The 72089-nt window shown below is 39.0% G+C and overlaps 3 protein-coding genes across 4 annotated transcripts; 2 read left to right on the top strand and 1 right to left on the bottom strand.

Annotated features, from left to right (window-relative positions):
• The first annotated feature begins 14530 nt into the window (after positions 1-14530).
• LOC148873925 (26S proteasome regulatory subunit 7) lies at positions 14531-38120 on the top strand. Its single transcript, XM_088943595.1, has 10 exons — positions 14531-14742; positions 16210-16291; positions 18132-18223; positions 18310-18387; positions 18514-18575; positions 21134-21278; positions 21478-21696; positions 21836-22017; positions 35014-35189; positions 37760-38120. Exons 1-10 carry the CDS (start codon positions 14659-14661, stop codon positions 37915-37917), a joined length of 1278 nt encoding a protein of 425 aa, XP_088799721.1. The 5' UTR covers positions 14531-14658; the 3' UTR covers positions 37918-38120.
• Positions 38121-39661: 1541 nt separating this feature from the next.
• Positions 39662-42669, top strand: LOC148873924 (metal tolerance protein A2-like). 2 transcript variants are annotated; one of them, XM_088983444.1, is made up of 3 exons: positions 39790-39915; positions 40456-40674; positions 41405-42669. In XM_088983444.1, exon 3 carries the CDS (start codon positions 41405-41407, stop codon positions 42557-42559), a length of 1155 nt encoding a protein of 384 aa, XP_088839570.1. In that variant the 5' UTR covers positions 39790-39915; positions 40456-40674; the 3' UTR covers positions 42560-42669. The 2 variants fall into 2 exon arrangements, with proteins under 2 accessions (XP_088839563.1, XP_088839570.1); XM_088983437.1 differs by lacking the exon at positions 40456-40674 and having other exon boundaries at positions 39662-39915.
• Positions 42670-44313: 1644 nt separating this feature from the next.
• SWI3C (SWITCH/sucrose nonfermenting 3C) lies at positions 44314-69592 on the bottom strand. Its single transcript, XM_088966440.1, has 7 exons — positions 69368-69592; positions 68708-69274; positions 68088-68620; positions 63852-64215; positions 63642-63715; positions 48938-49246; positions 44314-44830 (listed from the first exon to the last, which is right to left on the bottom strand). Exons 1-7 carry the CDS (start codon positions 69393-69395, stop codon positions 44360-44362), a joined length of 2346 nt encoding a protein of 781 aa, XP_088822566.1. The 5' UTR covers positions 69396-69592; the 3' UTR covers positions 44314-44359.
• Between the last annotated feature and the right edge of the window lie 2497 nt (positions 69593-72089).

The following is a 72089-nucleotide window of genomic DNA, read 5'->3' as shown; positions in this document are numbered from 1 at the left end:
GAGCTATTCTCGATCTTAAGGCTTACTGCATTGGTTACACTTCGATTAATTCAGCTGAAGCTTGGGCAACATGGGAAGCGGTGAACATAGCCACTAACTACAAGGATTCCCTAATCATCATAGAAGGTGACTCCAAGCTCATGGTTAATTGTCTCAAAAGGAAGGTGTAGCCCCCTGTGGAACCTAGATAATATCATCAAAGAGTGCCTCAATGCAGCAACATTGATCAATGGAAGAATCTCATTCAGACATGTGTACCACGAAGCAAATCAAGTTATGGACTGGCTTGCTAGGAATGCACAATCTATCACTTGATTAATGTTAATTGTATCCCATATGATCTTAGTGTAATTTGTTTGTTTTTTATTCTTAGGGAAGAGTTACCCCTGTCTTGTGTAACTCATCTTTTGCCTATCAATAAATAAATAAAAATGCAAGCATTTCCCCACTGAAAATGCTTATAACAATGTTTTCAACTCATCGTTGATTCAGATGGTCAAACCATTCAAACCATCGCCCAATCATTGGTTTTGAGTATAGTTTTCCTAAAACCTAGAATTTGATAAAAAAAAAATCATTAACCCGATCAAAAGCCTTTTAATTTGATTCAAAGATAAAAACGATTAAACCTCCAACCTCTGAGCCTTCGGAAACAACAAAAGGAAGAAGCATTTGATAAAAACAAAGGATTAATATAGTTTTCTAATACAGTCAACTCTATAATTTTAAATCCTCGTATCAACATATATGAGGAATAAATTCATAAATCTTAATTTTACAATCACAAAATATATATATATATATATAACTTTGCCATTTAATGGCATCATGAGCATACTCAAGATAAAGATCTAACCATGCCTTTGATCACAGTTTACATGTTATATTTCAATAATTGAATTTGGCCAATGGAATAATAAATAGTATTACAATTTGTCAAACATATTCTCATAGCAAAGGAAACATTCCACTATATGAATGAAAATTTTATAGATGTAAATTAAAGAGTTGTTTAAATGACCTATACTAATAAGTAGACATAAGTAGAGAAAGATAAATAGATAGACATTTAGTTTATAACAAAGTGTATAAACTCTCCTCTTCTGCATGCTTAAGTGTAAGAGATCTATATTATGAATTTTAATAATAATATATCATACGATGGCACTACAGTACTAGTCATGCAATATGATTATTAATTAAAAGCTCATATGTTCAAGCTTGAGCTTGATATTGAGTTAAGCTTCATATAAATAAAAATTAGTTATATGTATGTATGTATATATAAAGAGAGAGAGAGAGAAATGTAGAGAAAGATAAATAGATAGGCATTTAGTTTATAACAAAGTGTATAAACTCTCCTCTTTTACATGCTTTAAGTGTAAAAGATCAATATTATGAATTTTAATAATAATATGTCGTATGATGGCACCGCATTGGTCATGTAGTATGATTATTATTCAAGCGCTCATATGTTCAAGCTCGAGCTTGATATTAAGTCAAGCTTCATATAAAAAATAAAAATAAAAATTTTATATATTATAAATACTTCCTATTATACATATAAAAATTAGTTGTCTTCATTATATATATATATATATATTAAAAATATTATATATAATATAAGCTTAATTAGGCTCAAGTTGGGCTAAACTAGCAAATGAGCCTATAGATTGGACGCAAGTTTATCTTGAAGCTCGCTTTAAACTAAGCCAAATCAAGATTTTTATGACCCAAGCTCAAACAACTCATGAAAATCTTAGTTCGTGTCTACCCCTAACCCAACATCAACGAAAGCAAATTGTGTGGTTGTAAGGCTATGAATGGAGAAACGATGGAGAGAAAAGTGGGAAAAGTAGGAAGAAAGAAGAGTTGGCCAAACTCCTGGTGGGGCTGCCTACATACCCTCCAATAATGGATCAAGCCGTTATAGTTCACCGGAGAAGTGGAGATAGAGTTTCAACAAGGGAGAAAATGGTTGTTGGTTGCAGAATGGGGAGGGAAGAGAGGAGGGGAGAGAGAGAAAATGAACCTATATGTGAATATATGGGTAAGAGTTCCTAAAATGAGTACGCAATCCCCTATTTATAGAGTTTTGGGTAGGCTAAATTTCAAAAGACTCTTGGACTACAGCTTATTACTCTTTTCTTTTCTAATTTTACTATTTTATTCTAGGATGTTCCTTTACTCATTTAGCGCACATGTCTAATGAACCATCTAGAATACTCCAATGTTTTGTTCTTTCTAGAATATTCCAACATTAATCGCATTTTTATTTATATTCTAGAGCATTTAACACTTTTTCCTTTAATTAATCGATCTAAAAAGTAGTTTGGTTTGACTCGATTTAATCCGAGTCGACCGGGTCCACAAACTTATGCAATGTCATCCTCTTATAGTGGCATATAGGGTGGACATGAAGTGAGATTTTCACAAGCTATTACCTATTTGAGCTTGACTTGTGAAAATCTTGATTCTGCTTTGTCCAAACCGAGCTTCAAGCCAAGTCTTGACTGCCAAGATCAAGTCAAGTATATAGGCGTGTTTGCTAATTGAGTTAAGCTCAAGCCTAATGAAACTCAGCTTGTAAAATTTGCAAGTCTAATTGAGTTTATATTATATACAATATTTTTAACTTTTTTATGTAAAATTGTTTACTTTTATATGAAGTTTAACTCAATGTTAGCTCAAGCTAAGCAAAGCTCAGACATGTGATCTTTTAAATCAATTTGAATTTGAGCTCATATTTCTACCTTGAATCAAGCTCAAACCTTATGTTTTATTTTTGTTGAGTCGAGGTCAATTAACTAGATATTTGGCTTGGCTCAAATCCAATCCACCCTCAGTGGCATCAATAGAAAAGTTCTTAATAAGACTAATGTAGAGTCCTATTGACTTGGATATCTTCTAAGAGTAATTTGAAGTGCCCATTGCATTTGAAACCATAAAGGCAATGTTGTTTGGGTAGAGGTGTAATATAATCCTTAATAAATTGCTTGAAATTAGCAAGGTGTCTTGCATTGCACTCTAGAATTTGAAATCACATTAGTGTCCCACATGCACATCTCAACATGTATTGGGAATATCTCCCATACTTTTCATTAGGAAATGTTTCCAGTACACAGTTGGCATGTGTTTTGGAGAGCTCATGTGAACCCCTAGAGTTTTTCAATTGTCTCAATATTTTGAGTAAAAGCTTCTAATCTAGATTCTACAACTTACTCCACACAACTTGAGTTTCTTTGAAAATTTGAAACAAAAGCTTCTATTTGCATTTTAGGCATTAATTTTTTTAATATCTCTACTCTCTGCAAATTGGCCACTCCGAGTGCACGTATCACCTAGAACCATAATGGTGGTAGTGGTTGTTCTTATCTCTCCACCAAACCAACACTCGACCAAATTAGTTGAACACTAAACTTCCTTGAAAACAATGTAGACTTCAATTCCCTATTTTTTTTCTTGATCTTAGCATACTTTGACTTGCTTGGTATCAATTTTGTTCTCCAATTAGGCTTGGGGAGGGGATTTTTCTTTGTTTTGACCTCAACTAAATACTCATCATTAGGGTTGTGATCGAATCGAGCTCTAATTGAATAATTCGGGATCGAGTATGATTAGGCTTGTTTTTTGTTCACTTTTGATCAAGTTCAAATATTCGAGTAAGCTCAATTAGTTATTCAAACTTGACTTTAACCAATAAAAAAGTTTGACTCAAAATGTGTGTGTATATATATATCATAGAATATAAAAATATATTTTAAAATATTTTTATGTACAACATTTGTATATTATATATAATATAAGAAAATACTATATGTTACAAAAATACATCATATATTTATAAAATATAAAAGCATATTCATTTTTGAGCTTTCGATCTGAACCCAAGCTCATCAAATATTTAATCGAACCAAGCTTGAACCTAATAGCATTTTAGTCAAGTCAAACCAAGACATGCCAAAGTTAGGCTTGGATTGGCTCAACTAATGATGGGGATTTTTTTCGCTAGATGTTCACTTAGGCTAGCTAAGTTTTGTGAAAATTCAAATTTGAGAGTTTGCACCAAAGAAGGATGAGGGTGAAAGAAGACAAAGAATGCACAGAGGGATTGCTTCGAGCAAAAGGGGTTAAGGGGCTTGGTGGTGGTGTAAGACCTTGTGAGATGTAGAGATGGATGCAACCATTGCCATTGGTTGGTTGATAAATCCAACTATTCATTGACTTGAGTGAACATCTCTTCAAAATGTTTCAGCATCTTTTGCCCAATGGCGAACATACATTTTGGCTTCGAGGCATGTCAAGTGTTCTTCCACAACTTTATTTTATATACCAAATGTTATATTATTGATAGAACATAACGACTATTTTATTTACTTTGAAGGAGATGAGGGACTTCTAGTTTAAAATTGCAAGATTCTCACTACTTTTATACCATTAACAACCCACCTTACATTTCTCGCATAAATGATGTAACACCACTCTTATAAATGACTTCTAACAAACCCACAACTTACAAGCATAATCAACTTAATTATTTTCTAGACTACTTGCATGGCCCACCACTAGTTGTACATAATATCTTCTAATATTCTAACCTTGTAAATAATAAATACTTAATCATGACAAATATCCTTGAAGTAACAAGAGATTTAACTAGAAAGACTTCAAATTACGACTTTGAATATGATGATGAGTGGCTAAATATTAATTTACTTTAATGTTGTTTCCTTAATCCAACTCTCATTTTATTAGTTACTACCAAAAAAACTTCATTTATTAAAGATAATATTTACTATTCAGCTAGACAAGGCAATATGCCTTTATAAGTTACATTTTCATGGTGAATGTTGATTTTAAAAAAGAACATTTTCTTGAATCAACAAAAATCTTTTCATATTAACAATGTTCTATATTTATATTATTTAAGAGATATACTATGGTACCTAGATATATGTATTAAAGTGTCATACTTACTATCAACTTTGAATTTGACCATATCTACTCATGTCCTTATCATATCTAAGTAACATAGATGCTATATAAAAATATTTGTAAAACTATATTTAAATGAATCAAAAGCATTTTCTCTCTTACTTGCCACATTTAAACTTTTAAAAAACAATGACAAGTGATATTGGCATGATAGTGAAATAATTAGAAATATCACTATTATGGAATTAAAAGTCATATTTGTTGTTTATATAATAAATATACTTTTCTTATAATCATATTTAGCATTCAAGATAACAAAATTCGTAAACATGGAGAGACTAAATAATTTGGATTTTGTCATGCTCCATCAATACAAAATAAACACATTTTGTTGGAGACATGCTAGGTAGAATTATAATTTTATCATCTTTTGTCACAAAATAGTCGGTCTAATACTTAAACCATTTTGTGACACTTCTTTAATTTATTATGGTTACTTTTTATTTTATGTGTTTGGTAAAAGCAATGACAAGTGATGTTAACATGATAGTAAGATTATTTACAAGCAATGGAAAATGAATAAAATATATTTATATTTTGAAATATAATATAATATTTATAATCATATAATAATAAAATATTTTACAATATTATACATTATAATATGATATAAAATTTTATGTAAATTTAATAAAATGATTACAATTAGTTAAAAATGATTACAAAAAATTATAATAATATTTAATAAAATATAAAGATATTTTTATAGTATAATATCATAATATATTGTAATAAAATTGTAGTGTTAAAATAATATACAATTATATTATTTATAATACAATATAATACATTAAAAAAATTATAAAATAACAAAACTTGTCATGTCAATTCCTTACTCTATGGAGTGCTCTCAACACTAGCCACATTCATAGTTGAGTAGTATGATAGGAATTTACTCAACATAACTTTTCTAGTCTTATCCTCTTAAGAAATCTTTCAATATAATTCATCTTTCATAATTAGAACATATTTATAAAACCTTCCTAGGCAATTTAGAAAGTTTTCTTGTCTTTCTCACCTCTATATTCTTCCAATAGCATTTTCTTATAAACAAACACCACCATCTTCTCCAAACCATATCCTTTGTTGCTTGAACTTTAAAATAGGAACCACAATGGTCATTGTTTTAACTTTTGGATTCTCATCTTATAGAAAATGAGTGGACTTCAAAAAACAAGTAATTACCTGTATATTTTTTCTCCTTTCCTTCAAAACATCGACATAAGGTTTTACCCCATTATGTTTTTAATGCATTTTTATATTATACGAAACATTGTCTTCTCCTTTTGGTTTCTTACTTCATAGACAACGATTGGAGGTAAAAACATGAATATAAATATCTCTATATCATTTCCTTCTTTTCATTGTCTAAAACATGAGTTCTGCCTTTTCATTAAAGATACTAATTATGTTTCTGACATATTATTTTCTATTTGGAGTTAGCCCACCCTTTTACAACTCTGCCATATAATACATTCATTTATCGCTCCATATAATGATCTATCAGCGACCTTTGCTACTTATTAACACCTTTGAAATTTACCTTCATCGACGTGTATTCACATGTAAGTGAAACTATATTTTCACTTTTTTTAATTTGCAATATCACTATTTGAGTGTTGTGATTCTATTGTTGAGCTTTGAAAGCAGCCCGACATTCACCCAAGAAAATTTCAACATTTGTATTTATTGTATTTGCTCAAAATATATGTAAAACAAGTAAAGTTATTGGTGTAAATGGGTTAGATATTTGGTTAAACTGACTTTCGTTTGACCCATTACATTTTATAAGTTTAAATTATTGTTATTTAGATATAGAAATTATTGTTATTTAATTATTGCAATTTCTTATTCAATAATTTTGTCTATGAATTAAATAATAACAATTATTGTTATCGATAATTAAAGAATAATAAAAACTAATTAATTATGGTAATAATAATAATAGTAATTTTTATTATTTCAATTTTTATTGTATGTAATTTTTATGTTAATTTATTAGCAATTACATTAATTAACATAATTACAATCAATAATTATTAAAACAAAATTTTTAATTCCATTAATAGAACCATTATATTTACTTTCAAAATTTAAAAGTTTAATAATTTTGTTCTTCAAAATAACTTCAACAATTAATCATTGAAAGCTATTGATAGTTAAATAATAATACAACAATATTCAAAATAATTTTTGTTATCCAATCATTTTAATTTTTCAATCACTTATTTTTCCAAAATAATTATTGATAACTATTTTGTTATTCCTATTATTGTAAATAATTTTGTTATTTCAATCATTTCAAAATTTATATTGTTTTCAATTTTTTCTCTTTAAAATTTATTAACAAAATTGCTTATAATTTCAAATTTTAAAGATTTAATAATTTTCAAAAATTATTAACAAAAACTATTATTTTGGTATTTTTTATATTTAAAAATAATTATTGATAATTATTTTTTTTTGTATTATTGTTAATAATTCTATTTTTTAATCATTTAAAATTTGATATTACTCCAAAGTTTTCTATTTATAATTTATTAAAAACTTTTTATTTTAATTTTTAAAAAATCTAAATATTTGATAATTTTCAATTGTTTTGATGATTTTGAATATGTTATTGGAAATTAGAAAATGTGTGCTAATAATTATTGAAATTGAAAACAATATTAACTGAAATAATAAAATTATTATTATTATTAAGTTATTATTACCATAATTATTTAGTTATAGTTATTCATTATTACCATAACAATAGTTGTTATTATTAATTCAAAAGCAAAATTATTGAATAACATGATTAAAAAACAAAATACATTAATTAAATTACAATAATTTTTAATATTTAAATGACATTAGTTTAGACTTATAAAATGTAATGGGTCAGACCTAAGTTGGTTTAAACAAAGATCCAATCCATTTACACCATCAACCTTACCCGTTTTTGCATCTACTCTATTCATTCAAAAGAGCAAATATAATAGTTGTAAATGCATGGAAACCTGATTGAATGAATGTTGGGTTGCTCTCAAAACCCAGCAATATACTCCCAACACTTGGATAACAACATAGCAATATAGAAAATAAGTGAAAATATACTTTCACATACCTATGAAAATTCATTGGTGGATATTTTATAAAGTAGACAAATGAATGTACATTGTAGCGGAGTTGTAGAGCTATGGGTTAGTTTCAAAATATAAAAGAATATATTAGAAACATAATAGGAGGAGCTCATTTTTCGATATCTTGAATGAAAAGGGTGGAAGCCCCTGTTTAGACGATGAAAAGAGGGGATATGAAGATATTTACCTTCTTATTTCAACCTCTAGTCATTGTTTATGAGATGAGAAATTAAAAGAAGACAATGCTTGTTATAGTATGAAATCCATTAAAAACTTAATCGGGCAATGTCTATTTTGATGCTATGAAGAAAAAGGGCACATCCCCTGCTTAGATGAGAAAAAGAAGAAAAATATATGAGGATAATTACATGTGTTTCAAAGTCCAATTATTTTCTATGAGATGAGAATCTAAAAGCTAAAACAATGGTCATTGTGGTCCTTATTTTGAAGTTCAAGCAACAGAAGATATGGGTTGGAGAAGAAAATGGTGTTTATTCTTAAGAATATGGTTTTGGTGGAAGAAGAGAGAGGTGAAAAAGACAATAAAACTTTCTAAGTAGCCTAGGAAGAGGATACGGCTAGGAAGCTATATTGGGTAAGTTCCTATTGTACTACTCAGCTGTGAATGTGGATATCTAAACCATGATAGGATATGTTGAGTTGGCAATTTAAGAGTGGGAGAGAGGGTTGTTTATGTGGCAATTATAGAGAGAACAAAAAGGGGTATAAGGCAAGGGGTTGTGAGTGCTCCGATGGGGTAAGGGAGCAATGAGAAGGCCACTAACATGGAAATATATGTATAAATATAGTCTACTTCTTTATATTACTCTTAAACATATAAATGAGAGTGTGGAACTTTTGTTAGACTAAAATACCCTAATTTTTTTAATTTAGTTGCTCTCTAATTATAATGACAAAAATGTAATTCGAATAAAAATTTTCTCCTCATTCAAAACCTTCTCATTAAGTTTTGTATTTGAGGTATTAACTCTCATTAACATTAACCAAATCCTTTTCTTGTCTAGAATACCCCTATTTTTTAATTTAATCCCTCTATGATTACAATGGCACAAAATATAATTTGAACTACTACATTTTTTCTCGTTCAATTTTCTCTCATTAAGGTTGCGTTTGATAACATTGCCACTTCTACTTGCAATGTTTTAGGTTGGTTGATACAATTTTTTGAGAAATTGCCTTATTACATCAGATAACCACTCCCACTAAAAAAAATAAGGGTTTTTATTGTTTACTCCACCTTAAAATTCATGATACAATCATAGTACAATCGTACAATTTGGGTCAATTTCATGGGGAAAAAGATGAAAAATTCTTTAGGGGGGATAGTGTTTATAAGGGGAGCTAGGCATAAATACTTTGGATTAACCAATTATGAGGTGGACTGAATTGTAAAAATCCCCCAAAAAAAAATACTAGCATCAGATTGAGTGTTGGCATTTATAGTAGAAAAATCAAATTGGACATTTCCTCAAGAAACAACAATGGTACCAAATGTTGTATTGATAATTCAAAGGATTTGTGATAGAAAAAAGATATTCTCATAAAATTTGTATTGACTAACCTAAAATGTTGCAAGTAGAAGTGGCAATAATACTAAACACAACCTAAGTATCGTATTGGTAATAACTATAAGTCTATAACCAATACTAGATACATTACAATTGGATATGTATCCAATCAATGGTGTATATCAAGGCGTATTGTACCATTGTGTTTCGGTCTATATCGTATTTTATCGGTCAATACACACCAATACAGACCGATATGCAATACTTTCTACTAAAAACTAAAGATAGAGTGATTCAAACCTAAGTCACATAGCGCACAATGCACTTAATACTTAAATCAACCTATAAACATTTAGGCCAACTTGCTTCTCATGTTAGTAAGTGAAACAAAATGACTTTTATTAATATAGTATCTACATGTGATCTAAAATAAATAGTACATATCTATGTTTAATAATTCAAATTAAAAATCAAAATGAATAATATTCAAAATTAATATTTTATAAACTAATGAGATAAATAATCTACCAATTCTACATTAAAAGCAAAAGATGATATTCATCTCAAGAAATCTATACAAATAAAATATTAATAATAAAATAATTATTTTGGTACTTAAAATTAATATATATATATATATATATATATATATATATATATATATATATATGTGTGTGTGTGTGTGTGTGTGTGTGTGTGTGTATTTAAATTATTAGTTAATATTTTAATTTACATTACATTAAATAACAAAATATTAACTATTTACAAACTATTTAAAAATATAATATTAAATAGAATCTATCAAATCTATTAATTAACATTTATATCAAAAATTGGTTTTTAATTTTAAAAAAGTTATAGAAACAAAAGCATTAATAATGGAATAATTATTTTAGTAATTAAAAATTTGCATATGATATGTATCTAAAATATTTTAGGGTAAATTACAAGGACCCTCGTGTATTATGGGATCAATGACAAAGCCCCCTGCACTTTTTTGACAAAGACCCTTGAACTTTGGTCATTAGACAAAGACCTCTTTGATCGTTAAGTCAGATGATGGAAAGGTGTTAAAATACCAAAATACCCCACTAAACTGTTCAAATTTTCTTTTACTTGACATTCTTTCTTAAAACCTAACTAACCCAAAAATTAGGGGTGATCATGGGTCGGGCTTTGCACTTATGATAAGGGCTATAGCTTAGGCCCGGGATCGGCCCGGCTCGGGTTACGAGCCTAAAATATAAGCCCTAGCCCAGGTCTATACGGGCCCAGGCTGGGCCTAATTTCTGGCCAATGTCACTCATATATAAAGCATTACATATCTATATATTAAATTACATAACATGCACATAAGCTTATTTTATACATTATATAATATAAAATATTACTTATAATATAAATTATACATGGCATGTTATAATATTTATATATAAAATATATAATATAATGTAAAATAACATGTATACATATATATACATTATACACAAAATGTGTAAGTTTAAATATATGCGGGTTGGGTCAGGCCCGGACCGGGCTTAAACTATTAAGCCCAAGCCCGACCCTAAAATTTGTAGGCCTGATGTGGGTCCGGGCCCAAGTCGGGCTTGAATACAAAACCCAGGCCCAAGCTTAGAATTTCCAAGCCGGGCTTGTGTGGGCCGGGTCAGGCCGGGATGAAATGATCACCCCTACCAAAAATACTTTTAATCATCACAGGAAAAGGAAAAAAAATCCGAGCTTGTTTGATGAGAAATTAATCTGACTTTCTCACCTATGTAAAACATCCTCTAGCTTTCGATTGTGAAATGTCGCCTATGTTTTGTTTTTAAACAAAACCCTAGCATTTTTCTTATTCCTCACTACCCAATTGAAACAGTCTTTCAAACGTCTGAGTTTGATCCGTCAAAGTAGCAATGATGGATGTTCAAATTGGAGATGAGGCCTTCACTTTCTAAGCTAAGATCAACCAGCTACTAAGCTTGATCATCAATACCTTCTATAGCAATAAGGAGATCTTCCTTCGTGAACTCATCAACAATGCCTTTGATGTAAGTGATCACCTTTTCTATTTCCACAACTAATGCTTGATGGATCTATTATTTATACTCATGCTTTTGCCTTTTGAGTTATTCATTTCTTTTTTTTGAGGTTCTTTTGTTTTTAGTGCTTTGATTGACATCGGTTTTAATTGAAATTGTTCAACACAATAGATCTGGTTGACAACTTGGGGACAATTGTGAGGTCATGAACCAAAGAATTCATGGAGGCATTGCAAGCAGGGGTCGATGTGAGCATGATCAAACAATTCGGTGTGGGGTTCTACTCAGATTACCTTGTTCTCGAGAATGTCATAGTGATCACTAAGCACAACAACAACGAACAATACATTTGGGAGTCACAAGGTGGTGGATCATTCACTGTCACCAAGGACATCAATGGAGAATAATTGGGTAGGGAACTAAGAACACCCTTTCCATTGACTATACTTCAACATGCTCCCTTTCTCCCTCCCTTTACTCTATTACCACCCATCACCACTTGACCCTGCATCTCTCTCATTCTTCTCATTTTGTTCCTACTCCCTGTTTCCTCCAAGTTCAAACCCCTCACTTCTTGATCCAGCCATGTCTGATGCCATCAAACAATGTTGGGATAAAAATCTAATACACTTGTAACTCCACCCTCTCAAAACAAAGGTATGCCCAAATTTTGATTTTTTTTAATCTTTGTCTTCATATTTTGCTTCTTATTTCTGAAACTTCAATTTGAGTCTATCATTTTGCTTTGAGTCTATCACTACATTGGTTTTCGTTTTTTTTCATAACTTGCTAGAGAAGATTTATAGGAGTTTGGATGACATTACCCAAACTTTGTGTTTCATGTTTGCATCATCATTATGGTCCCAAGGCAAGCACAAACATTAACAATACAAAGTGTTAGATTATCTCATAAATTAAAGAAAAAAGTAATAAAATTATAAAAGGGTAGCTTGGGTATTTAGAAAATTTTAAATAGTAAGATGAAAACTTTTTCGAAGTTAACTAACAGAACGCTAATGGAGGGGGGTTTTGTCTAACAGCCAAAGTTCAGGGGGATCTTTGTCACAAAAAAGTATATAGGGGGTCCTTGTAATTTATCCAAAATTTTAATATATTTGATATATTTTAAATTGAAATTATATATTTTTATAAATTATTATTTGATATTTTAATTTACATATGAGAATTTAATATTTGGTTGACTTTTTTTGTTAATATAAAAAATAAAAATAGTAAAATATAAAATAATTGATATAATAATTAAAATAAAATATATGCATATGTTATGTGTCTTTGACTATTGATTGATGCATTATCAATACAATTGTATGATATCTATGCATCCAGTTATATTAATTATAATATTTTTTTCATATACAATATTAAAATATACATTGCCTATGTATTTGTGCATTATTTGTGGCTATTTGATTTTAAATTTAGTATTATTAATGTATTTATGGAATTTGTATGTGTTTCATTAGCGTATTCAAGCATTTCCATATTTTTTTGTTCGTTTTCATGCACTTCCAAAGTGTATTTGTATCTGATATGATACCCAATACTGATACTTTAATCTTAATATTTTGGATATTAACTCTTATTCTCTTAATTAATCATATATTAATTAACCATATTAAAGAAAAATAAGTGTTATAAAGAACAAATGTTTTTTATTACTAATATAATTATATACAGATTTAAAAACCAACACAAAAATGGAGTTGTATTTTTATTTGGTAGTGAATCAACAATTCAACCTTTTTGGGACAAATGTATAGACCTTTGACAGGCCTATCAATGATACCTAAAACTTTGTAACCCGATTCGACATTCGATTCGATTATCCTAGTTCATATTTGACCCTATCTGATCTAATTAATATTCGAATAATCTAATATTATAATTATAAAACTTGTATAACTATATTTAAAATTATAAAAAATATATTTGTATATATTTTATATATAATAAACTCAGTATCTTATATTTATATTATTTCACTATATATAAAAGTTGAAAAGTAATTAACTTATATTTTTTATATTTTAAAAAATTAAAGTGGAGTTGGATTAAATTTGAATCTGATCTAAGTCTATAAGGATTCAAATTCGAATATGCATGAGGTCTTCAAATCCAATCAAGTTATGAATTGGATTTGGATGCAAGTTTTCAATAATCGGTCCAATCCATTTACAACCCTAAGCCTTGATGTAGTAGTAGTAATAATAATAATAATAATAAATCTATGCACCTCTCCCATATATATGTATATATAAATAAAGAAAGATTTAATATAATGAATTAACCAATGGTCCTAATATGCTCACTTCCCCAATTTCGATGTTTCACCCATTGTTTGGCGTTTGCTATTCCCTGGGCGCTTTGCATAATTTTGTATATGTTTGGTTCTATTGGCGTTTATTGAATAATCGCTATCACATAGGTGCCCCATCAGCAAAGACCTCATTATGTACATCCATATATATTAATGTTTTGCAACAGTAAACATCAATTTCTGTGCGTCTCTCTCATATTAGGAAGTTTAATTTTGGAGCTTCCTCCAACGAGTAGGCATTTATTGGCACTTTTGCTAATGTAGTGTCTAATGGCACCTATGTATCATAAACACCGTCATTAATTGATTTTCTCGATTTTGCAGCCACATTAAATACAAAACATTTATTCAATAAACGCTAATGGAACCAAACACATACTTTATGTTCAGCCACATGGGGTTCGGTTCGTTAGATTTGATCACCGGCCCGGTCCTGTCCGGTTTGTAAACATCGGTTTGGAGAGTCGGTGAACCGTAAACAACGCCGGTTGGTTGCTTCCGTGGGTAGCGGTTCAGTCTGAGACTAGTCTGCGGCCTACATCACAAAGCTTCCTTTAACCTCTCTTGCCTCGCAAGCAAGGAAGATCAAAAGCTCCGAGTGGTAGCAGTAGCAGTTTAGCAGGAAAGAAATGGCACCCGAACCCGAAGAAGAGATCAACGAGAAGAATCCTCGACCCCTTGACGAAGATGATATCGCCCTTCTCAAAACTTACGTAAGCATGGCGTTAAAACCCTAATCCTTTTTTCCCTCTCTTTCTCTTTTACAGATTGAATAGATTCCGAAATTTGATCTGTTTTATTGCTGGCATATTATACTTGCAGAAGGTTACCTGTTCCTTACCTCTTGTTCTTTGCAATTTTGCCTTTACTTTCAGTAATTGGCGGGAGGCCATGCTTTATTTCTGGATCGTTTCTCTCTAACTGGGTTATCTCCTGTTTTGTGTAATTTTAGGGTTTTATCTATTCCGTGTATACGGATTTCGAACTTTCTTTTTTTTTTTTTTGTATTCTGGTTCAGCAATAAAAACTCTGTAGCTTCGGTGCTCTTTGATGAGTTCTTACTGAAGTCCTTGATTGTTGCATTTAGTGATTTGCTTCCAACTTCTGTAATGTAGCGGCAATGCCATGCCTGCTGCTATTGAGTCCAGTTGCGGGGAGTGAAGACTCCATTAAAGTAGGATAAAATTGAACCCGGTATCCTTTGCAATATCCTCGATGGATCATGTGCAAATAACAATTGGAATATGGGGAGAAAACTCCTTAAAACATAAAATCTCCGGCAGGAGACTTACATGATTTACTTAAAAGAGCTTCGTGGGTTGGACAATGAGAGAAAGCTCGGAATCCCATAATTTAAAAGAAGATATTGTTCTTGATACGTTGAAATGGAAAAACAAGATTCATTTAGCTGACTCTAAAATCTAAATAGTGGGGATAAGGCCAAGTTGACGGCTATGCTCATTGAAAACTCGACAAAGAGAAATTATAATTACACAAGATAGAAATTACGACAGGGAGACAAAGAAGTTCTCTCCCATAAATCCGGTATGACCCAATAAACTCTTGAGAACTTGCTTTAACTTGTTACCTGTCGTCTTCTGTTTGAATTTTGAAAAAAACTCTTGAAAATTCTGAACAACTTTAATACTTGAAGAAAATAATTTGGAAAATCAGAATGCAATATGGCTGTCTGAGGGGGAAAACCTTTGTGGCCTCTCATGCCCGGAAATTTGGTCTGGAGTCAACATGAAACCTTTCCTCTCCACAATTCTCTTATAAACCCACTGCTGTTATTCTGGGGCCAAAAGACCCGTAATTACACTTCAGAGTTAATCCAAAATAAAATTAGGTTTCTACTTTACTGTTTTGGTAAGAACATTAGAAACTCGTAATGAGAAGCACATCTTATCCCTCTCTCTGTAGATTTCCCTTGCAAAGCATGTGACACATAGCTATAAATAAAAACTTTTCTCTTTCAAGTTAGTTGATTTTATTTTGGTTGCTGGTTGTTTTGCATCTTTCTGCCCAAACTTCTGCTCAGGAAGCTTCTGGCTATGTTCTTTCTTGGATTATTGTGCAAGTTTAAAATTTCAGTTTTTCCTACATTCCTCCATTCCACGATACATGTTTAGAGGCCTCTGTAGTGCGTTCCTATATCCATTTCAATGCTCTGATTGCAGGGTCTGGGGCCTTACTCTACTAGCATAAAGAAAGCGGAGAAGGAAATCAAGGAAATGGCCAAGAAAGTAAATGATTTATGTGGTATGCTTCTTAGGCCTGTTATAATTTAGAGGGTTTGTTGCATGTTCAGTGCCAGGCTTAATGCATGTCATTGATAATCTACAAAATGTAATTAATAAACTATTTTGAGTATCTGGATTAAAATATCTTTCATATTTCTTGAGAGGAATTGGATAGACTGAATGTACTTAACAAAAAGGAAAAGCATAGTATTTCATTTTGTCAATATAAAACAAAAACAAGATACCCCTGTACAACTAGAAACTGAACACAGGAAATGTACAAAAACACATTTACATCCCCAAACAGAAATCCCTTGACTGTTTACAAAAAAAAATCCCATTAATAATTTGCATTCATCCCTTAAAATAATTTGTTAATCGCCACGCCAACTAAGATTGTATTTTTCCTATAACCCATCATATCTTTTTATTGTCTTTTTTTTTTTTTTTATAATTTACTGATTCTGTGAAATGCATATCATATTGTGATTCTTATCTGCTCCATAAATCATCAAGGTTCTTATAATCCTAAAAGGTACTTGTTTTACTTGTTTTCTTCTTCTTGCTTTTATGAGCAATTGGGAGATTCAAAGATGCTCTCTGTACACTTCTTATGATCTATATATTTTTTTTTATCAGAGAACACTTAAGGTGAGTTAGTTACAAATGATACATAGAATGCCTGCTTAGCATTCTCCTAGTGGGGCTGATGCCTTCCCTATCCCCTTACATGCAGTTCCCTAAACAATAGCCCAATACAATTGTTCCCTGTTCACCCCTTGCCTTGCCATGGCATCAGCCATCATGTTTGCTGATCTGCATGTCTATATGAAACTTGCATTCAGTTCTGAAATCAGGGTTCCCTGTTCACCCCTTGTCTTGGATTTTTGTATGTCAAAAATCAATCAGTTTCTGATAAAAAAGATGCTTTTTCAATCCCCATCTGTCCACCTAGAAGTTGTATCCATGGATCAATATTTATTAATGTTGATATAAACAAAACTCCAGTTTGTAAAATAGCATTGTTTTTTAGTTAAGAAATTTATGCATAATCTGGATAAAAAATCTCTGATGCAAGTGCATATGTCTTTTGTTGATTGTACTTATTTACTCAATGGAGTGTGACTTTCATAGGCCTACAATTTATAGAAGGTAATAATTGACATATTAAGTGATTGATATCAATCTGTTGAATGAATATAGAACTTTTTATTCTTTTTTTTGGTCTTAACATTTTCATCTATTTGTATCACATAGTGCATCTGTATATTATTTCTTTCCTACTTATCAATTGATATCTTCCAATTGTTGAATCAACACTCTTAGTCTCTCATGGGGTCAAATCCCAAAAAATATTTTGCTTGGAATGTGATCTGCCAATCAATATATGAAACTCTTATACCTGACATAAAGAGGATATTTCCTTTACAAATCACATTTAAACACCCAATAGAGGTTAGATTGACATTGGTAAGCACTAAACAGTAAACCATGGTTCATTCATTGGATGGTGTAGATATTAGTTATTGGATTTTAAATTACATATATCTGGCATATGTTTATCTGCATTATATTGATATATATACATTGAACATGGCTTTGCCCTGCTCTAGTACTTCATGAGTACTTTGGGATGATCTCTGGTCTCTGCACTTCCATTCTTATGGGCAAGTCTGTTATTTTGTTAAATTTCACAATGCTAAATTCTTAACATTTTTCAGTACATCTTTTGGATTACTCTTCCTTGACATCATCACTGTTACTGCCTTTCTTCATCCATTCCTTAATAATTGGACACCAGACACCTATGCTGGTCTTATTTTATGCCTGAATAGGGCTTGCTTTTATTTGAACTATAGGTATTAAGGAGTCTGATACTGGTTTAGCGGCACCCAGTCAGTGGGATCTTGTTTCTGATAAGCAGATGATGCAAGAGGAGCAGCCTTTACAGGTACTGTTTTATATTTATTTGTCCACATTGAAGTTTTGAATCAAGAATCAACAGTAGGCTGAAGCAGTGGTCATCCTGGAATGTAGGTTGCAAGATGCACAAAGATAATTAATCCAAATACTGAAGATGCGAAGTATGTCATAAATGTCAAGCAAATTGCAAAAGTATTTTCTGCCCAATGCCAATTCTTTTACTCAGCAATTCTTTTGGAAGTAGTCATAGCTTATGAAATTTTGACATGCAATGAGTTGTTTCTAGTAACTTCTTTGTTTCATTTTTTTTGGCTGCAGTTTGTTGTTGGGCTTGGAGACAAAGTTTCCCCAACTGACATTGAAGAAGGAATGCGTGTTGGGTAGTCTTTCTGTTTATCCTCTTTGATATTTCTTTTTCCATTTCTGTAACTACTAAGATCTTTCTCATTCCGACATTTGAAGAATCAACATTTTCATATTGATTGTCTGGACTTTGAAGATACAATGGCATATATGCTGGAAAATTATTTAGTGAATAGTCTTTTTTTCAGTCATCTCTTCATTCCTTGTGGCAGTGATTCCAGATTTTGCATTATCAATATATGGTTTGTAATTGCAAGCACATAGTTAAATACTTAGTTTTATCCAGCAAATTGTAAGAAAAGGGTCATTACCCAATGTGGATCCTGGCTATCCAGGGTCTTGTGAGGATAGATTGGACAAGGTCCTAACCTCTGGCTTCTTTTGCACAAAGTGATTACGAATTTACTATCAGACAAACACTGTCTCACATTTGTCAACCTAAGATTTTACCATAGGACCAATTAATGGCTCCATCTTCCAATAAAAAGAGAATAACTTGGGAATATCTTGTCTTCCATTCTTATTATGTATCTACTAAAACATACTGGCCTTGATATATTAGGATGTATGTTTTTGCTAATGAACGGTTTGCTGGTTTCAATGAGCTATTTTTTGTTTTTATTTTGTTGTTTATGGGTATAAAGATAACAGATGTTGATAAGTAGGGGTGAGCAAATTTTGGTTGAAATTGAAAAACCGAACCAAAAATTTCAGTTTCAGTTTTGCAGTTAGGTTATTTTGGTTCTCAGATTTGAAAATCTGGTTAACTGAAAAAACCAAATTAACTTAGGTGGCGTTTGATAAATCTGAAATCTGAAAAGTTAGATATTAAAAGTGTTTGGAATCTGAAAAGAGGCATTAATGCTTTTCTACTTTTTAGAGGCTCTAAATATTAAGCTTGTTTGTATTGGACCAAACCTTTAACATCTGAAATGCTTTGATTTTACTATTTTACCCCTAGAATAGACTATTTGGTAAATTTGAGCTCAATTGGTACTATTTCATATGAATAAATTATTAAATTCAAAAATAATATTAAAAATATGAATAAATTATAAAAATAAAAATAAGAATAAAATTGAAAAATAAATATAAAATTAGAAATTAGAAATAAATAAATAAAAGTTAAAATAATAACGAAAATAGTAATAAAGTCCATGAAGCAATGAGAAAATATTTAATAATTAAAAAATTAATATCTTAATACTATTAAAATATTTAATAATTAGTAACAATTAAAATAATTAGTAATTAATACAATAAAAATTATAAATAATTTATTAAAATGAAAATAAAATTGGAAAGTATGTATAAATTTACAAATTAAAAATAAATTATTAAGAATTAAAATAATAATAGTAAAGTCTATGAAACAATTTAAAAATATTTAATGATTAGAAAATTCATATCTTTAAAACTATTAAAATATTTAATAATTAATTAAAATTGAAATAATTAATTTTACATATTTTGGCTTACATTAGTTGCAAAGGTAGCAAATGGTACAGAGAAGACAATGGGTGGGAGTGGAGAAGAGATGGAGAGGTAGGGAGGGTGTTAATCGCCGTTGCTGAGAGTTGTAGCGGCAGTGGCAGGATTTCATAGCGAGGCCTCTTGCAACAGAGATCAACAACGACGAAGCCAAATGGGATGGAGAAGACAGTGGTCGGGAGTGGAGAAGAGAGAGAGAGAGAGAGAGGGTGTTAACCGCCGCTGATGAGAGTTGCAGCGGTGGTGGCGGGATTTCACAGCGAGGCCTCTTGCATCAGAGATCGACGACAAACTTAGAACAAAAATGATCGTGAAGGACCGGGACCTTTTCTTCAAGTTCTCAGAGAGAGAAAGAGAGGGAAGAATGGGATTTGAGAGATTTCTGGTGACATCTCCATGGCAGGGTTTCTTCAAGTTCTCTTAATCGCCATCTCCCTTCTCGTTCGTTGACAATGAAATATGAAGGATATGATTTGTCATTATTAAAAATATAAAGGATATTTTAGACTTTTGGCCAGGTCTGAAGCGCATCTGACCACGTTCAGTGCCTGGCGTGGGTCTTAAAGTTTAAGATCTGAAAATGGCATTCAGATAATTTTTAAGACATGACTCCAAACGCCTATTACCTCTGAAAAGTAAGTTTTTCAGAATTAAGAGGCAAATTCAGCGTTATCAAACGTGGCCTTAATTTCATTGTGGGATTACATACATACATACATACATACATACATATATATATATATATATATATATATATATATATATATATATATATATATATATATATATATATTTAACAACTCCAGAAAAATTCTGGTGCAGAATATGAACTATCAAACTTCCAGATCTGAAAATTATGATGTTAATTGCACTCCTGGAGTACTTCCTAGTAAAATGTTTATTCAAATGAGTACTGCGAGAACCTTGCTGTCAGGAGCTTGGTTCATGAACTATTCTCATATGATTGTAATTCTTACAAGAAGTAAATGATATATAGTTTCCTGACGTTTATTCCTTCATATAGAGCTTTTTTATAATTAACTCCTATTTTGGTGAATGTCATTATTTTCTTATTTGGTTTCAGGGTGGATAGAAATAAATATCAGATTCAGATTCCATTGCCTCCAAAGATTGATCCAAGTGTAACCATGATGACAGTAGAAGAGAAGCCTGATGTTACATATAATGATGTTGGTGGATGCAAGGAGCAGATTGAAAAGATGCGAGAAGTGTGTAATATTTCCTTGTTCTAACAATATATACTTCTTGGAAAAGGGCAAATATATTAAAGTCCAGACATGTGTGTATATGCTATCATATCATTTGGCTTTGGTTTAATAATTGAAAGCCAAGCGTGTTTATGCTATTATTGTTAGATACCCTGTTTTGTACCTTCATTTAACCCTTATATGCTTTTCTTTTTGCAAGGTTGTTGAACTGCCCATGCTTCATCCAGAGAAGTTTGTGAAGCTTGGAATTGATCCTCCCAAGGGTGTTCTCTGTTATGGTCCTCCTGGAACTGGCAAAACACTCCTAGCTAGAGCTGTAGCCAATAGAACAGATGCTTGTTTTATTCGTGTTATTGGAAGTGAGCTTGTTCAGAAATATGTGGGTGAGGGTGCTCGCATGGTTCGGGAGCTTTTTCAGGTTACTGTCTGAATGTGAATTACCCATTTTGATCAACTAGATTTTTTATTTTGCAACAAACTGTTTCCCTAATTTTCAACCTTGTTTGGTCCTTGGGCATCATCTGCTTTTTTTCTTCTGACATTTTGATTTTCTTTAGATGGCACGTTCAAAAAAGGCTTGCATCGTCTTTTTTGATGAAGTAGATGCCATTGGTGGTGCACGTTTTGATGATGGTGTGGGTGGAGACAATGAGGTTCAGCGAACCATGCTTGAAATTGTTAACCAGCTGGATGGTTTTGATGCTCGAGGAAACATTAAAGTTTTGATGGCAACAAATAGGTTTGTTATCTGTGCTATTGGTTGTTAGTCAATTAGCCATTGCAGTAAATATTTGACTCTTCATTAAATTTTTATGCCTGACCAACTTTTGTCTTCAAATACAATTGGATAGTTTTTTCTTTTCTTTTCTTTTTTTGATAACAGTAACAGATTTTATTAATGAAACAGAAAAATATGTACAAGTACAGCTTCCCCAGGGGAGGTAGACTGTGTCCAATACAATTGGCCCCTGTTTCCCCCTTGTTAGCTAATGTGTTAGCCAGCCCGTTTACAAATCTTGATACCTACTGTATTCTTATCAGCATATCCCGTACTAGGCGTTGAATCCTTTTTAGCACCTCCTTGTGAGCTCACACTTCCTTTTTCTAATCCTTCAGCCACCCAACCCCCACTTGAGAATCGCTTTCAATAATTAACCTGTCAATATTCATTTCTTTTGTCCTTTGTTTTCCAACCAATACTGCAAAGAGTTCAGCTCTTGTAGAGTCCCCAACCAATCAAAAAGCTTGTATCATCATTGTATGAATTACCTATCACATAGGAAGCTTCCTTGCACAATATGCCATATTTCTGCCATGCACAGGGATGATGTGACCAATCCAAGCCATCAAGCAAGTACTGAACCCTTTTGGTTAACCCACCTGTACAATCTTCCAGTTCACATCAATCTGTGACCCACCTTCTACTAGAGCTGCAAATGGCATCCGTTTATCTGAATTCAAATTTGATCTGGTTTAGGGCAATCTGGGGGTAATCTATTTATAATTTGATCATATATGGATCACTCCTATCCAATCTGATATAATATGGTTCAATTTAACTTTAATGTATATGTTTATATAAGAAGAGAAATAGCATTTTGAGAAGAAAGGACTGTTTAGAAAGTTGCAAAAATTCAAAAGAAAGTAGCAGAAATCAGAGTTCAAGAGGAGAGAAGAAGAAGAAGAAGAAGAAGAAGGTGGCGGCAACTTAGGTTCAAAGAAGCCCCTAATTTTATTTCATTAAGTTAAACTTTGGTAATTTACTGAGAAGCGCCTAGTTGGGCAGAAAATTAAAAAGACATAACATAAGAAAGAATAAAGCCCAGATTAAGGCTCATTACAACAAAGAACATAAAAGATAAAAAAGGATAAACAACCTATGGGCCATTCAGCCCATCTTCTCTACACTCCCCCCACAATCTTAGCATAGATGTCAATCATGCCAAGCATGCCAGTATCATGCTGAAGTTTAGCCTTGGGAATGCCCTTGGTGAGGAAATCAACTAACTGTCCTTCAGAGGTGATGAAAGGTAGACACACTTCTCCAGAAGCCACTCTTTCTCGAATGAAGTGTCTGTCAACTTCAATATGTTTAGTTATGTCATGTTGCACTGGGTTGTGAGCAATGTTGATGGCGACCTGATTATCACAGTATAACATCATTGGCTTATCATGCTTAATATCTAGTTCCTCCATCAAGGATCTAAGCCACAATAGTTCAAAAACTCTATGAGTCATGGCTCTGTATTCTGCTTCGGTTGAAGATCGAGCAACAACTGATTGTTTCTTGCTTCTCCAAGAGACAATATTATCTACCACCAAGCTACAATACCCAGAGGTAGATCTTCTGTCATCAATGTTTCCGGCCCAATCAGCATCTGTGTAGGATTCAAGTTTCATATGGCCATGCTTAGCAAATAGAATTCCCTTTCCAGGGGATCCCTTCAAATAACACAGAATCCGCTTTGCTGCTACCATGTGAGTATCCTTGGGAGCATGCATGAATTGACTGATACAACTGACAGTATATGCAATGTCTGGCCGAGTCATGCATAGATAAGGAAGTTTTCCAAGTAGTCTTTGAAAGACTCCCTTATCTTTTAAAATATTGCATTTGAAGCAGAGAGTTTATGGCTCATATCGATAGGAATAGCAACTAGTCTAGCGCTTATCTTCCCTGTTTCAGAGAGCAAATCAAGAACATACTTTCTCTGAGAGATAAGGATCCCATCCTTGAATTTAACAACTTTTATGCCAAGAAAGTATCTCAGTTCCCCCAGATCTTTGATCTCAAACTCTGTATGAAGGGAAGATTTGAGACCTTGAGACATCATTACCAGTCACAACAATACCGTCAATATACACAATCAGGTAAACGACCAAGGATCCTCTCTTCTTCATAAAGAGGGTATGATCAGACTGTGTCTGTACATAGCCAAAGCTAACAAGGGCAGCCCTAAACCTTTCAAACCATGCTCTAGGGGACTGTTTGAGTCCATAAAGAGATTCCTTCAGCCTGTAGACCTTTCCTTTCATATTTGCTTCATACATCCCTGGAGGAAGAGACATACAAACCTCCTCATGTAATTCCCCATTCAAAAATGCATTCTTTACATCCAGTTAATGAAGTGGCTAGTCTAAGTGTGCAGCCAAAGATGCATTCTTTAGTGTTGAGAAGTATACAACTAATGGTTTCTTCCCCTGTCTCAAATTCTTCACATCACTTTTCAACTTGTAAATCCTGGCCACATTTATTTTTTGGGAATAGGTTTCAGCAACACCATCCCAAATTTCCTTTGCTAAATTCATACACAAATAGTGCTGACCAATCTATGGTTGCATTGAGTTCACAAGCCATCCAATAACAATATAATTTTCTTGCATCCACTTTTCATATGATGGATCATCTTCCGGGGGAGCCTTTTTGCTCCCGAAGATAAAACGCCACTTGCCTCTACTACAAATATGAATCTTTACTGATTGTGACCAAGCCAGATAATTAGTTTCATCCAACTTGACTGTGGTCACAACCAGTAGAGAGTCTACAGGGGCTCCTGGAACCTATCCAGATTCAGCAACATGCTTGTTTTCAAAGTTTGAGGAGTTCATCTTCTTAAATACTTCAAAAATGACTTAAAACAACTTTGAATAATAACAAATGAAGACAGAACAAAAACCGTGTTATGACCTAACCTCTATGCATCCGTACCAGTAACCTGCGTCACACCCGGAAGCTAGGAGAAACGGAGAAAACTCAGTCACTCCTTGTAGATTTCATAGAATACCAATCCACTTGATTCGATCTTCAAGAAGGAGAATGAGAAAGCCTTCAGTCATTGAGTGCCCAATTCAAACTCATTGTGGGGTCCACAATCAAATTTCTCTAGAAAATTAGGGTTTCGGGCAACACACTTGAATCTGTCAAGAGGACGACAAAACCAGTCCCCTCTCTCCAGAAACCACTAACAACTGGGTTGAAATAGGTTTCTTTAGCTATTTATACGATTCAGTTCTCCATACACACTGTGTATGGGAAAAAAGGTGAGAAAAAAAAGGGAAAAACGAGCCTGCTCTGATACCAAGAAGAAAGGGCTGTTTAGAAAGTTGAAAAAATTCAAAAGAAAGTAGCAGAAATTAGAGTTCAAGAGGAGAGAAGAAGAAGAAGAAGGTGGCAGCAACTTGAGTTCAGAGAGAGATTTTCTAACATAATCTCTTTTCTTACTCCCTTAATTCTATTTCATTAAGTTAAACTTAGGTAATTTATAGAGAAGCCTCTAGTTGGGCAGAAAATTAAAAAGACATAACATAAGAAAGAATAAAACCCAGATTAAGGCCTATTACAGTAAAGAACATAAAAGATAAAAAAGGATAAACAGCCTATGGGCCATTTGGCCCATCTTCTCTAAAATATATACTTAAAATTTATATTCTATTTATTAGTAAAGTTGGTTTGAATATTTGGTTTTACTAAAAGGCCATTAGTTCAAGTTCCATAAAATTTATTTTCAATATATTTTGTTCATGATATAAAATATCAAAATCATTTTTAGTTCATTTTATTAAATCTATAATATTTTTATTATTTTTATTTTAACTTATTAATGCTGTTCAATATCCATTTTTGTTCAATCAAATTTGGATCTACCTTATAAGGTAGCCCAAAACAGAGGAGCCATGAACTTGTGCATCCTGTGTTATAGATTAAAAGTATTGATATGCACAATATGATGAATTTGTGCATCCTGTGTTTTGATTGACCAATACAGTAGGATTAAAAAAAGAAGTGGGGGGAGGAGCCATGAACTTCGTGAAGGCTAACCGATGGAGAAAGTATCTCAAGGTGGAGGCAAAGAATGGTTCAGAGGCAAAGAAGGCTAACCGATGGAGAATGCTGGAAGAACTAAGAATCAGAGGGCAAATTAGCTTGAAAATCAGGGAAGATAAGCTGGCTGTGGTGCTGTTGGTAGGACTGAATGTGGTAGAATGGTTCAGAGACTTTGTAGTTGTAGCAAACGTGGGAAGGAGATATGTGGTGAAAAGTAGGAAAAACCACAAAGGATTCTTCATAACACTTTCAAAGCAGTATGATAATGCCAGGAAGCAGATGGTCTGCTTTCCAGAAGGAAGGAAGAGCCTAGGATGGATGGAAATAGTCAAAGCTGTAAGAGATTTTATATCTAGAATGAAGATGAAACAAGAAAAAGGTGTGGAGAAGAAGGCAAGAGAGGTTGTCCTAAAGAAAAGAGTGAGCTTTGAGCCTCCTAACAGAATGGTCCCTACCTTAGTGCAAGGTGGAAACAGAGCAACAATATTGACTTCGACAGCAACAGGAGAGTGGTCCAACAAACTGATAGTTGAAGTCGATAAACCAGGTAGAAATTGGGAGGAGATTGCTGAGTTGGTCACAAAACAACTGAGGATGACAACCACATATGTATCAACTCCTTTTGATGGATGCAAAGCTTTGCTAGATCCTCTGGACAATAAGACAGAAGTTGAGGCCGTGTGCTTGCAAGATAAACTGGGATCGGTGAACATTTACAGGTAGTCTCCTTCATCAAACTCGAAGGAATACTTGGTAATGGATGGAGTTGAAGTATGCGTGGTGGGTCTACCTTTCCATCTGTGGAAGGATGAAGTAGCAGAAGCCATCGCAACATTATGTGGAGCAAGATTGGTGGGTGTATTTTGGGGAGATTTAAGGTCTGCAACAATCTTATTAGATGGTGTCGAGCCTGAGGAGATTCCAGGAAAGTGAACTTGAGAGTTGGAGTGTTCATGGCGGTCTGGTTGACTTCCTCCATTGAAGCTGAAATGTGAAAGGAAGCTCGTAGGGAGGAAGATGGTAAGGTTGAAGAAGAAACATTTCGTGGCAGTAAGGGGTTGGCTAACCTACAAGGTGGACACAGTTACACAAAAGAGGGCAAGCAAGCTTTTGGCAATTCAAAAGCTTTGCTAAAGAAGGAAAGTCACAAACGTGATCAACAAGGCATGAGATGGACACTTGATAGAACATATGCACTAGCAGTAACACATGGCGTCCAAGCTACTTCATTAAATGCACATGTTTGACTGAGAAAAGGTGAGAAGGGGGCTGAGAGTAAGGGAGCTGAAAAGCTGGGGATTTTTAAAATTAATACGGCCCAATCTCTACCCAATTCGGGCCAGATAATTGGGAATGGGCCTCCCCCAAGTGGTGGGCCCCAATTTTTAAAAATTGGGTCAAATAATAATAGAAGGAACAATGTTTATAACGGGCCGACCATTGGGGACCTATCTAAGGCGGGACAAAAGGAACATTTTGTTAAAAGTCCAAACGGGCTGAACATTATCAACCCATCAAAGGGGATCACGTTTTTTAAAAGGTCACGTGACCAAGGGGGGGCGAGTCGATAGATCGTAAAGTCCATCTGTCTTCTTAGTTGATCTCAATAGGCCGAATACCACGAAGAGAGAAGTTTGCCATTTTAGGGAACTCCCTACACTGGGTCGCGCCAAAAAAGATAAATAGACTGTCACCAGAAAGACACAATCCAAGGAGCTTCAGGGGAAGTGATCTTGAAGGGCAGAATGAGCATGTGTGCTCTGAGGAAGACGAAGCTAGTAAGACCGATTCAGACTGTACAATGAGCTTAGGGAGCATTGACCTGAGCAGAACGAGAAGTGTTTTTGATGAAGACATTGGGGTACAGAGGTGCTTTTTCAAGAGAACAAGGAAGAAGATGTTTCTAAAAAAGATGAAGAAGACGATGTGAATGATTTGGATCGTCTGACAAGAGTTGAGGTTCAGGTGATGCCTGCACTCGCAAGGAAGTCAGCCCAGTAGCTTAAGAAAATTAGGATACAAGGCCGGTAAGGAAAAATCCTAACACCTTGGTCTGTATTGTAATATTGGAAGAAGGGAAGCACATGAAGAATAGTTCAATTGCTAAAGCTGATGGGGTATTGACTCCTACTATAAACTCTCTAAGGAAAGATCAATCACAGGGAACAGATTTAGGCTCCTCTCCTTATGCACATTCCCCTCCCTTGTTTGATGGCCTTTTGGTTCCCAACAACACAGGTATGGATGTCCTTTCGGTTTTGGTTACTAATGTGCCTTCTGTGCTTGTAACAAATACTCCAGAATCCCAAGCGGAAGTTCTAGTCAGGGGAAAGAGAAGAGAGAACGACGGTTCTGAGAGAGAACTGAGAGGGGAAGAAGCGACTTCTAGAGAGAGAAAGGAGGAATTAGAGAGAATATGAGAGATGATCTATGCATTGTTGGAGGAATACAAAGAGGAGGAGGAACTAGGCCAAAAGGAGAGAGCAAAAATTCTCAAGAGAAGGAATTTTGTAGAAGTTCCGAGTTGGGGGGAGGGGTAGTTGAAGTTAATGCACCATCTAGGAAGTTCGAGGGTAACAATAAAAGGAAAAAGAAAAAGAGATCAGAAGTGGAGAGATTGATTTTAGATATTGAGGGTGACATTGAATTTAGCGGGAGAGGGGAAAGAAGAAAGATTTTGTAGTAGGTGGAATCTCTTGGGAAGGGTTTTTTGAAAAGTACTGAATGAAAATCATAAGTTGGAATGTAAGAGGATTGGGAAGCGAGAGAAAGAGAAAGGCTATTAAAGACCTACTAAGAAGAGAGAAACCGGACTTAGTATTGATACGAGAAACCAAGTTGGCAGAAGTGGATAAAAGGTGGGTCAGAAGTGAATGGAGATCAAGAGGAGTTTGCTGGACCTCGGCCCCTTCTTGGGGTGCCTCTGGAGGTATAGTAACACTATGGAGGGAGGATGTCGTAGAATCAGTGGAGGAGCTAATAGGGAGATTTTCTATGTCATTAAAGGTTAGGAATGTGGGGGATGGATTTACCTGGGTTCTAACCAATGTCTATGGGCCAAACATGTATAGAGAGAGGAATGAGATGTGGGAAGAATTGTATGGAATATGGGGTTTATGGGAGGGTCCTTGGTGTCTTAGGGGGGACTTTAATGTAATTAGGTTTTGTAATGAATCCAACAACCCCCAGAGAACAGTTACTACCAGTATGAGAAGGTTTAATGAATGTATTAGTAACTGTGGTCTAAAGGATTTACCTCTCTTACAAGCCAACTTTACTTGGTCTAATTTCCAGAAAACCCTCTTTGTTTGAAATTAGATAGATTCCTCTTTAATGAAGAGTGAGAGAGTCATTGGAGGAACCTGATGGCTAGAGCATTACCCAGAGTCATTTCTGATCATTGCCCTATCCAGTTAAGTCCTGAAACATTAGCCCTCTGGCCCACGACCTTTTAGATTTGAGAATATGTGGCTAACTCAACCAGATTTTGTGCATTTGATTGGGGAGTGGTGGAGAGAAGATTTAAGAGGGGTGAAGTGGAAGGGAGTGAGATTCCACAAAAAGCTGAAAAGGTTGAGGTCCAAAATCAAGGAGTGGAACAAGGAACAATTTGGAAGAATAGAGGAACAAAATAGTAACCTGTTGTCTAAGATCAAGGAATTAGATTCTAAAGAAGCCCAAAGGATGATGAGCGAGCAAGAAATGGTGTTGAGAAGGAACTTAAAGAAGGATTTGGAAGAGGTTCTGTTGAGAGAGGAAATTTCTTGGAGGCAAAAGTCAAGACATAAATGGATTAAGGAAGGGGATGGAAACACAAAATTTTTCCATGCGTTGGCTAATGGGAGGAGAAGAAAAAAAATTGTGGCTAAGTTAGAGGTGAATGGGGAGGAAGTAACAAATCAAGATGAGATAGCAAGGTTGTTTGTGGATAATTTCAAATCGATCTATATGAAACCCTTGAATAATAGGCCAATATTGGAAGATTTGGAGTGGACCAGGTTATCTGAAGAACAAGTAAACTGGTTAGAAAGGGATTTTAGTGAAGAAGAGATCAAACAGGTGGTGTTTTCAATTGATAGATCCAAAGCTCCTGGTCCAGATGGCTTCACAATGGCTTTTTATCAGGATTGTTGGGATGTGATTAAAGAAGACCTTGTTAGGGTGTTTCAGGAATTTGCAGATAAAAACAAGGTAAGCCTTGGAGTTAATGCAACCTTCTTAGCCTTAATCCCAAAGAAGATAGATGCAAAGCACCATAAGGATTTTAGGCCGACCAGTCTAGTGACTAGCATCTATAAAATTTTGGCTAAAGTGTTGCCTCTGAGAATCCGAGTAATACTACCATCCATCATTAGTCAAGCACAAGGTGCTTTCGTGCAAGGTAGGCAAATAACAAATCAGATTTTATTAGCAAATGAGTGTGTGGAGGACATGAGAAAGTCGGGGAATCAAGGTTTTGCGTGCAAGTTAGACCTAGAGAAGGCTTATGATCTTGTAGATTGGAGTTTTTTACTAGAGATCCTTGGGTGTTATGGCTTCGGAGATAGATGGTGCAACTGGGTAAAGGGTTGTATTAGTTCTTGCCATTACTCAGTCTTGGTTAATGGGGTGGTCAAAGACTATTTTTCAGCTTGTAGAGGCCTTAGACAAGGAGACCCACTCTCCCTGTTCCTTTTCACCTTAGTTGCAGATGTTTTCAGCAGATTAATCTCTAAGGCAGATAGGGAAGAGGAAGTGAGTGGTTGGAGGATTGGAAGAACAATGTCCGGATAACCCATCTACAATTTGCTAACGATATCATAATATTTTGTGATGGAGGTGACAGGCAAAAAGTGAGGAAACTTAGAGCATTGTTACAACATTTTGAGAAGGTCTCCAATTTGAAGATAAACCTGGATAAGAGTTGTGTGGTTGGTATCAATATGAATGAGGAGATTATTCAGTCTGTGGCAAATTGTCTAAGTTGTCTCGTTTCTTCTTGGCCCTTGCAGTACCTAGGTCTCCCTCTAGGGGCTAACCCAAGAGAAAGTAGTTTTTGGAATCCAGTTTTGGAAAAATTTGAGAAAAAGGTTAGCGGCTTGGAAAAGAAACTATATCTCTATAGGGGGTAGAGTGACTTTATTGAGAGCAACCCTAGCGAACCTACCGGTCTACTTGTCCATTTTTAGGATACCTAATAGGGAGGCTAAGAAACTGGAGAGATTAATGAGAAATTTTCTTTGGGAGCCAGGGGAGGAAAAGAAAAATCATTTAATTAATTGGGGAATAGTTTGTAGGAGCAAATAGGAAGGTGGACTGGGGTTAGGTAGCCTAGAGAAAGGGAGAGGTTGTGGCATGAAGTGATAGATAGTATACATGGATGACTGGAAAACGGATGGGATGCGGGTGTATCAAGACAAGCAATGTAGGCATCTCCTTGGAAAGCAATCCAAAGTATCCTCCCTCAATTTCTCAACTTTGTTAGGTATGATGTCAATTCTGGTAACCTTGTTTTATTTTGGGAAGACACTTGGGTGGGGACTGCTACTCTAAAGGACCAATTCCCGTCTCTTTATTCTATTTCCCTTTACAAGGAAAAAGTTATCTCTCGTTTTCTTCCATCTCCTATTTCACCTTCATCCTTAACTTGGGATTTTGGCTTTCGGAGTGGTTTGAGGGATGATGAACTTAACAGTGTCTCAGATCTGTTGTCTCTTCTTGGCAGTGTCTTTTTGGACCCTCTTAGTTTGGATGTGAGATTATGGTCCCCTAATCCAAAAGGGTACTTCTCTTGTGCTTCTTTTTTTAAGTCCCTTTCCTCTTCCCCGAGTCAGTGGGGTTTTTCGACCAAGGAGATTTGGTTTAGACCTGTTCCACCAAAAAATGTTGTTTTTTGCTGGGAGGTGCTTTATAGAAGGATTAATACCTTGGACTGCTTGCAAAAGAAAAGGCCTTTCATGTGTTTATCCCCTAACTGGTGTGTACTTTGCAGGGCTAATGGGGAGGATTGTTCCCATCTACTTGTATCTTGTTCTTTTTCTAGAGCCATTTGGAGTTGGATTTTTTCTTTGTTTGGGTGCAGGTGGAATTTGTCCACAGATTTAAGTCAGCTATTCGATCATTCTTTTTTTGTGTGCCCTACAAAAAAAAAGGAAAAATGATGTGGATATGTATTAGAGCAGCCGCATTGTGGACAATTTGGGAAGAAAAGAATGCAAGAATATTCAAGGAAAAGGAAAAGGAAAGAAGCATTCAAGTTGTTGAGGATTGCATCTTAACTAGGGCCATTCGTTGGCTGAGAACTATGGACCTCTTTCATACTTTTTCCTTTGATGATATTTGGAGAAATTGGTTAGTGGTGGCTAGCAGCCATACAAGGACAAGGTTTCTGCAGTGTTGACCCCTCTGCCTGAAGGATGGGTAAAGCTGAATTTTGATGGCAGCAGCCAAGGAAACCCAGGCCCATCGGGAATAGGAGGGGTGCTAAGAGATACGGAGAGCAATATATTAGCCTTGTTGTCAGGTCCTGTGGGATTAGGAGACTCTAATAGAGCTGAGATTTTGGTGGCGGTACAAGGTATTCAGATTGTAGAACAATTAGGAGTTCAGCATTTGGTAGTTGAAGGAGACTCTCAAATTGTTGTGGTATGGCTGACAGATCCAGCTTCAGCCATGTGGTGACACAAAGATTTATCAAGGAAAGTCAACTGGTGTACAAGAAATATGACAGTTACCTTTTGTTGGGAGGGAAGATCAGCAAACACCTTAGCGGATGGATTAGCTAAGCAGGGGGCTACTAGGGAACATTTATTTTGGGCTCCTTTGTAATTGTATTTATGACTAATTCTGTTTTTTATTTGATGTAATACTGCCCTGAAGAGGTAACAGCTCGTGCCTCTTTTGAGTTCACTGTACTGCCTTTTCTGAATTAATAAATTATATTCATTCATAAAAAAAAAGGTAGCCCAAAACAGATCTCCCCTTGATACCCCTTGTTTAGCCAGAGAATCAGCCATTGCATTTGCCGATCTTCTAACCCACTGAATCCTGTCATGTTTTGGGCTACCTTATAATTGTAATTCAGGCTTGTATATGTTTATGTGCATATTGTTCAGTTCTAGGGAGAGGTAACACCTTGTGCCTCCTCTTAGGCTGACTGTACACTCTTTCTATGTTTAATAAGATTACATTCATTTATCAAAAAAAAGGATCTACCTTATATCTGATTCGATCTGATCTGTTTTCTGTCCACCTGTAAAATGTGTCTTCCACAATTAAAACTGGCCCTTGGATGTGAAGGGGTCTGGACCAAGCCAGGCTTCTGGTCTTACAACTTTAAATATTATATATAGTATGCATTTATTATCATATCATAATATTTGTATATAATATTCATATGTGTGTGTCAATGTATATTTAATAATATATAAACATGTAAACTCTGGGCTGGACCTAAAGTATTAGGCCTAGGTCTGGCCTGCAAATTCCTGGACCTGATGCAGGCCCTAGCTTGGACATAAAACCATGGGAGTGGGAATTGTTAATTGCTTCTTTGGTGTTGCTCTTTTCTACATCAAACTCTTTTGGGATGGAAGCCGAAAAAATAGTTGCCATTTAATTCTCCCAATCACCATTGAATTAGAATAATAAATTTGCCCAATTTTGTGGGGGATGGGTCCGATGGGATGGTAAAAGGAATTTGTGAGGCTGTTTTGGGCACCAAACCAATTTTCCCTTTGGCTCAATTTGGTAGGAGTACAAATACAAATATGTACTGTGCAAATACATTCAAATTACAAGGTTTTGCACTCTACAAATTTGTATTTGTACTCCTTTCAAACTGAGCCTTTGGAAAATTTGTTGATCATTTAAACCTCACTGAACAACCCAACTAGTAGGGGTTCCCATTTATGTATGTATATTACATATAGCAAACAATGCTGAAGAACTTGATAGTTAACTGAAACTATTATTGAGCAGAATAGTTGCTTGATAGATGTTGTTGGTACTTTCTGATGCAGTAGGGCTTAACAAACTATCACCAGACAGAAATGAGAGAGCAAGAGGGAGGAGAAGGGGTGGAGAAAGAGAAATAAGAGGGAAATCCCAAGGAATCACTCCAAGCAGTCCTGGAATCACTCTAGGGTTTGTAGGAATCACTCCATACAGCAAACTTGCTCTAAAGAAATCTTCATTCATTTAATAGCTTCAAAAGGAAGAGAATACATCTATTTATGCTTTTATGGAGTGACATGTGTGGCCCGAAATACTTACTGTTCACCATAATTACAAAAATGCCATTCCTTGTCTTGTGCATCAAGAAACACAATAGCTTTCTATCTACTAGTGCAAATAAACTGAAAATTGAAAGACAAGCCCTACTAAACTAGAGGAACAAGATGTTATAGCCCAGGCCCCACACAGGACTAGTTAAAATGGCGAAAATACCCATACTGTCCAAATATACAAAAAATACAAAAATTTCAAGAAAATTCCATATTTGATTCTCCAGCTCCTGCATTACTGTCTTCATTGTTGTCAAGTTTTAGAAGATTGTACTATAGTCAAGATCTCTGGTTTGATGCTACAGTCAAGGTTTATCCTAGAGATGAATTTTCTTATGAATTCATAGCTTTGATCTGAATTTTGACCGGATCTTATGAATTTTCTGAGTGCTGATTTCGGTAACAAGAGCATTGTCTAGGTGACTGATTTCAATACTCCAATGGTATATTATTTAAGTCAAGGATCCACTTTCATGCTCAGTCATGGTTAATGATCAATTGCATTGTAGCCCATATTCTGAGGTTTCATATTTTAGGACTTGACATTATTTTATGATGCCCATCAAAAACATTACTTCATGATTAGTTTCCTACTCAGTCATCTCACTTTTCACATTTATTGTATTTATTTTTATGATCTCTTCAGACCTGACACACTGGATCCAGCGTTGTTACGTCCGGGGCGGCTAGATCGTAAGGTTGAATTCGGGTTACCTGATTTAGAGAGCAGAACACAAATATTTAAGATCCACACACGAACAATGAACTGTGAAAGAGACATACGGTTTGAGCTTTTGGCTCGACTTTGCCCCAACTCCACCGGTAAACAGAGCTACTTTGAGAACTCTTTCCTGTCTTTCCTTCATAATACTGCTATTTAGGAAATTGGCTGTGCCTACAAAATGCCAACTTCTGGGGTTAAATAAATTAGATGTTTTTAGTCTACTGCAACCCTTTGAAGATGTTTTCTCAGAAAAATCTATTAACATTGATGACGGATTTTTTTTTTCACTCACCAGCCTTCCAAAAGAAAACTCTTTGTTGTTTTTTTACTAAACAATGCAATGATTTTAAAGGTGTGCCTAGGTGCACAGGAAAGGTACAGTTTAAGGCATGCACCTTGTTCCAATCTTACGAAGATGCTTTCTTGGGCAAGTCTCTTAACATTGGTGACAGATTTTTCTTCTCCCACCAAGTGGTTGTTTGCTTGGCTTCCAAAAGAAAACCTTTTGGTTGTTTTATTCACTAGATAAGGCATTGTTTTAAAAGGTGTGCCTGGGTGCCCTCTGAAGATGCTTTCTTGGAAAAGTCTCTGAACGTTGATGACTGATTTTCTTTACCTACCAAAGAAAAACCTTTTGGTTGTTTTCTTGACTAGACTAGATAATGCAATGTTTTAAAAGGCGTGCCTAGGGCCCTAGGTGCACAGGCCAATTATAGTTTAAGGAATGCACCTTGCTTCAACCCTTTGAAGATGCTTTCTTGGAAAAGTTTTGATGGCAGATTTTGCTTCACCCGCCAAGCAGTCTTCTGCTTGCTTTCTAAAAGAAAATATTTTGCTTGTTTTGTTTACTAGAGGATGCAATGTTTTGAAAGGCGTGCCTAGGTATACAAACAAATTACTGTTTAAGGCATTCATCTTGGAGACTGGAACTGCTACCCACAAGACACTACCCACTAAATGCTACAGCCACTCAAACATGTTTCATATTCATATGTTGTCATTATTACCAAAAAAAAAAAAGAAGAATTTCTCTGTTGTCATTATTACCAAAAAAATACTTGTATGTTGTCATTGATGGGGTAATACATGAGGTATGTGGCTCTAGTGTCTTGGGGGTTGCAGATACTTGGCACCTTGCCTCAACCCAAGTGCAGGGTGCAAATCTGGTGCACCTAGGTGCATATTTGGGTCACCTTGTACCTTGGCCCAAGCAAGCAGCTTTTGTGAGCTTGCTTTTGTTTTTTTTTTTTTTACTTTTTCATATATTTTTATGTTTTTTTCGCCTTTTTGATGGTCTATTAAATTCTAAAATACCTTTCTTTGGTGCTTGTGTACTAAAAACAAGCAGAAAGAAAAAAGATATTTTGAATACCTGGAAACCCTAGTTGCTTCTGCAAAATAGGCAACAGTTATACAACTGACCTTTGATCCCTAACCCTAAAATAAGCTATGACCAAAATGATAAGACCTACCCCCTTACATATATGGGCAAAAAATTCAGATTGGTAGCACTACTTCCAAATCTCCACATGGACTTGTTTGAACTTGCCTTTGAAGAAATATCAGTGTGAAGGCCCTGACCTTCTAGGATTAGGAATGCAAGATGTCTAACATCACATTAGCTAATGCAACAAAACATTGAGAATTTTACATGATTGAAATTTTGAGTATTTACAATTTATAAAAAAAAATGAGTATATGAAACATTTTGGTATGATTCTCTTTTTTTCCTTCATTTTCTATTTGAATTTGTTTTTATATGTGTGATGCTCTTGTATTATCATTTGAGCTAATAAGCTTTTTAAAACACTAAAGCTAACCATATTTTTATGTATTAATGCTATATTTTATTTTTTAAAATTTCAATAATTTTCACCTTGCTGTGTCCCATCACACACCTCGCCTTGCACCTTAGGTCCTAACCTTGTGCTTTTCTAGTCACTTTTTAATTCATTGGGATAATATCCAAATGGCTGGATGAATTTTGCCAAATTAGTTATTTGTGTGAAATTATTTTATCATAGGTTATCCATAAATCATGGCCTGATTTCAACTTAATATATAGGCTGCCTTTGTTGCAGCATGAAAGGGCTGAAAAATAATGATACCTTGGTCTCTGTACACGGGTGCAGGTCGTCCCAGACACTTCAATTTTTGGTGTAGATTCTGTACTGGACACCATATCCAGTTGTATTTTTGCCGTATCTGGGAAACTGAAAAAACTTGGTGTCCACATTTGATAGCCTACCAGTCTCTCCAGCTCTCCATGTTACATCAGTCTATACAACCATGCCTTCTGTATGTTTAACTGTTGCATGGAGTTCATATGGACTAATGTGTGACAAAGAAGCCCTGTGGACAGTACAGGCTGTTGAACATAGACAGACAATTTTTTCCTTGGGTAACATAGCTGAAATGTGCTTTTTACATTGAAGAAATTGGGGTCATACTGGAATTATGATTCTGCCTAGGTGATTTATCCTTTTTTACTTTTTTTCCCATTCATAAATGTTTTGTAATAATATAACACTTTGCCCAATTAAGCCTATAAGCCTGCTGTTTATAAAATCTAGGTTTCATAAACCTATTGCCCCATTATGCTTAATATAACACTTGAATTTCCTAGTTGTATGGGTTTATGACTTCGGTGTCATGGATTTGTTTACAGGGGCTGACATAAGGAGCGTGTGCACAGAGGCTGGGATGTTTGCTATCAGGGCACGAAGGAAGACGGTGACTGAGAAAGATTTCCTTGATGCAGTTAATAAGGTCATCAAAGGCTACCAAAAGTTCAGTGCGACACCCAAGTACATGGTCTACAATTGAGGTGCTGTCTTGTACTCAAATGGAAACAAACTTGATGATCTGTTGTTCCAGTAGGGTCACTTTCATACTCTGCCTTCTGTGGTGGCTTTTCCTGGTTGTTGTTGGAAGCTGCCGGATGATAATATATTTGTTAATCAGGTTTTTTTTTTTTTTTACCGACTGTATTTTACTGCAAATGAAATGTCCATGATTGCTGTAGGCAAGCTCTCTCTCTCTCTCTCTCTCATACAAAATATCCATTAATTTATTTTCTTGTCCCTCACTCCATATTTCCTTTAAAACCAGTTCCGAGGGTGTGGCTATCTTTGCATTTGCTAATTGTGGTGAATGACAGATTACAGCACATTGGAGCTAAGCTCCTTTAGGAATAAAAGCCTTTTGCCCCTGTTTAAAATCAATACGTTCGAAATAGAGTGTAAGGTAGAGATGAGTTATAAAGAGAAGATATGTATACCATACTGGAGACTGGAGAATGCTGCATCCATTTGGGTTCTCTCAGCAGTACTGTAAGAGTGAAAAGATGCCAACAAACAAGCTTCTTACATTTCTCACCGTCTAAGTCACATTACAGGCATCATTCTCCAGTCAGCATATAAAAGAGCAAGAAGACATGGTGGTTAGACAGTTGGTTTTCTAATGGAGGTGGGTTGTATATTACATAGTGAAAGAATAATAGTATGGCTGTTCAATTACAGCTTCTGTTAAAGGAATTAATTAATATGCTAATATAAAACCTCAGGTGCCTTTTTCTTCAACCCTCAACCAGCTCATGAACTTTTAACAAGCCATTATGAGTGATGATTAAGGATACATCATACAGAAAACCTTTACGACTAAAGACAACTGTTGCAGGCTTGCATCATGCAACCATTTTTCTTGGCGTTATCGCAACAAAACAATTTTGGGTTGTATTGTAAGGGAAGGGACCACAACTCCACAAGCGCTAATTGAGGTTGTCAATAAAATCCATTACCCAATGTTGGTACCAATTATGTAGGGTCTTGGGAGGGTTGGACTGGACACGGTTATAACCGTTGTTGGTATTTTGTTTTGTACAAAGTGGCTGCTCTTAGATTCAAAGTTTCAAGTCCACGTTATTTTACCATTGCACCAGATAAAAAGGGACCTAATTGAGGGTGCCAAGGGAAATTAGGTGATGCCCAACTGTTGGTGTTGGGTGGCAATTTCCAATGCCTTCAATCCTTATTAAATTGGGTGATGCCAACTGTTAGCTACTCATACAACCCATCTAATAGGTTTGGCATGAAGGTATTTGCTTGGATTAGAACCCATATATTTTCTATTTTACTACACAACATTAAATGAGGTTGTTTAATCGGATACCAGTCAACATCACCTACTTACTAGGTTTTGTAATCTAGAGGTCTTTCTGCTATGGTCCCCTACAGTCTCATTTGGAAAAAAAAAATATCAGATCAAACCAGAAAATTATGGTATGAAAATTTTTCAGATCCGATATAAAAACCAAATCAGACCAGACTGTTTTGTTGAACTTGAATCAATCAGAAAGCTGAAGTAAAACATATACCTGCATAAATAACAAATATAATTCAACTATCAAATATAATAATTTGATTTACGATTGAGTCTAGTTCTTGAAATTCAGAAAAACAGACCGAAATTTAAAAATTTTCCAGGTCAGACCAAACCACGAATTTCGATTTGATCCGGTCCGATTTGGCAGTCTGTATCATATAAAGAGCACGCCTACTGTAATTAGCTACCCATTGACATCCTCTGCCCACACATGTTAGCTAATTCACAATCCATTTACCTTTTTTTTTCTCATCTCTTTTACACTATCCTTATCAACTTCCACCATCCATCCAGTACATGTGCATATATATAGACAGATTACAGATACTTCCTAGCCTTGTATTTCAGAGCTTCCCCTTTCCAACTTCTTCTTACATAGTCTCTGTTCAAAATCTTGTAGTGTACATGTTCTTCAGTTCAAACCTCCTAGTCCTGAAACATGTAAGTTCACTATATGCTTTTCTTACAATTAATCTTTTTCACCTGAAGTGAGCATTTTCTCTTTCTATCCATAATCATGGTTTCTCAAGAACATTGTTTGACTGATAAATTTCTTTCTATATAGTAATTTTCATACAAGTAGAACAGTTGTTTTCTTCTTTAATTAAAATTAAACAAATACTATTTTTGCCTTAGTGCCCATAACCGTCCAGAAGGAGTCTGATCCAATGTCTAGACCTCCATTACAGAAGCGCCTCCCATTCATCCTTCCTCTTTTTTGACAAACCACCTGAACACCCAATTTTTTTCTCCATATGATTATTAGATTGAGAAAGAACAAAGTGAATATGTGGAAGAAATCCTCTCTCAGTTTTTCTGGAAATAGATAGATGATATAAAGAAAGGACTAAACCAGTTGTTTTCTAGAACATTGTTGAGAAAAAAAAATCCTCTTGATATTATTGTTTTGTATGATATTTTTAGTTATAAGTTGAAGTCAACTTTCCATGAATGTAATCAGAGCTCTCTTGTGTTTTACAGTTAAAATATCAGAAGAGAGTTATGATCTGCTACTAACATTTGCTGCTGGATAGTAATACAACCTATCTATGCCACCTGTCCTCAACTTAAATGTGGCATTACATTTGTGTGAGCAGAAAACCAGGACCCACACACTTGTTGTATTAGCAATCTGGGCTTTTCAAAACTTGTCATCACAAGGATGAGGACTACCATCCTCATTCCTCGCCATGGTTCAAAGTATGATAACACTACATGCGCGTGGGTGTTTTCATCTATTTATTTTTATTTTTTCTTTTCAAAATTTCACACGGGGTATGTCTGTCTTAACTCTTAGGACTGACTTATATTTAGCTTATTGAGGCACTACTGATATGATACCGTACATTTAACCTTGGTTCACATCTTGACCCAGTGGTTCAATTGGTCAACTGGTCACTCGGTATTGTGGGTTCAAACCCCTCGTAGGATTCGACTCGAGTTTGGCTCAACCAGAAGAAGCTGACCTGACTATATGAAATGGGATGCCTGACCCAATCTAACCTGCCCCCACAAATAGTACATCCATACTCCACCAAGAAGGATACATGTAGAGATGTTTCAATGCTACAATTCCAACTAGATGAGTTGGTCTCAAGTCTCAACCCTAACCTGACCCTCCAACTTGAAAAGGCTGACCAACCCTAACCCAGTAGGATCGGGTCCACTTAACCCTACCCATTGGCATCCCTATGAGGCTGCATGATCTGTAAATGGATCTCAGACCTCCATAAGGTGCCCCATGGTACATACCAAGGATCTGGGCCAACCATGAATGAAGCCCAATAAATTTCAACCATCTGATCCCTGCAAAGATTTATAGTTCTTCGAGAGCTTTAAACTAAACTCTTTCCCCACCAGCCAAATAAACTTTTTATTCTTTCTTATCAGCTTTCACATTGGTTATCTGTTTGATCCTATAAATTTTCAGATGGAAGTTCAAATTTGCAAACAGAAGGAACATGGGCAGATTATTGAGATATCTGGAGACTTTGCAGTTGATGGGTCAAGAAGAAAAAATGATGTTTGTGGTGGTGCAGCCTGTGGTTTCTCTGATGCCGGAACTCGGGCCAAGGATGCCAAAGAACGACATGCATCTATGAGGAAGCTTTTTCTGACAGTTGCACTATGTATTATTTTTATGAGCATAGAAGTAGCTGGTGGCATTAAAGCTAATAGCCTTGCTATCTTAACTGATGCAGCCCATCTACTTTCAGATGTTGCCTCTTTCACCATCTCTCTATTCTCGCTCTGGGCATCTGGGTGGGAAGCAACACCACGTCAAACATATGGTTTCTTCAGGGTTGAGATCCTTGGAGCTCTGGTCTCCATTCAATTGATCTGGCTTCTTGCAGGGATCCTGGTTTATGAAGCTGTCATTAGAATCATCCATGGCACAAGAGAAGTCCATGGCCTTGTAATGTTTGTTGTGGCTGGATTTGGTTTATTAGTTAATGTTGTCATGGCTCTCTTGTTGGGTCATCATCATCATGGTCATGGTCATGTTGAGCATGACCATGGGCAAGGTAATTCTAGCCATGGTGATCATGATCATGGTCATGGCCATCATGGGGTCAACGTTATGACACATCATCAACATCATAATTTAAATCAGTCAGAAGCCAAGCATGAAAAGAAGAGCCAACGGAAACAGAACATCAGTGTGCAAGGAGCATATCTGCATGTTCTTGGAGACTCCATTCAAAGTATTGGTGTGATGATAGCAGGTGCAGTGATATGGTACAGACCTAAATGGAAGATAATTGACCTAATATGCACCCTCATTTTTTCAGTGATTGTGTTGAGCACAACAATAAAGATGTTGAGAAACATACTAGAGATCTTAATGGAGAGCACACCAAGAGAAATTGACACAACAATTCTGCAAGAAGGGTTGTGCAGGATGGAAGAGGTTGTTGCCATTCATGAGCTACATGTATGGGCCATCACTGTGGGGAAGATCCTATTGGCATGCCATGTTAAAACCAAGCCTGATGCAGATGCTGATGTTGTGCTAGAAAAGGTTATAGATTACATTAGAAGAGAACACAACATCACCCATGTCACCATACAAATTGAAAAGTAGTAGGATTGAAAAGATCTTTAGATGTCTAATGAACTGTAAACTGTAGTGCCTGCATTATTTTTGTGTGGAAAATGGAAATACATCTGTCTTGGAGTTTTCTTTGTCTCAAATTCTACACTTATTTTTAAAGAATATGAAGTTGATACTTTAGAAACTCTTATTGCATATTAAGACCTAGAAAAGCGCTGAGAAACCAAAACGCAGATAAATAGACCATTAGAAATGAACAACCAATCACATATATCAAATGATTGCAGCAGGACCAGAGAGGGATCCAATTGCGAACGGGCAGAAATTTGTGAGTACTAAGGAAACCCTTGGTGGACCCTATCAAATAAGGATGTTCGGTAAGCTATCAATTGACATCACTCCATCTTACTTTCAGTCTTCCGGATTGGCTATTGCTTGGTATATCGTGGTAAAATCCTGGGCTGCAAGCATGAAAATGTGGGTTCGAGTTTGAGATAGGCCACTTTGTGCATAAAATGCCAAAGGCGAGATTCGTTTCCAGTCCACTGTCCACTAATGGCAACGGGGGTAGGGATCATGTTCCCTGTCCCCGCCCCCAATTATGAAACTAACCCTCATCTTCGTCTCTGATCCTCGCTGGGATAAAATTTGTCATCCATCCCTGATCCCCGACAGGGATGGATTCCCTGTGGGGAATCGAATCCTTAATTTTTTTTAGATAGTAGTTTTTTTTGAAAAATAAATTTACTTAAAATAAATTAAAAAATTAAATTATAAATAATGTTTTAAATATGTTTTGATATATATATATAATAAATAACATTTAAATATATATAAATATATAATCGGAGTCGGTGCAAGGTGGGGACCTCAATCCCCATCCCTGTCAAAATAATCCCTATCCCCGACCCCATCAGGTCAGAGAAGTCGGGTCCCCATCGGAGATGGGAAAATTTTCCATCCCTACTGTCCACCCCTCCAAGGACCCCGAGATAGTTGAGACCAATATTGGGCAATGGCCATTTTTGGGGTGGAGTAATCAGTTATCCGTTTTCATCCTTAGACAAACATGGTGGGATTGAGAAAGAGAGGTGGTATCTTCTATAACTGTCCCCGTTATGAAAAGAATGTGAAAAGGGAACTTTTCACATCATCGTTTGTGAAACTTAAAAAAGGCAACGTTTTCAGTTGGGAAATGGAAAAAAAATGGTCGATAATCACGTCTCTCGTTCGTATAAGAGGGTGCCCAAGATGAGAATGATAAAGACTAGAGATGTCAAGCCACAAGGAGAAGAAAATGAAAGATGTTGAAGATATGAAAGATCAGCTAATCAAAAGAGTTTTGTCATTTAACATTTATGACAAATACCAAAGACTGCATTGCCAGTGCAATTTGAAGCATGTAAATGCGTCGATGAATTAAAGGGTTCTGGTTGACAACTGCCAACGATGGCATGGTTCTAGATAGATGGAACAGCACCATAAGGTTTAAACCGCCTGACCCAAATAGTAGGGGTTACTCGGGTCAAACAACTACTGAAATGTAAGGTTCCCAGACTTGCAAACCTGGTTGGCTGGTTATTACATATCCCTATCCAGCAAAGATACCAAGGCATTCCATTTCAGGTGTCCAACCATTTAAATAGATGAACCAGTTGGGCCCCAGATCGTGCGTGCAATATACCAATTCATTGCGGCCTGCACAACTGAAGCTGTGGCCGCTATCTGGTTCAAAGTCCAAACTATTGGACGAGAGAGAGAGAGAGAGAGGGAGAGAGAGAGAGTCCAATTAAATCATACAGCTCTGAATAAAAACCGATTTTCCGGTGGTCAACCTACATTAGTGTTTGTTCCAGATACAGGTCTTAACATTGGATGACTAAGGGCAGGGGGCATATTGCCTGGGGCGGAAGTGTACATGGCATTGGAGGTGGTGGGTGTCACAGGCTGGTGGATTGCAGAAAGGGGCAACCTTGGCCCAAAAGCAAACATTGGTTGTCGTGGCATGAACATGTTTGGATGGTTTAGTTGGTTATTGGCGTATCCAGAGATATTTGTCTGTGAAGGTGAGGCTGAAATGACTTGTTGCCTGCTGGTTCCAGCATTATTATTTACCACAGCAACAGTGGCAGCAGCAGCTGGTAGGGTAGTAGTGGTACCCATAGGTCCAAACCTAGTTGACATAACCCGGGCCCGTTCAGCTGCAAGCCTTTGCCTTGTCCTCTCTACCTGTTCACATTCTTTCATCAACAAGGTTTCCACCTCCGCAAACTGCTTTAGCTTCAGCTCTAATCTCTTCAACTGCACCAACAAAGCAATTTGAAACATGAAGCTACCAGAAATGGATATAATTTTCTTCCAGGAATAAAAAAAGCTATCGGGTTGTCCAGTTTCTGGCACATGCATCATCATGGAATGCAAACCAACTAATCAGTGGACCCTGTTACTGAACAACCTTGTAATCCCAAAAATGGATGCTTACATGGACCATAGCTTATTGTTCTAATCAGAGACAGCTGATTGGATGGTTATGATTCTCAATCTCAAAGATGGCATAATTTCGGGGAGACAGAGATGCACACATGAAAGCAAAGACTCCTGCATTGATGGCAAGTATGTAATTTCCGAGTGATTTGACTCTTGGTTAATTTGAATTTTTTAGAAGTTGTTTTCTAGTTTGTCGGTAATAGTAAGAATAGAGTTGATCATCTTAAAAAACCAAACTAGTTTAAGTAACCTTATTAGAGAGTTGGAATTTTAAAATTGAAAAGTTAAAGGTGCAATCACATCACTTTTCTTCCAGTCTATTTTTCAAGCGTGAAAACATGTCTGTTTTTCATGATTTGTGTCATTTGATAGATTATTTAGTTATCCATCTATCAGGTCAAGATCCGATGTGTTTTGAGAGAGTTAATGTGTGTTGGGAAGATCTTCTGGTAGCTCTTGACAGTCAAAAGACGCATTGAGCTTTTGCATTAAGATCTGAACAGCCTAAAGCCCCTTTGGTTAAGGCATGTACAGAGACACACACAAGCTCCTTTTAGAGCTTCCCGAAAATTGCCTGATTTGGGCTTCTCACATCTTTTCGGCACATCGACTTTTGTTGGTTAGATCTGCCACAAACCAAACGGGAAAAGACCAAATTGCGGTCTGCCGGGCTTGTAAATAGCCGATAGACAGCACAAAAAGACACGCCAAACGGGGCCTAACTTAGCATCATCAAAATAACAAGTTTTGTTATTGTTATTAGTAGTAATATTATTTAAAACTTCTAAACCTACCAACCAAAGTCCAATATCACACATATTGGTGACCTTGAAAATATACATGTATTGTGATAAGCACCAATATGTTGCGACAATTTGATACAGGTGTAAACGGATCAAATTTGAATCGTATCAGGCAATATCCAAATTCAAATCCGATTAGGAAATCCAATATCTGAATTTGACTTGATATCCAACAGATATTGAAAATCAATGTTCGAATTCAAATTTGATTAAATATTCGAATATTTGATTTGATTCGAATTTGACCAATTAATTATTTTAGGTATTTAATAAATATATAAAATAAATATTTATTTATATAGAGTATATAAATAAATCAATTATTTATATAATTAAACTATAATATATATAAATTATATAAAATACTTAAATATTTTGTATATTATATATAAGAATTAAATTTGAATCTCAAATTTGAAATCGAATTTTCGAATACCATTGACACTTCTACATTTTGAACCTTGGTGTAACTTGGGTTGGTTTCTTTTATTTCTTTTGAGGGCCTACACAACAGGGGGTAGCCCATCCCCCAACACAGGTGCAGGCAGGATCGATCCCAACTTGGGTTGGTTGGGAACCTGTTAAATTTTCAATGGGACTGAACCCTATCCTGAACCCGAAGTGGTTGGAAATTTTCAAATCAGACAACCCAACTCAAGTCCTTTTCAGTCTGCCCCTAGCTCTTCTAGCTAGTCCCTTCAACTTGTAAGAGTTCATTTCTAATAGGTGCTGGAGATGGTCTTCTATGCACATGAACAAACCATTTCAATCTACTCTCTCATTTTCCGCCACACTCATTTTTAAGACATGTTTCTTAACTGTCCAACACTCTTCTCCATAGCTGGCCCTGCAACTATTTTCTAGAATTTTCCTTTTAGCCAAAATGGTATTCACTTATCACGTAAGACTCTGGATGTAACCCTCCATTTTCCCCATCCTGCTCTAATTTTATGGGTGACATCCTCCTCAATCTCTACTTTGTTAAGAATTATTGAATCAAAGTAATGGAAGGTCACAATGAGTTATCTCTCGGTCTCCAATCTTAAGCATACCCTGATTTGCATTCATATTATTATTAAATTTACATTCCATATATTCTGTTTTACTCTTGCTTATTTTAATGCAATTTGTCCATAAAAATAATTTTGCATTTAACCCTTCACTAGTTTCATCAACTACATGTCACAGAAAATATCAGGCACCATGGGACCTCCTCTTGAATATGTCTAGTCAATTCATCTATGGCTAGTGCAAATAGATAAAGACCAAGTGCTGAACCTTGGTAAAGACCCATTTTAACTATAAAACCCGATGTCTCTCCCATGTGTTAGAACCGTAGTTTTCAAGGCGCCAAGGCAAGGCTAGGCGACAGGGGGGCGCCTTGCCGCCTAGTCGCCTAGGCGGGCGCCTAGGTGATGGATTTTTTTAAGTAAAACCATAGATCCTAGGGTAGTTCCCTAGGTTCCATAACCATCTTTCCTCAATAATTATTCATAATTTTCATAAGAAAAGTATAAATTTCATGTTTAGTCTAGAAAATCAACATTTTATGAGAAGAAAAAGAACAAAGTAAAGAAAATCCAAAAAATATAGGGGCTGAACCCCTACTTTTGTTATAGGAAAGAAGAAAAGAAAAGGTGGAAGAAGAAAATGTGTTGATTAGACAAAATTTTAAGTTCTTCCCTTGCTTATAGGTTCAGGTTTTGAAATTTTTGAGGGTCCAATCAAGGATCAAAATTTCGATACGTTATGCCCCGTATCAGGTGTATATTGTATCCTTGGGGTCCCAATACCTGTTTACAGGTGTTTTCGGGGACCCATTTTTTTAAATAATATAAATATATATATATATATTTAAAAATGAAATTGAAAACCAAAGAAATAAAAAAATAGGGAGAGGATCGTTATAAGTACCGATACACCTCTGTCAATACATAGAGGTGTATCGATACTGTGAACCATGGGTTCAATACAGCAGTTAGCAATGCTTGCATTGATTAAACCCTAACAAAATAAGAAAATAATAAAAAGAAATTAGTAAATAAACACATAAAATGAATATTGTAGTTCAATAATGTCTATTTTATAATTATAATGTCAAAAAATAAAAAATCAAAAAGTATTTTATAACCCGGTGCACAAAACTGCTAGGCGACTGGGCAAGGCAAGCCTCCAAGGGCGCCTTGTCGCCTAGGCACCCGCCTAGGCGTCGCCTGGTTAGAACATTAGTTTTATCACCTTTATACATATCCTTCATTAGGTCCACATACCTATTTGGAACACCTTTTCCAAAACCCAACATATTACCTCTCTAAGGACTCTATCATATGATTTCTCTAGATTGGTGAAAACCATATGAAGATCTCTCTTCTTCTCTCTAAACTTTTCCATCAATCATCTTAGTAGAAAGATGGCTTTCATGATTGATCTCCTTGGCATAAACCCAAATTGGTTTTTTGAAATATTTATTTAATGCAGTAAACTTTGCTCAATTATTCTCTCCCAAATTTTCAGTGTGTTTCATGAATTTAATTTCATGCCATAGGTCTGTGTCTGTATCCATAACTGGGCATTATAGCTGCTAATCAAGTCATTTACTTAGCTGCACTAAACTACCAAGGAACCTTATACATGACAAATTAGTTTACAGCTCAAATAGAAAACTGGCTTCTAAAACCATCAAATGTAAAGCATGCCTCTTTTGCATGGAGCTCTTTTGGAAGACAAACTGCACGCCTTTTTTTCTTTTTTCTCCCTGTTTCTTCTAGGCATGGTATATAAAAAGCATATATACATGATTGTATGCCTACAATTTCTTGCTATTGGATAAAAAGGAAAACAAAAAAAAAATCACAAAAAATGAACTCAGCTTCAATAACTAGAGAATAAAGTCAACCCCCACCAGCTGATTTTACATATAGCACAGATTTACCATTTAAAAGTTTTATCCTACAGAACCTTTAAGGTAAAGAGTTACAACCATCAACCAAAGAGAAAGAAATGCAACTAGTTCAATGAGCCAAATAATGGCAATAAATAACATCAAGCATAAGTATATTACCAGAGAAATAGAAAAGAAAAAGAAGCTCAAAATATAAGAACATCGGCAATAATATACCTGATGGTTTATAATGGTAGCAGCCATTCTCTGAATTTCACGTTCTTCGTGATCTGCAAACAGTTTTGCCTTTGTTGCTGCTGCAGCCAGACCATATTTTGCAGCAATTCTCACACTTTCAATGGGCAGTGGAGAAGAAATTGCATCATTCTGATCGCATAATCCTTGTACTCCCACAGTTTCACCTTCCACTTGTGTGACACCATCAGAACCAGCTACTTGGTGGTCCTCCTTGGACAGTGCTACTAATGATGCATGAGCAGAGGCTGCAGCAACTCGTGGCCCAACTGCAGAAGCAAGAAATGCAACCTAGAAAAAATTTCCAACAGTTAAATTGGAAGCAAAACAACTAAGCAAAAACAATGGCCTATATTCTAAAGAAAGTCCATAGAAGGAATCATCAAGTGGAAACAAAATTACAATGCACTAACGTACTGACGCCAAATAAGTTTATTGTTTTTGCTGTGTAGAATCATAAGGTTGTTTTTGCAGTGAACAGACTAAAGTTTTTTGAGAAACATGGAATCAACTATATTCTTTCCATATTTTGGGACGTCAAAAGCCACAACTTAACTTCTTAGATGCAGCACCTAGTACTACTGCCCATATATCTATTTGCATGCAATAATCAACATTTTTCGCTTTTTATATGAACAAAAAAGATTAACCCCTTTCTTGCTTCCTTCTTTTTCTTTTCTCCCTCCCTCATTGGAAGATGTGGTTTAGTGGTGAGTAGTTACATGCTTAATATGAATGACCTGGGTTTATATTTTATTAATGGCATTAGATTTTCTCCTATCATAGACATAACTCTAATACTGTGGCAGAAGTGAGAGTGATACATGAGTGCAATTCCACTTGCAAAAAAATTTGGGTATACTAGACTGGTGATTGAGATTGACTCTATTTTAGCAGTCAACTTCTGTAAGGCTCCTTGGCACAGCCACATACTAACCTGTATAGATAATATCAAAGCCATTTATTCGGAAATTGATAGGATACAATGGGAACATGAAGGGTTTGGTTCTGTTCTCTACCAAGTCTGTAAGCTGTCAAGCTCTAAAAAACCATGTCTACCTTCCCAACCTGGGTGTGAAAAGTAAGAGTTGATTCCTTCTTCACCAAGTGAGTGATCTCTTGTATTTATAATATTTGCTAGATAGAAAGGTGTGACAAATACGTTCTGTCAAAGAATTTTAGACAAGGAAAATAGGCATATTGAGTAACAAACAACAGTTGCTATGATGGAAACTGATGGAGCGCGATCCGACCGGTCTTAGCTGTCCGCTACCTTGCTTCCGAACGGGGTAGCAGGGAACCTAAAACGGAGGAGATGGGAAAGCTCCGGGGGGAACCCGGTGTAGAGGCTCCGAAGCTCAAGTTATAATCCTTCAAAAGCAAGGTAATACCAGATAACGCAAAGTTTGCATACCTCCGTTGTCGGGGGGCAGGGGGCTCTTATAGTCACTTCGTGCCCTCGTCCCGAGGCCCTTGTCAGGTCGGGTATGATTACCCTTGTGCTTGTCAATTCGGCCGTCGTCCTTTCTGCTGAGACAGAACCGTCACTGCCTACCCGTCTTTCTAGCTGGAGATGGCGGTGTCAGTGGCGGTGGCAGGTGGCCGTTTAGAGTGCTGCCGCCAAACGTCAGATCCCAAGTCAGTCAGGCGTGGCGCCCTCGGGCACGGACTTCCCTAGTGTCAGGCATGGTACGACTTGTTTGGTTTTGGTGCCCAGAAGGTGATGCGAAGTGCTGAGCGAGGCGGTTTTGAGCTCGGAGGTATCTATAGGGCAAGTCAGTTCGGCGAGGTGTATCCCGAACTGTTACAAGGTGGGTCAGTTCGGCGAAGTGTATCCCGAGCTGTTACAAGGTGGGTCAGTTCGGCGAAGTGTATCCCGAGCTGTTACAAGGTGGGTCAGTTTGGCGAAGTGTATCTCGAGCTGTTACAAGGTGGGTCAGTTCGGCGAAGTGTATCCCGAGCTGTTACAAGGGTCAGTTCGGCGAAGTGTGTCCCGAGCTGTTACAAGGTGGGTCAGTTCGGCGAAGTGTATCCCGAGCTGTTACAAGGTGGGTCAGTTCGGCGAAGTGTATCCCGAGCTGTTATAAGGGTCAGTTCGGCGAAGTGTGTCCCGAACTGTTACAAGGTGGGTCAGTTCGGCGAAGTGTATCCCCTTGTTCCCGCCTATGCTTGGCCCCTTTTGCCGAACTGTTGTTCCTGCCACGTGTCACATAATAGAGAGGTCGGGCCAAATCTTCCTTCATCAATTGCCCCCCACTCCTTGCGCCGGGGGTTTTGCCATGGTGCGGGGAGTTTTCACGAGGTAGCAGGTGGATTTGTCCCGTCCTTCGAACCTTCACTGCACGAGACGCTTTTGCTAGGGTTCTTTCGGTTTCCGAGAAGGCTGGAAACGTGCTTAAGAATGCTGGTGGTTGTGGCAGCGCGCGTTTTAAATTTCAAACCAATTCGCGCCGCTAGGACGTGACAGCGGGTCATTTCAAAAAGGCGCGCCACTGCTGTACGTGCGCGGGCGACTGTCAGGGAGACGTGCGGCGCGTCAGTTTCGGAAAGACGCGTGTCGAAGCGACGTCAATTTCAAAAAGACGTGCGTTGACGTTTCGCTTTTTTCAGAAAGACGTGTGCCAATCACGTCTCGACCTTAGGGGTCGTGCGGTCAATAGGAACGTGGGCCGTCGGATCGTCTTCGATCTGCACGGTCGATTCTTGGTTACTGTAGCTATAAATAGTGGGGGACCCCGGTCGGTTTGTCACTTCTGCGGTTTGTCTACTGAGTTCGCGTCCAAGTCTTTTCCAGCTCGCGTCAAGGCTGGTTATACAGTCTTCACGGTTCTTTGGCTTGTTCTCAAACTTTCCGGTGAGTACTTTCTTGAATCCATCTTTTCCCCAATGTCTAGCTTTGATAGCTCAGACGATTCTTCGAGTAGGGCCGACGTAGGCTCCACCAATCGAGCAGTGTCCCCAGACTGCCTCAATGATCCTGAGGTGGAGCTTGACTATGAACTAGTGGGCCGAGTCGCTTCGGGCAGTTTGGCGTCTACCTCCCGCCGAGGTCGGATGCTAGACAGGTTTGGTCCTTCGACCATGACGCCTGAGGGGCTTCAATCCATACTTCTGTCTTACAATCTTCCTGGGGGGTACACATTTTATTCCTTCGGGTAGCTTTCCTTGGGAACACGGTCCCGACGAGATCGTAATTTTTCGAGAGCAGCTCGCTGCAGGGTTGCGACTTCCTTTCCATCCCCTTCTCGTCGAAGTCATAAACCACTTCGGTGTCACCGTTGGCCAGCTTCATCCGAACTCTATTCGGAACCTGGTGGGGACAGTTTCCCTTTTTTGCGAGCAAAACTTCCCCTTAGACTTAGAGATATTCTCCTCCATCTTGATGCTCAAGAGACAGGCGGGTTCTCTTCCTGGGGGGAGACGGGCGTATTACCTTTCTCCTCGCCAGGGTTTTAAGCTTCTGCACGATCTTCCTAATAAGGTCCCGGCTTGGAAGCGGGACTACTTCGGCGTGCGAAGTGCACAAGGATGGCCCTTTCAGACCGGGTGGGGTGAGGCCGCTCCCGATTTGGGCGTAACTCTTGATAAAGAGACGGTGAAGGGTCTCCGGCAATGGGCACGGCAAGGCTTAAAGTGCCACCACTACTTAACGGAGGCCAAGCTTATTGCAGCCGGCCTGAGTTCGGGTAGGTTTCTAGCTATGCGGTTTCTTGTTTGCTTTGTTCTTTCATTTTTTCTGATGTCGAACTCGTTTCTGCAGGTGTGATGGACGCGGAGAGGACTTGTGGGGGGCACTTGTTTCAAGGTATGAAGAGGAGGAAGCGGGTCGCCAAGCGAACTCGTACTGAGCTGCCCCTGGATGAGGAGCCCCAAGTTCCAGACCATACGCCGGAGGATCTGCCCAGGGAGCCCGAAGTGACTCCACCAGTGCACGAAACTGCCGGGGCGCCTTACGCTGAGACCACTCATACAGGCGCTCCTGCGTACTCAAGTGCTCCTGCTCACTCCGGGTCTGCTCATACGCGGGCTGGGCCCTCAGGCTCGGGAGCTCAAGGGGAGTTCAGAAGCGTGTTGACGCCGAACTACGCTCTTCAGAAGAGTAGGGACGCTACTTTCCCTGAGGAGGTCGCGGCGTGGACCGATCTTCCCTTGAATCAGGCCGCTTGCCACGCCGTAACACATGCCATGGTGGTAAGTTAGATTCTGTCTTCCTTTTTTATTCTGTTGCTTCTGCTGTCATTTGCTCACTTGTTTCTTTTGGTAGGTGAATTCTTCAATTCATGCCTTGGCGGCCCAAGTGGAGAGGAGCTCGCGATAGGCGCGAGCTGTTGAGGCTGCCACTCATGCTGCTGAAGAAGCCTTCCGTGCTGCAGAGGCAAATACCCGGGCTGCTGAGGCGGCTGCTTACGCTGCTGAAGAGGCTGCTCGCGTCGCGATGGCCAGACAGGCGAGGTCTCAGCGTGACACCGAGGCCATGGGGGTAGTTGTCAAGCATATGGCGGACTTGAAGTTGGATTTGCATCATCAAGTCGAATATCTTCAGGAGGACATCAGGGAGAGAACGCAGATTTTTTCCCAAGGCATTGAAGACGCCAAGAAGAAGGCAGTTGAAGACTACATTGCCTCTCCGCGTTTTGACGATCTGATGGTGGACTCTTACAGGAGGGGGTTCAAAATGAGCCGGTGGATGATTCGGAATACGTACCCCGACCTCAATGTAAGTGCCATAACCACTTCGCGTATAACTCAGGAGATGGCCAATGCTGTCGATGGTGAGCCGGACTCTGAAGGAGAGGCAGGGCCTTTGGGTGTTGTTGAAGTGCCTTCCGATGGCGAAGAAGTGGCTCCGGACATGTAAAATTTGTTTTTTTTTTTTTTGCCAGTGTACTGTTTCTTGCAATGGAGTGTCTTTTTCCCCTTGCTCATCTTCCCCGAACTGTTTCTTTGTCGGGTTATTAAATTTCCGCGGTCTTTTATGCCGCGAACTGATTTTTTGCCGAGCTGATAATGTGCTCTTTGTTAGTCTACGCCGAAGTTCCTCTTGGTTTGCCTTGTGGCACATAGGGCCTGATTTCGTCTACTTCGCTTGGTGGTTTATAAGTAGTATCGCCTTAAGTTCACGATGTTCCACGTTCGAGGTACTCGTTTGCCTTCCAAAGTTTCGAGTTCGTATGTGCCCCCGAGCGCTCTTTTTACTTTATAGGGCCCTTCCCAATTAGGTCCAAGCTTGCCCATGCCAGGTTCGGGCACCATAATCTTACGAAGGACCAAGTCGCCGACTCGGAAGCTTCGTTGCTTAACTCTGCTATTGTAGTAGCGAGCTACCTGCTGCTGGTATGCCGCTGTTCGGATGTGCGCGAGGTCCCTTACCTCGTCCAGTAGGTCGAGGTCGGTACGTAGCTCGTCTCCGTTCGTCCGATCGTCATATGTTTCTAATCACAACGTTGGTACTTCGATTTCGGCCGGGATTACTGCTTCAGTGTCGTAGGTGAGGTTGAAGGGGGTTTCTCCCGTGGCTGCTTTTTTGGTAGTTCGGTGAGCCCATAAGACACTTGGTAGCTCTTCGGCCCACAATCCCTTAGCTCGACCCAGACGCGCTTTCAGTCCGCGCAAGATGGCTCTGTTCATAACTTCCGTCTGACCGTTTGCCTGCGGGTGCGCGACTGACGTGAAATTTTGCTGAATCCCCATGTTCTGGCACCACTCTTGGAACTTGATATCCTCGAATTGTTTTCCGTTGTCGGAGATTAGTACCCGAGGTAACCCGAACCGACATACTATGTTCTTCCAGAAGAAGTTCTGTATGTTTCGAACCGTAACAGTTGCCAGAGGTTCGGCTTCTATCCACTTCGTAAAATAATCTACTGCCACAACTAAGAATTTTCTTCCGCCTGTTGCTGGTGGAAATGGCCCTAGGAGGTCGATGCCCCATTGTGCAAAAGGCCACGGGCTGGCGAGGTATTTGAGGTCGGAGGCGGGTTGATGGTGGATGTTAGCGTGTTTCTGACACTTGTCGCATTTTCTGACGAGCTCGATAGCTTCTGCCTTCATCGTTGGCCAGTAGTATCCTTGTCGAAGTGCCTTTTGGGCGAGTGCTATGCCCCCCAAGTGTCCGCCGCACAGGCCTTCATGAGTGTCGCGGAATACGAACTCGACTTCGGTAGGTCGCAGGCAACGCAAATAGGGGAGCGTGTACGACCGTCGGTATAACCGTTCGTCTATTATGACGTATTTGGCCGCCTGGCGCTGCACCCTCTTGGCCGCATTGCGTTCTGCAGGGAGGGTTCCGTCTATCAGGAAGCTCGCGAGTGGATCGATCCAGCTCGGCTCTGCTTCTAAGACGGGAGCGACCTCCTCTGTCCCCCCGAGAATACTAGGCCGAGGTAAGTCCTCTATGTACACAGTTCTCATATTGTTGTGAATCGTACTGGCTAACCGGGACAGGGCGTCGGCCTCAGTGTTTTCTGACCTTGGGATTTGCCTGATGATGTGTGACTGGAAGTTGAGCAGGGCTTCTTTTACTTTGGCCAAATATGCGATCATGGAGAGATCGCGTGCTTCGTATTCGCCGTTAACTTGGTTTACCACGAGCTGAGAATCGCTGCAGATGACCAAGTGTTTTGCCTTTACCTTTCGCGCTAGGTCCAGCCCGGCGATCAGTGCTTCGTACTTTGCCTCGTTGTTGGATGCCGCTAACTCAAAGCGTAGTGCGTATTCTAATTTTGTGCCGCCCGGGCCGCACAAGACTATTCCAGCTCCGCTGCCTTGCCGGTTCGAGGAACCGTCTACTTGAAGGATCCAGGGCTCCTCATCCCAATTCACGCTTCGCCTGACCAGGAGAGATGCCACACTGGCTGCTACTTCACGGGGTTCGGACTCTATGGGCTCAGGAGCTCCGGGTTCGCCCGAACTGGGGACCTCGGGCTCAACCTGTGGGGCTTCGTGGCTGAAAGTGCACTTGGCGATAAAATCTGCCAAAGCTTGGGCCTTGATAGCGGTTCTTGGTTTGTACTGGAGGTCGTACTCGCTGAGTTCGATGGCCCATTTCGTCAGCCGACCGGAGACCTCGGGTTAGAGTAAAACTTGTCTAAGAGGTTTGTCAGTTAGGACGATGACGGTGTGAGCCTGGAAGTATGGGCGGAGTTTCCGAGCTGCTATTACTAGGGCGTATGCTAGTTTTTCTATCTCTGGGTACCTTGCCTCTGCTCCCTACAAAATTTTACTAACATAATAGATGGGTCGTTGGACCCGGTCTGTTTCTTTTATCAGTACCGAACTGACCGCCTCGTCGCTCGCCGAGAGGTACAGTTCTAAGACCTCGCCCACCTCGGGCCGAGCTAAGGTTGGCACACTAGCGAGGTAGACTTTTAGTTCATCGAACGCGAACTGGCAGTCCTGGGTCCACTCGAACCCTTTGCCTTTGACTGCCCTGAAGAAGGGTAGGCAGCGCGGTCTGCTGACTTAGACAAGAAGCGGCTTAGAGCGGCTATGCAGCCGTTTAGCCTCTGAACCTCTTTTACTTTTCGAGGTGGTTTCATATCTAGAACGGCTTTTACTTTGTCCGGGTTGGCCTCAATACCGCGCCGATTCACAATGTAGCCTAGGAACTTGCCCGAGGTGACACCGAAGACACACTTGTTGGGGTTCAACTTCATGCTAAACTGACGCAGGATTTGGAAAACAGAATCTAAGTCTTGTACTAATTCTTGTGAAAACTGAGTCTTGACGACCATGTCGTCTACATAGCACTCTATCTTCGTACCAATCAGGGGCCGAAATAGCCTATTTACAAGTCTTTGGAAAGTCGCGCCGGCATTTTTTAGTCCGAAGGGCATGACTTTGTAGCAATACAGGCCGAACTCGGTTATGAAGCTGGTTTTTTCTTCATCGGATGGGTCCATCCTAACTTGGTTGTAGCCCGAGTAGGCGTCCAGGAAGCTTAGCAACTCGTTTCCCGAGGTCGCGTCCACTAGGCGGTCAATTCTGGGGAGGGGGAAGCAATCTTTCAGGCAAGCTCGATTCAGGTCGGTATAGTCGACGCACATGCGCCACTTGCCGCTTGCCTTTTTTACCAGCACCGGGTTGGCCACCCAGCTCGGGTAATGGACTTCCCTTATGAAGTTTGCTGCGAGGAGCTTCTCGACCTCCTCGTCGACCGCTCTCTAGCACTCTGGGGCTAAGTTGCGCTTCTTCTGTCTAACAGGTCTGACTACAGGGTCAGTATTAAGTTTGTGAGTTATCAGTCTAGGGCTAATGCCGGGCATGTCGGCCGCGGACCAGGCAAAAATATCTAAATTTTGAAGTAAAAAACTCACCAGTTCGGCTCGTAGGGGGTCTTCGATGGAAGCTCCGATGCTTAGTGTGCGAGCTGGGTCCGTAGCTGAAGTCGGGATTGCGACTGTTTCCTCCGTGGGCGAAACTCGCTCCTCACCTTGCTCTGCAGGCCGCTCCAGTTCGAGGTCGTCGGCCGCCTTGGTTTTTCCCTTCAGGGCGGCAACGTAGCACTTGCGGGACTCGAGCTGGTCACCCCGCGCTACCCCTATACCGAAGTCCGTAGGGAACTTCATGGCCAAATAGTAGGTGGAGACCGCCGCCCGTAGGATATGCGTGATCGGCCGCCCTATAATGGCATTGTATGGGGAGGGGGTCGCGACTACCAGGAAATCATGGTTGAGTCTGACCGCACAAGGCCATGTGCCGACTTCCACAGGGACAGTTACTTTTCCGAGGGGCCTGACTTCCTCTCCGCTGAAACCCACCAGGGGAGTGTTCGCGGGCTTCAGCTCGCTCCTCTGTAACTACAGCTGGTCGAATGCTGATTTGAAGAGGATGTCCGCTGAGCTGCCCGAATCTACGAGTACGCGCCTGACCTCGAAGTCACTGATCCTTAGTTTAATGACAAGCGCGTCATCATGGGGGTAGTGGACTCCTCGCGCGTCGTCCTCCATAAAAAAGATTGGCTCTTCGATCTTTGGTCTCTTTGGGGGGTTCCGTTCTTCGAGGGCCGCTTCGCGAACTGAAGTCCGGGCTGCTACCGAGGTACACCCCGCTACCACCGAACCTCCTACTATTACATGGATGGTTCCCCGAATTGGCCTCTCTTTCGGAGGCTACTTCTGCAACGGTTCGGCAGGTCTGTTGCTAGACTCGAGGGCATCCTTTTCGTGCTCCCCTTGCCGACCTGCTTTATTGTTATTGTTGTGTTGTACAAAGTTTCGCAAGTATCCGCGACGGATGAGCCCCTCTATCTCGTCCCGGAGGTTATTACACTGTTCGGTGCTATGACCATGGTCTCTATGGAAACTACAATACAAATTCTTGTTTCTCTCGTTCGGATTTCCCTTTAGGCGAGGTGGCCACTTAACATACGGAGCATCTTTGATCGTCATTAAGATCTCTGTCCACCTCGTGTTTAACGGCGTGTAGTCCGTCCGAACTGCTAGGGGAGCCCGGAATGACTGGTTCGGCTTCGGCTCCCGGGTCAGGTTTTTTCTATTCACCGAGTTGGAGAGCTCGCCTTCTCTCTTTCTTTTCTCGTTCCCGCCTTCGGTTCGTTGGTTGATTTCTTCCTCTGTCCTCATGAACTTATCCGCGAGTTTGAGGAATTCGGCCATGGTTGCGGGCTGGTTGGCCACCATGTGCCATTTGAATTCTTTGTGCGTCACCCCTCTTTTGGCCGCCGCGAGCTGCACTGCGGGGTCCAACCGCGGTATCTGCAAGCATGCTTCGTTGAACCGCTTGATGTATCCCCGAATAGATTCTCCTCTTTGGACCACTCCGAAGATGCTTTCCTCTGATCTGGGGCACCGTCGGCTGGTGATGAAGTGTGTGGTGAAGACTTGCACGAACTGGGCCCAGCACTTTATCGACCCGGGGGCCAGGTTCCTGTACCAAGTGCGGGCCACCCCCCTGAGGGTGGTTGTAAAGGCCACGCACATGCACGATTCGCTGGCCCTGGCGAGGTGCATTTGCGACTGAAAGGCGTCAACGTGGTCGTTGGGGTCGAAGGACCCGTCGTACTTGTCCAGAGGTGGGAGCTTGAAGTCTCTGGGTAAGGGGACCGCCAGGAGTTCCAATGCAAGGGGGGAAGGAACGGAGAGAGCCGGGGCAGCCCCTACCTCGCCCGAGCTCATGTCTTTGCCTCTGAATTCCGACAAGGCACGGGTGGCAGTTCAGCGACTTCGCCGGCGCCTTCGCCGTTGAGCAGGCCTTGTACTGGCGCTGTTGGCCTCCGTATTACCGAGCTCGATGGGCCCGGAATGCTGGTAGTCCGCCGCCAGGGCGCTGAATCGGTTTTCGGTGAGCGGGAGCTCAAGCTTGGAGCGCCGGGGTGCCGACCTCGCGGGTGAGGTTCCCGACCCGCCCGCGGGTTGCAAGGCGGGGATGACACTTTTCTCTCTTCGGCCCGGGGACGAGGCCTGGCTGTTAGGGTGGTTCTGGGGCCGGGAGGCCTTCGCCTGGTGGGGGCGTCCATCCTACGGCGAGGCCTTGACCGGCCTCGGAGCGGGGTGGCAAGGTGGAAGTAGTGGTTGGTTCGGTGGCAGTTGGGGGAATTGCTGTTGATAGTGATATTGGGAGATGTTGTGCAGCACTTGGTGCTGGTGAAGCTGGTGCTGCTGGAACTGTTGCATTTGGGCTTGCATTGCCCGCATGCATTGCATCAGGTCCTCCAACCTGTTTTGGCTAGCTGCCAGGGGGACGGCAGTTGGTTCAGTGAGGGTTGTCTCGATGGGTAGAGGAAAGGGGGTGCTTGTGGTAGGAGGGTTTACGGGTGCCACTGCTTGTGGCGCGTTCAAGCTGGGGATCCCATCCGCCGAAAGGGGGATGGTGAACTGTCCAACGCACACTACGGGGACTTGAAGTTGCTCCCCGGTGGCGTTTGTCTCCGTGCCACGTCCGGTGTTGCTGGAGGAGGCCATGAGTGTTGGGTTTTTTGAAGAAAAGGGGTTATCGAAGTTTGGAGGGAGGCTTTTTGAAGCGTGTTCCCACAGACGGCGCCAATTGATGGAGCGTGATCCGGCCGGTCTTAGCTGTCCGCTGCCTTGCTTCCGAACGGGGTAGTAGGGAACCTGAAACGGAGGAGATGGGAAAGCTCCGGGGGGAACCCAGTGTAGAGGCTCCAAAGCTCAAGTTAGAATCATTCAAAAGCAAGGTAATACCAGATAACGCAAAATTTGCATACCTCCGTTGTCGGGGGGCAGGGGGCTCTTATAGTCACTTCGTGCCCTCGTCCCGAGGCCCTTGTCAGGTCGGGTATGATTACCCTTGTGCTTGTCAATTCGGCCGTCGTCCTTTCTGCTGAGACAGAACCGTCACTGCCTAACCGTCTTTCTAGCTGGAGATGGCAGTGTCAGTGGCGGTGGCAGGTGGCCGTTTAGAGTGCTGCCGCCAAACGTCAGATCCCAAGTCAGTCAGGCGTGGCGCCCTCGGGCACGGACTTCCCTAGTGTCAGGCATGGTACGACTTGTTTGGTTTTGGTGCCCAGAAGGTGATGCGAAGTGCTGAGCGAGGCGGTCTTGAGCTCGGAGGTATCTATAGGGCAGGTCAGTTCGGCGAGGTGTATCCCGAACTGTTACAAGGTGGGTCAGTTCGGCGAAGTGTATCCCGAGCTGTTACAAGGTGGGTCAGTTTGGCGAAGTGTATCTCGAGCTGTTACAAGGTGGGTCGGTTCGGCGAAGTGTATCCCAAGCTGTTACAAGGGTTAGTTCGGTGAAGTGTGTCCCGAGCTGTTACAAGGTGGGTCAATTCGGCGAAGTGTATCCCGAGCTGTTACAAGGTGGGTCAGTTCGGCGAAGTGTATCCCCTTGTTCCCGCCTATGCTTGGCCCCTTTTGCCGAGCTGTTGTTCCTGCACGTGTCACATAATAGAGAGGTCGGGCCAAATCTTCCTTCATTAGAAACCTCATATACATTGAGATGTGATATATTCTGAATAGAATATACCACCATTAGGCTTGTCTTGTAAGTTGTAAGAAATCAAACTTTGAGCTAAGCTAGTAAGTAATTTAATTAGAATGTCTGCAACCTTTTTAAATAAAAGGGCTGAGCTAAGCCTAATGAATAGCACATTTTTGAGCTACCATTTTACATAAAGAAAAAATAATCTCATTATGTTTTGTATGTGAGTAAAAGATGGGATTGGCTGTTGACAAATCGCTCCTAATTTGGTCTGAACACTCTTTAACTTCGGCTTGGTGAACTTTGATGTTTACTTTCATATGGATGATCTTATGTCAAAGCATTATGGTACTTTTTTTATCAGCAGAGAATAATTTTATTAACTAAGAACTAGATACAGAATTACAGAGATACAGTATAGCATCAAAGGACTGCCAATGCCCTGCAGAATATTAAAGCCCAAAATAATTGCTGCATGTTTGGCTTATACAAGTAGCCTTTTTTTTTGATAGATATACAACTAGCCATTTTCCTAACCACTGTTGGACACAAAGAAAGAAATCATATGATACAAACAGTCCCAACATTCTTGTGAGACCATTAGTCAACATTTTAAAATGTCCATGTCCAACATGATGCCTCCTGACTTTAACAATGTTCCTTTGCAAATCAGGCACAATCCAAAGTACTGGCCATACTTCAAGGTAACAATCAATATTACAATACATTCTTCGTTTTCTTTTCTACAATTATAGCATTTAATTTTTGTTATAAATATAATGGATGTTTATCTTATAGAATTGCAAAGGAGTCCTAGATGAAATACATGTTTCTACATGGGTTCTGGATTATAATTAAGACCCATGTCACCATAAGAAGGGTCCTTACTAGGGGTGGCAACGAGCCAAGCTTTTCACGAGCTATTCGAGCTCGGCTCGGCTCGGTTTAAACCAAAATCTATGAGCCGAGCTCGAGCCCAATTTATAGGTTCGTTTGCTACTCAAGCCGAACTCAAGCCTAATAAAGAGCTCGTCTTGTAAGGCTCGCAAGCATAATCAAGCTTCTACATACATACATACATATAATATTTTTATTTTTATATATAATAATAATAACTAATTATTATAATTATTAATTTTTTTAATGTCAAATAAAAAATAAAAATTTTATATGTAATTTTTTACTTTTATAAAGCATTTGACTTACAGTCAAGCATGAGCCGGGTCGAGCTCGAGCTTATGAGCTTTTGACTCGAGTTGAACCCAAGCTCAAGTCTTTAGCTTCAATTTAGCTCGAGCTATACTGTCTTGGCAAGCCGAGCTCGAATAGCTAGATATTCAGCTCGGGTTGACTCAAATCCACCCCTAGTCCTTACACACAAAATGTAATAACAGTATGTGACTTCAACATGCAGTTTACATTTGTCTTTGCTGGATGGGAGAGAATCGATCATAATTATCACATCATTGCAAAAGCTATATCTAATCCTAAATATAACTTTCTACATGCACCCCTTAGTATGTAAGCTTATATAGATAAATTAATGCTAGTGCATCATCCTCAGACTGAAGTATGAGAAGTAGCAGGCCATGTCAAGAACCTATATACTCCAAAGGCCCAAACCCTTCCAGACCTCCAGAACCCAAAATTCAACCACATTAAACTCCAACTCCTCATTCTAAAACGCCAAGTCTGGAGAATCAACGGCAGGATTCACCCCTTCTTCATTAACTCCCCAAAACTTTTGGAAGCCCATCTCATTCAATGTCTTTATAAATAGATGTAAACTTAGAAGCCTTGCTCTCATACTGCCAAAAGCTAGCACCAAGGAACAAAACCTAACTTATTGATAAAAAAAAAGGAACAAAACCTAACTTGAAAATTAGTTTTTCCTTCTCTTAAAACACTTCTAAGAGAAGCAAATGATACAAAATTCCAGAGTATAATCATCAAATAATGGCACTCAGCTTACCCCTCGAAAATCACATCAATCATATATTCAATCCAGAAAGAAGTGATGCACAATGTAAAACCCTCCAACCAAATTATGCGATAAATAATAGATGATATTAATCTAAAACTACAAATGAATAACAGACATAGGGAGCAAATATGTTGACAAGCTCTGACTCATGATATCCTGTTATCTAGTTGTCCACATAAAAAGGGAGGGAGGATTTGAAAGGCTCCAAAATCGTAAATATTGCTGTAAAACAAGATATGTGAAAAACTGTACCAAAACCATGACCAGGAACACTACAATGGAATGACTACCCATATCCATACCTACTCATTAATTTCAGCTTTATGCTAGCCATAAAATATCATAGTCCATATTCAACTGTCTAATCCTAATGAATGGAGAAAAGGCATAAAATTGGCAACAACTGTCTGAACTCTGAAGTGAATGGAGAAATGAATTCAAAATCCCAAACAAAAATCTCATATATCAGTTTATACACCAATCTGCAAATATACAATCTCAGAGACTCAGGCATGACATAAAATTGACAACAAATCATATACAAGGGAGGGAAGAAAAGCTTCACAAGACCCAGAGTATCTGAAAATGCATCCAACCAATAAACCAACTACACAAGGAAATGTAAGGTGGCTTCTACCTTTGTAAAGTAGTTGTCAGACATCCACTTTATCAGTAGGTCATCAAAAACAAATATACAAAACAGAAATAAAGATCGGTATAATGATGTAATAATAAAATATTTTTGTTGAGAGTCAACAAAATGATATGTGGAACTGGGGTTTGCACAGATCAGATAATAACTTACCAGGGCCATAAGAGGATTCCCTGCTGAAGCAAATGGGAGTCTGCTTTCAGAATCAAGGTTTGCAATAGAAACCCCTGAAGAAAAGATATATAATTACAAAAAGGGGGGAACATGATTTATTTGTAAGAACTAAAATATATAACTGAAACTATAGCAAAGACATATAGATAGCTCACAATGACTAAAATGGAAGTGAAAGTGCAAAAATACCTGCACAATCACCATTAGAAGTTGCATATTGTCTTCCATCATCAACTGTGTTTGGCACACTAGACAAGATAGATTTGCTTGGAACTTCAATATTCTCCAGCAGGCTATCCTCCATGGGCAGACGAATAAAATGAAGGATGCACTGGGCTTTTGACTTAGTGCCAACATGTTCTGCAATGTCATTCCAGTTGTCATTGTAGATTTCCAATGCCTCCAGAAGGAGAAGAGTTTCCTGATCGGTCCAATTATCCCCGTCGAGATCATACAAATCTCTTGAGGAATCCACCCTTATGAAATCCATGCTTGAGTGACCAATAACAAACATTCCCTCATGAAAGCAATCCAAGCAAAGCAGTACATCAACCTGCCCAGAGACATGTTAATTACTCTCACAAGTGGAAATGAAGACAAAATCATAAGCAAGCATCGAATCAACAAAAAAATATATTATGTTAGAACAGAGTTCACGTCAATCAGTAAAGAGGAGTATAAAGTTTTACCAAGTAAATGAACCTCCAATTACAAACTTCATCAAGAGAGCTAGAAACTAGACTTCAGTGACACAATCATTTAGTTTTTACTGATCAATATGGTTCTTGGGCACATTGTTTGGGTGTTCTGCTGTTGATCAGACAATTAAATATGTCTAAGGTCTGTGTTACTCCACATAGAATTGGAGTTTGTGCAAATAGCGTAACAAATAGATGCCTGTTAGACCAAGTTAATCAAGACAATAAATTACCTAAGTCTGATTTAGGGTTTTGTTTTCTTGAGGTTGGTGTCAAACTTTCCAGAGCTATAAAAGTTAAGTAAAGCTCCCAAAACATTGATGCAGCAGAATCTTCAACCAGAATTAAAAAAAGAGTGGAAGACGTGTTTCAGATTAGTACACTACAGAACAACACCCCATTGTTCTACTAATATGTGGTACCTAGACAATATGATAACTCACTTTGTTCGATGACACATGGTACATGAATCTCAATGGACTTCCAGCACATCAGACAACTGACTCTGAAACATGCAAAAAGACATCTCTTGTGGAGTCTACATTGTGCAGCTTACAATATCTGTTCGTTTCTTATTATTTTAACTTTTAACATTGAAAAAGGCATGCACTGTATTATTCATATGCCATTTTATATTTATAAAAAGCTAGAACCAACAAGCCAGGATGAAGGGAATGGTTTGTAAACTGCAATTAATATGACTTGACCAACGAAAGTCCCCAGGCCACCCTTCTGCAGAGAAGCATCCTCAGAAATAAGACCTTCAGACCAGGAAGTCCATTCACCTCATGAGAAAGGTTGCAACTATGTCCAGTGTGGATTTCTGCCAATAGTAACTTGTCCAAACAACATGGTTATTCACCTAATATATTGCATTAACTGAATGCTTATTACTATCTTGTCGTTATGATATACCCTGTTCAATATATATAACCGAAAGCAAGTTTATCTGTGACTAAAATTAAGGTGTTTAAGTTCCATGTAATTCTACGGTTATAGCTACAGGGCTACTCACCATCAAGTTGATGAATCTAAGTTTTTTTTAGAAGAGGTAACTTCTATCATTCATTAATAACAAAAAGAGGGGGGATCTGCAATCAAACCAGAAAAGGCCAAAACATAGCCAAAAGAGCACCCAGATTACATAGGCATTGAGTTTGCACTATACAAAAAAGTCCTATGTACCCCTGATTTAGCCAAAAAAAATCAGTCTCAGAATTCAGTACCCTTGGTATCCATCTGCATAGCCCTAAATTCAGCTTCAGATGCTTCAGTAGAGTCAGCCAGCCCACTATAAGCCCCTTTTTTTTATAAGTAAAAAGAAAATTCATTAAAAAGAAAAGGCAAATACAACCTAGAGAGGTGTTGAGGAAACACCTCCAAACAAAGCTAGGAACAATGTTCTCCCAAACACATATTCTTTGAAATCTTTTTCACCCATATCCCAACACATCAGCCCCTCAAACAACTTACAAACCCAACCACCCCAATAGAAAAAATAAAAAATGAAACCCAGAAATTGGAACATTGCATAAGCACACAAACGAAGCCCGGCAACCATTGCAGAACCACCAAAGACAACCAAGCCTCACTTTTTCACCTGCATCATTACCAACAGCACACTTCACTCTTCATCAACAAAGTCAAACTCCTCTCCTTCACCTTCCTCCCATTTCCCACCCCCTTCCTCAACTGCAATGTTCTTATTGCTTTCCTGCCTTTTATTCTGTTCAAAACTTCAAAATTGTTTGATTGCCTTCCTCACTACTGCTTCTCCCCCCAAAAAGAAAAGACCAAGAGATTTCCCAACTGCCAATTGTCTATCTACTAGTTGATCAATAACGACTTTTCCTCTCTCCATTATACTTGCTTTGGGAATTTCTTCAGCTTTGTTCCCTCCTATTTCTTTCTCCCCCTCACTATAAGCCCAAATTATGATGCCAGTCCTGTTAAGAATCAGGCCTCCTATACCAGCCAAGATTGGATGATCTGAGAGTGGTCTGCAGCTGCCATCAAACATCAAGATATATTCTGAATCCAGTCTGGGAATGATCATTGGGCTTAGCTGATTGTCAACATAAGAGGACTGCAGAATTACAAACAAATTCCTTTCAAGACCACTATAGTTGAAGCCTTTAAACTGATTGCAGGAGAGCTTCCAAGAGAAGATGCAAAATAAAACTCTCCCTCTAAGACCTTCTATCACAGTAGACTTATCCTCAGAAATTCTTCTGTTGTGTTCCTTCCATATACACCACATAACAACATGAATCAGGGCCCTCCAGAAGATTCTGCCTCTAAACCCATTTTATTTTTACACTAACAGCTGTTCATTGCTGTGTGTATCTATGTTTCTACCAACATGAATAAGCACATCTATGTTGTAGGAACACTTGAAATGGATTATGGATGCTGTGTCCAAGTAAGAAATTTCAGTTTCCAGTGTAATTAACACCTTGCCCATACTATATCTTTACTCGGTGTGTAATAGCAAGGACACACTCAAGTCAGAATCACAGTTGCCACATCCAAAAACCATATCACTGGCAATTTGCGTTAGTGCACGTATCCAGAAATCATAGGTTTTGGCTTTATCTTTACTCGGTGTGTAATAGCAAGGACACACTCAAGTCAGAATCACAGTTGCCACATCCAAAAACCATATCGCTGGCAATTTGCGTTAGTGCACGGATCCAGAAATCATAGGTTTTGGCTTTATATCCCCTTTAGATTTTGTAATTGATAACTGTCCTTACCAATGTTAAATTTTTACTCAAAAAATGTCAAGTTTTACCTCAAAGAGATAAGTGGTTTGACAATGATTTTTCTAAAGCTTTCTAATTGTTGTATTTCAATAAGAACTCCTTCCTCCCAAATCTCTCTAGAAGTAGTTTAGACATCTATGAAGAATGAAGCATGACTAGATGACGCCTTGAGTTCTTAAAACTTAAGTTGAAATCATTATTCGAGAACGTTGCTTCATCTTTAAAAAATATTCATTTCATTGACTCCATCTTTTAATTTAACAACGTAAAGGAGTTTATTTGATCAAAATTTCCTGTTAACCGTGTCAGGCTCCTAGAACTAGCAGATCTTCCTTGGTTTATACTTTTAACACATTAAGAAAGTTCTTTTGCATCCCCCATCTTAAAATGGGGCTTTCCAGTTCATATAAACAAAAAGACTCTATTGAGGCATACTCAACACTAAAAAGGGATTTTATCCTCATTTCAAAATTATGGTCTGTCATTGACAAATCCGGACAACTAACTTGACTAATCATCATAAACAGGAAAAGAATAAGTTTGCAAATAATAGAGCATAATATAGTTCACACTTCTCCCTTTCTACTAAAAATGAAACTCAAGTCCTTATATTGGCCAATCTTTTATTAAACGTCCACAAATCAGTCAATCAATTGACAATTACAATAGTGAGAAAGTAAAACATATGATGCCCAAAAAAGTTTGGCTTCTTCTTTTGCCAAATGACTGTATTCAAAAGCAGTCCCTTAAGCGTTTCTAACCTTCTCTGACAACTTTATCATCAAGTTATCACATCTTTTCCAAATAATTGAACTCATTAATTGCCAATGTTTTAACTTCCAGGTTACTAAAATCATGGAGCACAAAAACTAATAATAAATAATGAAAATGAAAAAAAAAAAAAAGGGAAATGAACTGCCCAAAAGGACCCTTTGGGAGAAGGAGGGAGGAAATTAAGTTACCTCCTTCTGTGATTGATAGTGCACACGAGGCAAAGGCCGAGAGCAGCAATTGCAGTGGTTTTCAGATAAGCATTCCCGAATTCTGCTCTCCAAATCAGAGAATTCATCACCAGGAGATGACGAGGCAGAAACGTCTGCAGGCCTTAACCTGCTCTTGGACTTCTCAAATTGAATCAAACTATCAATAGACCTCAAGGCAGCCGAAGGGACCAGCAGCTCCCCATTGGGATTCGCCTTCAGGTACTGCCCACTAATTCTAGGTTCATGGTTAATCGTTGCCACACTGTAGTTAATGATTCCCCAGTGATCCAGGAACCGAAAAATTCTGTTCAAGTCATGCATTTCAACACTAACACCCAGTCCATTACAATCGTTAAACGATAGCCTCTTCTCTGGATTCTCCATGTACTTTGCAACAATCCGATTCCGGCATTCCATGTATTTCTCCGGTGTATGATCCCCAGACTTGACGGAGAAAAACTGGGGGACCACCTGCCTCTCCAACCTGTGCACCGAATTCGGAGAAAACCAATCTGCACAAGATAATATAAATACGCGATTAAGCAAAATTAACACCGCAAACAAGAGACATGAATCAAACTAGAAATCAAATTGCTTACCCGCGTGCATCGGCACGACAAGCACTCGATTGTTGCCAAATCGCTTAACGACTCCCCGACCTTCCATTATAGCTGGGGGAGTAATTACGTAAGCGAAAGAGGAACCCTCGGCTCTATCCAGATCTGCTTGCGCTAGAGACGGGCTGTCGGCCGGTACAGCCGACAATGCCTGAAGCTGTCCATGAGATATATTCTCGAAAAAGTAAGGGTTTTGCTGAGTTCGGTTGTCTGGAAACTGAAGGGCACGCTCAGCGGCAACGATTGCGTGAACAGACGGATGTAGGCGGTTCACAATGTGCTTGACCACGGCCGGAAAATCAGAAATACGAACTCCCCCGTCCGAAAGGACCTCTCTTTCTCGAGTGTCCTGGCCGGTATCACCAGGGGCTGACGGGGTTGTGGTGGGGGTTGGGCGGGCGGGGTTGATGGGGTGCAGGTCTTCGTCTTCGTCAGCATCGACGTCGTCGTCTTCCTCGTCATCTTCGTCTTCGTCTTCGGTTCTCTGTCTCTTGCTGTTGCTTCCGAGATTGGTGTCTCGCTTCCTCTTCTTCCACTTGTTACGAGATTCTGCTTCAAATATTTTTCAGAAACGAAGAAAGAAATGAGATTGAACGGGAGATGCAAAGAGATAATATAGAGTTGTGTCGGGTTTTAGCTTACCTGTGGGGAAGGGGAGAGAAGCTGACATTGAGAGAGAGAGAGAGAGAGAGAGAGAGAGGGGGGGTGATTAGGAAGTCTGTGAGGTGTTTGGTTGGAGTAGACAAAGGAGAGAGAAAGGGCCCGACCAAAGAAGAGAAGAGGAGCGCTCCCTTCCCTGCTCTCTTCCCCTCTTTGACTCTGCCGTGGGACTGTGGCTGCGTTATTTTGTCTGTATATAAAATGCACGGAAAATTTTGTTCTGTTGCAGATGATAAAGGAAATTAAAAAATTTCTAAGAATGAAAATAAAATTCCCCAAAATAATTAAAACAAAAATAACACGTTAAAATAAATCAAATATTCATATATCTATATATAAAACTACTGGCGACCGTACAATGTAGGGATTTATGAAGTGAAACTTCGGAAGGTTATAACTAATGAAAAATGCAATGTTGTTTAAAATAATTAATTTTTAAAATAATTAATCTTTAACTTAATAATTTGTTATGAAAATAATTTAGTAATTTGGTTAATTATATAAATAATTTTTAATAACAATATTAAAGTATTGCTAATTACTTAATAAATTATGTTTTCAAATTATTTATAGTGATGAAGGGCGATTTGGCCCGACCTCGTAGTCTGGGGACACGTGTGTGTGACCTGGCCCAATGAACAGCTCAGCCTGACAGCACGACCGCGACTCGACGGGAGAGACACGCCGAGTCCAACACTGGCCACTCGATGAGTTAAGCAACTCGCTGGGGACTGACACCTAGCCAATTTTCACTCCCATCAAGTGTGGAAGGTCCCGAGCTCCCCCTTCCCAAGGAGGGAGCACCCCGTTTTTGGCTAAGTGTCCTGAGAGAGGAGCACCTTGGGGCAGCACCGCCCCCAGCGCAGGCACCTCGGCACCTCGGTACCGGGACAAACCTACCCCAGGCAGTCCGACACACGATAGCTCGGTAGGCCGTGGGGAGGCCTGTCTGACATCCGTACCCACCGGACTTGGTGGTAGAGCTCAGATCCCTTGCCAGGCGGCATTCTGTTTGCTGTCTCTAGAAAGCATGACACGTCTGTCGAGCCTGTACCTGGCAATGGCAGTCTGTAGCAGCAACCTGCGCCTGCCACACCTGCCTTGGCAGTAACGGCTAGGGCGGTGGCGGTTATGTCAGGTATGACCGGGCTCCAACATAAAAGAGCTCTAACTCTCACAAGGAAAAGGTATTGAAGCTTAAGCACTTTCAGCACTCTTACTCTCTACTCTCTCTTTGAGATTTTCTTCAGTTCTAACTTAGCCATCGGAATGTTCCCACCGGGATAACTCCCTGAGAACCCTTCACCTTCTCCTTCCTCTCAGGTGCCATTCATTCCAGTCAGAAGCCAGGTCACAACCAGCTAGGAGTGCCTAGATCGTGCAGCATCATTTGGCGCTATCTATGGGAACCGCTTCTAAAAGCCTCCCTTTAATCTCTACGAAACTTCCTTCTTTTACTCACCAGCACCACTGACACCCATGGCTTCTTCTAGCAACTCCAAATGTTGGAGCACCCCAGAGGAGCAACTCCAACTCCCCACCGTTTGCATCGAGCAATTCACTGTCCCCCTCTCTGCGGACAGGGTTCCTAGCCTAAACGTGCCTGCAACGGTGGCACCCATAAATTTCCCGCTGCCCCTACAGTCGGGATGACCTCCGCCGAACCCACCACTCTCCCTCCGGTGGTCGGCCAAGGCCAACTTGAAGACTTGATGCAGTGCATGTGGGCCATGCAGGCCCAGATGTAGCAGTTTCAACAACTCCAGTTTCACCAGAAGCAAGTGCTTCACCAAGTATCCCAGTACCAATACCAGCAATCGTTCCCTTCACTCCCTCCCCGACATCCGGCAGTGCAACTAACTAAGCCTCAGCACCGTAGTGAACTCCCTTCCCGTCGAGGAGAGACTTCGGCATCATCTCACGGAAGGAAGGGAAGACACCCTACCCCCGCCACGTAGCCCACGGTCAGGTCGGGGGCTTCCCAACCGGTTATGCCGGCGTCACCCCAACACTTGTAGTTTGAACCTCTGCTCGCAGAAAACAGGTTCGAGGTGCTAGCCGGTGACCTAGAACAAGGTCCTTCTATCCGCAACTACCGGCAGCCACCAGCTAGGAGTGCCCAGGTCACAAATACAATGGGTCCTTCAACCCCAATGACCACATCGATGCCTTCCAGTCCCAGATGCATCTGGCCAGGGTGAGTGAATCTTGCATGTGCATGGCCTTCTCCACTACGTTCAAAGGAGTGGCCCGCACCTGGTACCGAAACCCCTCACCGGGCTCGATAAGGAGCTGGGCACAGTTCGTGAAGGTCTTCATCTCCCACTTCGTCACTAGCAAGAGATGTCCGAGGACCTAAGAAAGCCTCCTCAGCATAGTCCAGAGAGATGGGGAGTCCATCCGGAATTATGTCAAGCGGTTTAATGATGCTTGCCTATAGATACCCGACCTGGACCCTACATTTCAGCTTACGGCGGCCAAACGAGGTATCACCCACAAAGAGTTCAGATAGCACGTGGTCGTCGACCAGCCCAAAACTGTGACCGAGTTCCTCGAGCTCGCAGATCGGTTCATAGGAATAGAGGAGGAGATCAACCAGAAGGGCGAGCACGCCCTCGAAAAAAGAAAAAAGGGAACCGGAACCCCCAGCTCCTAATGACTACAAGAAGAAGAAGGATCAAGCCCGAGGGGCAAAGCCAGTTCA

Source organism: Nelumbo lutea, chromosome 1 (assembly GCF_056320005.1).
Source record: "Nelumbo lutea isolate HS-2025 chromosome 1, American lotus-T2T, whole genome shotgun sequence".
Lineage (NCBI taxonomy): Eukaryota > Viridiplantae > Streptophyta > Magnoliopsida > Proteales > Nelumbonaceae > Nelumbo > Nelumbo lutea.
This window is presented reverse-complemented; position numbering and strand designations above follow the sequence as displayed.

What these genes read in the sequence shown, in the direction of transcription:
- SWI3C (XM_088966440.1), bottom strand. Translation starts at nt 69,395, where the DNA reads ATGTCAGCTTCTCTCCCCTTCCCCACAG. An exon ending in TTCTCTCCCCTTCCCCACAG is followed by an intron (nt 69,275 to 69,367) that starts GTAAGCTAAAAC and finishes TATTTGAAGCAG; the next exon opens with AATCTCGTAACAAGTGGAAG. An exon ending in TGTCGTGCCGATGCACGCGG is followed by an intron (nt 68,621 to 68,707) that starts GTAAGCAATTTG and finishes TATCTTGTGCAG; the next exon opens with ATTGGTTTTCTCCGAATTCG.
- LOC148873925 (XM_088943595.1), top strand. Translation starts at nt 14,659, where the DNA reads ATGGCACCCGAACCCGAAGAAGAGATCAACGAGAAGAATCCTCGACCC. An exon ending in GAAGAAGGAATGCGTGTTGG is followed by an intron (nt 18,576 to 21,133) that starts GTAGTCTTTCTG and finishes ATTTGGTTTCAG; the next exon opens with GGTGGATAGAAATAAATATC. An exon ending in GTTTTGATGGCAACAAATAG is followed by an intron (nt 22,018 to 35,013) that starts GTTTGTTATCTG and finishes TGATCTCTTCAG; the next exon opens with ACCTGACACACTGGATCCAG.
- LOC148873924 (XM_088983437.1), top strand. Translation starts at nt 39,772, where the DNA reads ATGTGCATATATATAGACAGATTACAGATACTTCCTAGCCTTGTATTT. An exon ending in ACCTCCTAGTCCTGAAACAT is followed by an intron (nt 39,916 to 41,404) that starts GTAAGTTCACTA and finishes ATAAATTTTCAG; the next exon opens with ATGGAAGTTCAAATTTGCAA.